At 41.3% G+C, this 72,089-nt stretch overlaps 1 protein-coding gene across 1 annotated transcript; it reads left to right on the forward strand.

Moving 5' to 3' along the window:
• Positions 1-295: 295 nt before the first annotated feature.
• Positions 296-38,449, forward strand: LOC308678366 (uncharacterized protein). The gene is made up of 5 exons (XM_081345508.1): positions 296-1,510; positions 11,401-11,562; positions 13,068-13,134; positions 17,671-17,734; positions 35,977-38,449. Exons 2-5 carry the CDS (start codon positions 11,423-11,425, stop codon positions 36,732-36,734), a joined length of 1,029 nt encoding a protein of 342 aa, XP_081201634.1. The 5' UTR covers positions 296-1,510; positions 11,401-11,422; the 3' UTR covers positions 36,735-38,449.
• Positions 38,450-72,089: the final 33,640 nt, after the last annotated feature.

Here is a 72,089-nt window from a genome sequence, read left to right on the forward strand (position 1 = left end):
TGTACATAATTGGTTTAGGGATCTGGTTAGGGAATCTGCTGTTTATTTTTTTAAAAAAAATATGTTCATTTTTATTTCACAACATTGCCAACTTTATTTGCTCCAATGCATTTAAGTCTCATAGTGGGGGGGAAATCAGTGCTGTAAAAGTTCCAGTTTTCCTGAATTATTTAAATCACTTTTAATAAGAACTGAAGCACTGTATTTTATAGACATTAATTACTTCCTTTAATTGGTTTTTTTTCTGTGCCTTTGTGTGTGTGTGTGTGTGTGTGTGTGTGTGTGTGTAGTGTAAAAAGCATCAAAATCACTATTTTCTTTTTTGTTCTTTGTGAAATAATGGCTGCCAGCCTATTTACAGACAGATACATGTTAAATTTCTGCCTGATATTTCTCCTGTCTTTGGACACAAAATGATGGTGACAGCTTTCCAAGATAGATTTTTGGCAAACCCCAAAACTGATGTTAATACAGAAACCTTGTCCAAAAGGGGAAAAAAGGAGGGGGCAGTGAGAGAGAAAATACATATACTCTTAACTACTACTGGGCAGGTTTAAACCCAATAATTTTGATTTAAATTTTAATTTTAGTCTTCTCCCCATCAGTTTGACTTCACCTGATGAACAAACCTCAGTCGGGCATTTCTGAGCGTTCACTATATACAAATAAGCAAGGAAATAAACAATAAAATAAAATAATAATAAAAGAAAAATAAAATAATAAAATAAATAAAATGAAAATAATTCAACAGGAAACTTTTCCTAGGCAAATAACTTGCTTCTTTCCCGCTCCGTGGCTGAATTTCAGGGTTGACTCGATGGCAGCAGAGAGTACATTTCTGAACTTTAGCTGAATCGCACACTGGAAATGAAAGGCAGACTGCAGTTCTCACGCCTTCACAATCAACAGGGCTGAACTTTGGGAAAAGCAGGGCGGAAAAGTTAAATGGCAATGCAAACCGCAACACCTTGGTACAAATCTACCCTCCTTTCTGCCCGGTCGGTCGGCTGTTAAACGCCAAGGCTCCGAGGGGCGGCCGCGAGGGCTCGCCGGCGTCACCGGTGACTTCGTCAAAGGCGCGAGATTCGCCGGCGCCCCAATGCTTCTAACTCGGCTGCTGGCGCCAGGCGAAATGGCCGCGATTTCAAGGTGCAAGTTTTCTTCCGTGCAGGAGCGCTCCGGTAGCCTCTCCCTTTCCCCGCGCCCTTCACACGAGGGCGGCCTACAGTGGCGGGCCGGAAACTTGTAATCGTTGCTCTTTCATACCTGTCTGGAGACGGACAGGTGGATCCTCGGAGCTTTTCTGAGGTAGAAGTCTTAGGTAACCAGGAAGTAACTGCCGCCTGGCCTTAGACGAGGGAGCCTGTTGCCCGCCGCCTCCCATTATACCATCGCCCTGATTGCTGTAGGGAGCGAATTTCAGACCTTGTCCTCGGAAGGAAGAACTTTTTCTTCGCCAACAAAACCAGACGCTCGGGGAGCCGGGGGATCCATCGCCTCCTCTCTCGTGGTGAGTGTTGCCGTGTCTTCCACCACCTGCAGCAGGGGTCTTCAAACTTGGCCCTTTTATGACTTGTGGACTTCAACTCCCAGAATTCCTCAGCCAGCTTTGCTGGCTGAGGAATTCTGGGGGTTGAAGTCCACAAGTGATAAAAGGGCCAAGTTTGAAGACCCCTGACCTGCAGCTTCCAGGGAGATGAATAAACGCCCTGCATTAACAGCCTTGCCTCTCCGAAGTTAGCTTTCCCTAACGGCCTGGCATTTTGGTCAGCTTCTGAACCCGCTGAGGTTTGTGAGGTTAGTAGCCTGGGGAACTGCTGCGTTGGAGAAGGCTGTCCTACTGCTCTTGTCATGGTCTACTACAACTTCTGTACCAGCCGAGAGTTATGGGGAATCAAAAAGTGCTAGCTTGGGGAAGACCATCCTACAAATCTGTCTGGATGAGGATGATCTCCAAGGAGCCCAGCAGGTATTGGTGCTGAAGCAAAAGCAGAAAACAAAATTTCCCCCTTTCCATTCCACTTCTAGAAGTGGACTGATCATTTAAGCAATTTTCAGCACTGGCAAAATGTTAAAAGATTCCTCACTGGAGACAAAAGTTAAGGAGGTGGTTCAGACTGAAAAAAATATTTTAGTTCTGTCCTCCAAGAGACAGGAATGGCTGAAACACCGTGGGGCTTTTTTTTAACTACTCAGTTTAAATTCACTTATTCTGACTCTGCAGAAAATCAGAGTACAGTAGAACAAATTTTGCTCTTTTGGTTATTAACATCTGCCTCTTTTTCCAGCCTCTGCCTGTGGCTTGATCTCTCTCCAAGGCAATCAGTGGTAAAACTCAACCAATTCTGTGCACTTTGAGATGGACCTTAGGTATTATTGGAATAAAGAAAAAAAAAACAAAGCCTGTCTAGGGAGGAGATGAAAACATAGGGACAAGCAGGAAATAAATATTTATTTAAACTTACCTGCTTTGTCCTCCCTTCTCCTGTTCATTGTTTCTTTGACAATATGTATGTTATAGCAGCTTTAATATGCCTCAGCTCTCATCCCTGAGTTACCCAGTTCCTGGTGAATTATAAGTCAGATGCATTCTTGATATTTGGCAATAAATATATTGTCCAATTTTACCTTTATTTTACTGTTGGATCAGATGAGGAGTCCATAAAGTCCAAAGTTCTGTTTCTTGCAGATACCAACTGTGGGTAGAGCTCTTGATGGTGATAGCCTTCCACAGATATACATAATAGATATTTGAAAATATGCTGCGACAATATGGCAGGTTTGGATAGGTTCACAAGATAAGCTGTTCACAACCTAGCCAACTAATCACTGTTTAGTTAGCATTTGTATGAATCTGGCCTGGGTGGTTGGTTACATTTCAGATTGTGCACACTTGGAGTAATCTGTGGTTTAATTTATCATGGATTAATTTCATGACAATAAAACATTTAACTATCTTGGCCAATTGCTATTAGTCAACTGGTAGTGTTTTTCTGCCTAAATTAATTTTCCAATCTGCCATGGTATGGTGGGGTTGTAGTTCAGTACAGAAGACACCAAGTTGTAGTAGGTTAAACTCTTATTATTTTTTTTAAAAAACTAGCTAATAACATGTTTTGGAGGAGGGATTTTCATGCCTAACAAAAACCACAATATGGAAGGGTCATAAAATATACTTTCCCCCTCATTTTACAGATGGGTTGCTTTGTCCCATGATTTTCTTAGTCAAAAACTTGTGGAGAATGTGGATCTTGGATAACTGTCACAATTGATGAAAACTTCGTGGGTTGAGCTAAAAAAAGAAGTGTAAATATAGTGCAGTGATTTTCAAATAATAAAAATGTAGTTAATCCAAAAATTACTTGCTGGTGTATAGCAATGGATAACTATTTAAGTTTCTTACTTTTTTGCAGGTTTAATTTAAATGAAGTTAAACATTTTGTAACTCAACTTTTCTCATCCCCGATACATAGGGACCAGATCTTCCCAGAATTCCCATGCTGCCTAGGGAATCTTTGAAAGGTTCCTTCAAACAGCTGCGTCATGTGCTTTCCTCCAATTGTTAGATTGGGAGGAAGAGGTGTTGATATACATGCCCTCATAGTCTGTGTTTACTGTGATTTAGGAATGGAGCTAGAATTGAACTGCTGGCAGTCGGCAGAATTAACCTGCAATACTGCATTCTAACCACTGCACCACCATAGCTCTATCAAGGAATTTTCTGTCTATTAAGTCAAAATAAAATGACATCTACATTTGTAAATTGTACCTTTCAGCATAAATTGAAGTTCTAGGTGGGAGGTTTTAGTAAACTGATTAAATTCCACTTTTTAAAATTATAGCTCAATATAAAGAAATCTTCTGAGTATTTTAAATGATTGACTTGCTAGTTTTTGTCTTCTGGTTATCCATTTTAAACCCAAATATCCATTTATTATTTTTAATTCTAATTAGAAAACATGTTTCACTGCATTATTCATTTAAAGTGTGCCTCTAAAACATTTAATGTGCATCTTGAAATGATTTTATGATCACTATTAAAAATCTATACTATCAAGATTCATAAGGAGAGAAGCAACCTAGAACTAAGGAGAAACTTCCTGACAGTTAGAACAACTAACCAGTGGAACAACCTGCCTCCAGAAGCGGTGAATGCTCCAACACTGGAAGTTTTTAAGAAGAGACTGGCCAGCCATTTGTCTGAAATGGTATAGGGTTTCCTGCCTGAGCAGGGGGTTGGACTAGATGACCTCCAAGGTCCCTTCCAACTACTACTACTACTACTACTTATTATTATTATTATTATTATTATTATTATTATTATTATTATTATTATTATTATTATAAGTTGACTTTCAAGAAAGCAAATTCAGATATATTAATCAAAGAGTAAACCTGCCAGTTGTGTGTTAGTAAATTTGTTTTTCAGAAACAACAGTTCCGTGAGCAAAAGTGTGTTTGGATTAAGGGCTGAGTCTTAGGTTGGTTCAACGTTCACAAAACCAGGAAATGAGAGGCTATTGAAACCTGAATGCATATGCCCTCTGGTCAGTAATGAAATTGTGCAAGTATGAATATACAAAAGATAAAAGGATTACTTTCTTGAAGGACTCCATGTCTTCCATTGTATTTTCTTTCAATTATACATATCATCTGTCAAGACAGTGAAAGCATACCATTTCCTGTAGCAACACCTACCCTCTAGACCAGGGGTGTCAAACTCAATTTCATTGAGGGCCGCATCAGCATTGTGGTTGCCCTCAGGGGGCCGGGTGGGTATGGACAGGGTGGGCGTGGCTAGAGTGCCTATGGCCTACTGGGTGGGCATGGCCAGCTCTACATCGTTCGCATCAAGGGTGCCTATGGGGGCCTGGGCAGGAGTGGGACAGATCTGAGGGTCTCTGGCAGAAGAAGGGTCTCTGGGCCAGGGCCAAGACAGTGGGGGCCGTTCCCTCACTGTTTCCAGGATGGCTTCGCGGGCCACATGAAACCACTTCGCGGGCCGGATCTGGCCCCTGGGCCTTGTGTTTGACATGTCTGCTCTAGACCAGGGGTAGGCAACCTTGGCTCTTTTATGACTCGTGGACTTCAGCTCCCAGAATTCCTGAGCCAGCCATGCTGAGGGGAAAGGGAGAGGTTTCCAAGCTGAGCCATGGTGGCTCAGGAATTCTGGGAGTTGAAGTCCTCAAGTCATAAAAGAGCCAAGGTTGCCTACCCCTGCTCTAGCCTGAGGTTTCCCCTAAGATCTGAAGGATCCTTCTCTGCTGTTGTTTAATGGGCCTTAAAGACTTATGTCTTCACTGGGGCTTTTGGCGAAGGACAGTGAAGACCATTTGCTTTGTTTTTGTCTGCTTGGTTGTCAGTCTCGCCATCTTCTATTTGTTACATTATAATATTATTTTAAATTGGTTATTATATTTCCTTATTTCAGTTATGAGCCGTTCAGAGTCATTGGGAATTGGGCAGCATTCAAATTTAATTAGTAAATAAAATAAAACTGCCAGATTTAACTTTAATACAGAATTGGTCTTTCAGTCTAAACCTGTCTAGAGAACTTTGGATTTCCTAGATGCCATAGATTATCATCTCTCTGTGCCACGTGAAATATTCGAACCCTCCTATAGAAGTAATTAGAAGAAAAGAGTCTTGCCAGTCTTTTAGAAGAGGAAAATGGGGACTGAGAAATAACAATGTCTGGGAAGATCTTAGTAAAGGTCATCATGCAACAGGTTTGCAACCCTTTAAAAGGGACGCGGTGGCTCAGTGGGTTAGGACGCTGAGCTTGTCTATCAGAAGGTTGGCAGTTTGGCGGGTCGAATCCCAAGTGCCGCATAACAGAGTGAGCACCTGTTACTCGTCCCAGCTTCTGCCAACCTAGCAGTTCGAAAGCACGTAAAAATGCAAGTAGAAAAATAGGGACCACTACGGTGGGAAGGTAACAGCGCTCCGTGCGCCTTTGACGTCTAGTCATGCCGGCCACATGACCAAGGAGACGTCCTCGGACAAGCGCTGGCTCTTCGGCTTTGAAACGGAGATGAAGCACCGGCCCCTAGAGTCGGAAACAACTAGCACGCATGTGCGGGGGAACCTTTACCTTTACCTTTTTAAAAGGTACAGAGTGAACCAGCTTGTATTCAAAACAGGTTGTACTATCTTTTTCTTAACTAAGTAACTATTAGTAGATCAAGAGAGTACTGTGAATATAGTGCACCTAGATTTCAATAGGGCATTTGATAAACTGGACTACAGTCTCCTTCTTGATAAAATCGAATAAATAAACTGGTAGATGATAGACAGTACCTGATCAGCAGTAATATTTCTGAGAAAGATCCAAAGTGTCCTGGTAGACTATAGATTAAGCATGAGCAGGCATGTTGCAGCTGCCAAAAGAGCAGTGTAATCTTGGGCTGTATCAACAGCCATAATACAAGGATGGCTAAGGAACTGGAAAGATTGCAGAGAGGAGCACAAAGATAATGAGGGGTCTGAAGGCTAAATCCTATGAGCAACAGCTAAAATAACTGTATATGCTTAGCTGAAAGAAAATAAGATTAAGTGAAGACATGACAGGAGACTGCCAATACTTGAAGGGCCATCATAAGCAAGAGGGTGCAGATTTATCCTCCGTAGTGCTGAAAGGTATGACAAGAACTAATGAATAGAAGCTTTACAGAGATGGATCCAAATTCAAAATAAAGAACTTTCTGACTATGAAAGTTATTAAGCAGTGGAATAGCCCATCTCCTGGAATCATAGGTATACTCCATCACTGAAGGTTTTTAAACAAATGTTGGATAGTCATTTGTCTGGTGATTCCTGCCCACCATCAAACAACAAGATCTGACTATCCCAAGTCCTTGGGTGGGTGTACCCAATTCCCAAACCACAGAGCTAGCTCAGAAGGATATTCTAGATGACAATATAAAAAGCTGCTGAGAGATCAAGAAGAACAAGAATAGATGCACCACCAACATCCTGGCTCCATCACAGGTCATCAGCAAGTATGACCAAAGCTGTCTCAGTATTAAATCCCAGTCTGAAACCTGACTGAAATTAGTCTAGATCACGGATGTCAAGCTTGCCGCGTCACGTGACAAGTTGTGTCATATCACAACTTTTTTTGCATTTCCAGAGCTGGGGTGGGCACGGCCTCCACATGATGCAACTGGCCTGCGGGCTGGCAGTTTGACACCCCTGGTCTAGGTAATCAGTTGCAGGCCAACCGCCTTCTCAACAATCTTTGCCAAAAAGGGAAGGTCGAAGACTGGTTGATAGTTATTGAACAGACATGTCAAACACAAGGCCCGGGGGCCAGATCCGGCCCGCGAAGTGGTTTCATGCGGCCCGCGAAGCCATCCTGGAAACAGTGAGGGAACGGCCCCCCTTGCCTTGGCCCTGGCCCAGAGACCCTCCTCCTGCCAGAGACCCTCAGATCTGTCCCACTCCTGCCCAGGCCCCCATAGGCACCCTTGATGCGAACGATGTAGAGCTGGCCACGCCCACCCAGTAGGCCATACACACTCTGGCCACGCCCACCCAGTAGGCCACGCCCACCCGGCCCCTTGAGGGCAACTGCAATGCTGATGCGGCCCTCAATGAAATTGAGTTTGACACCCCTGTTATTGAAGATCATTGTTGTTAAACTTCTTTAGCCACTACAACTGAGATCAACAATTCAGTCACTAAGCAAAGCAGTCACCAAGTGAACCACAACTGTGGTTATAATCTGTTTTCAGCTTTCCTTTGCTTTATAGACCTGCTGATGTCATAAATGCAAGTATTGATCACAAAGTTAGTTTTTAACACCGTCATAACTATGAATGGTTGCTAAACAAGGCAGTCAGTAAACAAGGACTGCTTGTATTCTCTGTTGCTCCAGAAGGCAATACTGTAGAGCCATTATGTTAAAATTATACGGAAGGAGGTTCAGGCAACAGGAACTGGAGGGACTGAGTGCATGGACTGTAAACCAGGGGAATAGGCTGTCACATGAAGTATGAATTGACGCTCACTAAAAGTATTCAAAGAGAGACTAGATGATAATCTATGAGAAATGCACCGGTGGATCCCGCACAAGCAGGGATTGGACTAGATGACTTCTAAAACCGCTTCCATCCTTGCAGTCCTCAAATTGCATTCTTTATTGCATTCTTTGACCAAGTGACAAAATTAGTGGACCAGAGGAATGCTGTAGATGTAATTTACTTGGACTTCAGTAAGGCATTTGATAAAGTAGATCACAACCTACTACTTGATAAGATAGAAAAATGTCTGAGCAGGGGGTTGGACTAGATGACCTCCAAGGTCCCTTCCAACTTCTTCTTCTTCTTCTTCTTCTTCTTCTTCTTCTTCTTCTTCTTCTTCTTCTTCTTCTTCTTCTTCTTCTTCTTCTTCTTCTTCTTCTTCTTCTCCTTCTCCTTCTCCTTCTCCTTCTCCTTCTCCTTCTCCTTCTTCTTCTTCTTCTTCTCCTTCTCCTTCTCCTTCTCCTTCTTCTTATTATTAAATACAGCAGCCTTCAGCTCCATGACCTGATTCCGCTTCCTCCTCCTGACTTTGTGTTTGTGAAACAGGAGAGAGATTTTGAGAGCCTGCAGGGTGTTGCAGATCTGACATCTCAGTACACAGGTTCAGTCATGGGATTTCCAAAGCCCACCCTATTTGCATTACATTTTGCTGTTCCTTTGATCCACCTTGTCGTCCCTCTGGGTGGAATTATCTGTTTCTTTTTTTCATCCTTGATTGCAGAGAAAAGGGGCAAGCCAACAATTGCTTTAATTGTTAGGTACAGGTATGTCAGGGATTAAAACAGAATTGTTTTGTGAAACAGAAAGGATCTTTTATAGTGTTAACCCTTCTCCTTAATTACACAGAGGAAACCTACTTTTCTTATAGGTGCTATGGTGTAGAAAGCTGCATTCGATCTAGTCATTCTACTGGATCATTTGATTCCAGATTTTCAACACTGATTAGTAGCAGCTTTCTAACTTTATTTAGAGATAAACAGGGTAGAATATGAGCCATTCTCCTTGTAAAGTATTTGTTTTTCCACTGAGCTATAGCCATCTATAAATCTAATTGACTGATTCATTTACCCTGGATGCCAATAAAAAGTTCCTTCTCTTCCTTGCACTTTCCTTCCTTCTCAGCAAGCCACAACTGGGAGGGACAATTAAATCAAGTCCGTCCTGCTGGGATTCCTGCATTGCTCCCTCTGGCTCACCCAAACTGGATTGTCCTGTTTGTCATTTACAACACATGCCATTAGGGTGACTCCAGCAGCTGCTTCTTGGTGGTCTCTTGGTATTGTACTATATTCTGGCATGGAACATTTGGACAAACAGGGCCTTTTAAAAAAGAGCTTTTTAAAGCAATGCCAATCTCCCAGGAATGCTGCTTGCCCTAATGTGTTACATCTGTGCCACCTTGTTTCTGTTACACCTCCAGTACCAATTTTCCTAATTGTCTTGTCATCTTTAAATTAAAATGAACAGACATCTAGCTGATGGAGTGTTTAATCTCTTTCTAGGGAGAATATGCTTCTCCTATTTTTTTAATAGACCAGTGCTGGACTCAAAGTGCGTATAGTCAAGGCTATGGTCTTCCCAGTTGCAATGTATGGCAGTGAAAGCTGGACCATAAGAAAGGCTGAGCGCCAAAGAATTGAAGCCTTTGAACTCTGGTGCTGGAGAAGACTCCTGCAGAGTCCCTTGGACTGCAAGGCGATCAAACCGGTCAGTCCTAGAGGAAATCAACCCTAACTGCTCTTTAGAAGGCCAGATCCTGAAGCTAAAACTCAAATACTTTGGCCACCTAATGAGAAGGAAGGACTCACTGGAGAAGAGCCTAATGCTGGGAAAGATTGAGGGCAATAGAAGAAGGGGACGACAGAGAATGAGGTGGCTGGATGGAGTCACTGAAGCAGTAGGCGTGAGCTTAAATGGACTCCAGAAGATGGTAGAGGACAGGAAGGCCTGGAGGAACATTGTCCATAGGGTCGCGATGGGTCAGACACGACTTCGCAACTAACAACAACAAGCTGGACTCAAAGATCATCTCCTAGCATTGTCTCCTGGGCCTTTTTCATGTTGATCTCCGGTGTGGAACTGTAGGATCCTGTTACTAATTCCTGACTATGAGACTTAAATAGCCTCATTTTGTCCTTTTATCATGTCCATGCCTTTCTTTCTTTTTTTAACTGGATGGGCACACGCACACATTTCTCCAGATTGCTGTAAAATCTCTGCATTCACATAGGCTCTCAAGCACCCCTGATTTACTGGGAATGTAGTTTTGCTGGTGGACCCCATATTGATCTTGTGGGAGATCTTTAGAGGAAGTGGGCTTTCCCCCCATTGTATATAACTGATCATTAATTCTTTGTTAAGTAACAGTATCTCACTGCCCATGCTGCAGCTACCAGCACTCATTCAAATCACAGCTAGAATAATATCATTATAGAAAAGAATAAATAATAGTACTTCTAAATCCAAGGTAGGAAATAAATGAACAGAGGATACAGAGGAAATAAAGTATCAAGGGGTAAAAGGATGAATGTAGCCCATCAGAACTTTGGGTGTTAGAACTGAATTGGAGAAAGATCCTTTACAGGCAGTGCTCGCCTTATAACAGTTCATTTAGCGACCATTCAAAGTTACAGCAACACTGAAAAAAGTTAGTTAAGATTGTTTTTGACACGACTGTTGCAGCATCCCTGCGGTCAGGTGATCAAAATTCAGCTGCTTGGCAACTGATTCGTGACTGTTGTGGTGTCCTGGCATCATATGATCCCCTTTTGCGACCTTCTGACAAGCAAAGTCAATGGGGAAGCCAGATTTACCTAGCAACCATGCTACTGACTTAACAACTGCAGTGATTCACTTAACAACTGTGGCAAGAAAGGTGATAACATGGAGCAAAATTCAGTTAACAAATGTCTCACTTAGCAACAGAAATGTTGGGCTTAATTGTGGTCGTATATCAAGGTCTACCTGTATATCTAATCTAGATTTTTTTTGTCTGTTGTGCCCAGCAGTGTTTAGTCTGATTGGCAGAAATCTCTTGGCCTTTTCTGTAGCACTGGCTGTTATCAGGTCCTTTTTTGTGCAGGTGCCAGGAGCTGAATCATAACTTTCTGTGTGCAAATGATGACTTCTATCGTGGAAACATGGGCCTCCCGAAAAGTGTAATGGGGAAGATCTTAATTTGGGATCCTTACTTTGAGAATAAATTCTGCAAATATACAATACTGGATTTCTGTATTTTTTCATTTCTTATTTTAAAATCCTCCTTTCTGACCCATATCATACATGTACACACACCCATGCACCATGTGCATCACACACATACTCCCATACAAATCCTTTTGTATATTTCATTGTTTTCTTTCTCTCTTTCTTTCAGTTTCACTTTCCTCTGTGGGTTTATGACTGCTCATCTGACAGAGAACATGGAGCTCACACCGTTCTTCAAACTCCCATCTTCCCAACTCATTGGAAGTTTAGGATCTGTTGCTCCCATCGTACTCATGATCCTTCTGCTGCTTCTCTGTTTTCCCTTTAAAAAGTATGTGATTGTCTTGAGATATCATGGGGGAGAAGGGAGAAAGAGACAATTGGTAGGCAGGATGTACATTACTGAGATAATGGGTAGGTTATTTGCTTAACTTGCTTTTGTTTTTTATTTTTTCCCCTATCAGACATTCATTCAACCTAGAAGCATGAAATGGGCATGCATATTCACTCTTTTGACCCATTCAGATATTCATATCATGAGTGAAATGAATCATGACTCAGATAATTAGTTCCATATTCTCTGCTTACCCCAAATTATAAAGTAGAGGACTCTCCCTTGAGTAACAATTATTTTTAGATCTTATTAATAATATTGTACCATTCCTCTAAAAAGAACCCGGGAGTTGAATTCCAAGCAATAAGAGTCCAGCATAACAGCAAATCGGTTGAAACATCCAGAAAAAAACACAACAAATACACAAGTCAATTGGCAATTATACTATAATGAGACAAATGTTGCATTAAAAATATTTTGCTGCATTATTGTCTCAATAATGCTCTGAATGAAAAAAATATGTGCTTAATTGTTAGCTAAAATAAATATGGAACCACTGCTGAAAGGCCCTATCCCAGGGGTAGGCAACCTCGGCTCTTTTATGACTCATGGACTTCAACTCCCAGAATTCCTGAGTCAGCATAGTCCATGAGTCATAAAAGAGCCGAGGTTGCCTACCCCTGCCCTATCCTCATGACCGAAACTGCATTTTGGACCATGTCCTCTGATAGCCCCATAATCAGAATCTTCTTGTTCAATCAAATGATGTGGAGATAGGAATTGTATCACATTCCTCAATAAAATTATTGTACAGTTTGTGCATTCTTATATATATCCCACAAATAAGTGAGATTTAGCATGCTTCTTTGGGCCACATTCTACATTAAAAACAGCATGTGACATTAAAGACCAATGGATTGTGGTATAAGGTATTGTAAAAAGATGTTGTTGGATCTATGATAAAATAAATCTTAGCACAGCCTTTTGTTCCCTCTGGATGTGTTGGATTAATGCTGATTGGGAATTGTGGAATCCGCACATTTAGAGACCACTAAATTGGGAAGTTCTGCTCCAGTCTGTGTGACCTTTAAAAGTCTTAACATGACCACCTCAGGAGTCACCTGAACATTCATGTGTATACAGTACACTGAAGACACTTCAGTGAATTGCCACTTGCTTTTGCTAAGCATTGTTAGCACACTTTCCAGAACTCTTTTTGTGGCCATCACGTAACTGACTTGTACAGTAAGTAGCCCCTTAATTTAATTGCTAGTTATTCTGAGTAAGACAAAAACCCAGCAAAAGAGGGGACACCGTGTGTAGCAAATCCTACCTCAAATTGTAAATTTAAATTTAAGTAAGTAAATCAAAGATTCACTGTTTCCTCTAGAAACAAAGTGGACCAGTGCTCTGACTTAGCTTCTTATGCTAAAGTTTGAAGTATATTTTCTCTGTTATGAATACAGTCCCTTCATAATCAAACTTTTGTGTTTCTAATTCAGGAAAAAGCATCGCTTGTCGATCAGAACCAGGAAGAAGGACTTAAATATGTCTGAACTAATCGATCTGGTGAGTGTTTCTGAGACTGGTATTAAAAGCTGATTGAACAAGTCAACCAATCACTTCTAACCAGTGTGAGGTGACCTGGAGTATTTACACTTATGAAATGATGGCAATTGTTCTTGCTTTTTGATCAGAGCCTTTGCTTCTTCAATTTATTTTACAGATGGGGAGCTGTTTTCCTGTGTGTTGCAATGAAGTTATATCAGTTGTAGACAAAGAAACAGGATCTTGCTGGTTGCAGCCTCAAAGTTACAGAATACATTTCTCAATGCATTTCTTATCTATCTATCTATAAGTGGAATGAAAAAAAAATCCCTCAGAATAAAACCATAGCAAAACTTATTTGCAGAATAAAACCTCAGTAACAAGAGTTGGATGAACTAGTTCATATATATAGCTAGCAAATATCTGTGGGAAAAGAAATATCATAAAAAGAATAAAAAGGCTCTTTTTCTAGAGACCATTTTTGTAAACCCAGAAGATAAGAACATCTGGAGAAGGTCTCCTGATGGAGATTTTATTTCCAGATCTCTCAAGAAAAGCACCAGTCGCATACCTGTAGATATTTCAGTGTTATATTGTACATGCAGATTCTTCATTAATTTTGAAAGCTGACCTTGCCTTTGTAGAATAGGGACCTATACAGTGAAACTGTTCAGTTGTTCCTTTGATCAAAGTAGTAGTCTTGATACTTCTTGCCTTCAGAAGTTGTGGGTGCTACATTACTGGAGGCTTTTATGAAGAGACTAGACAGCCACTTGTCTGAAAAGGTATAGGGCAGGGGTAGGCAACCTTGGCTCTTTTATGACTCGTGGACTTCAACTCCCAGAATTCCTGAGTCACCTGGATATAGGGTCTCCTGGTTGAGCAGGGGGCTGGACTTCAAGGTCCCTTCCAACTCTTATTATTCTGCGTTCTGTATTCGTAATGGTAAATTCAGGCTTCATGGAGAGCATTGCCTGTTATTCTTTACTATGAGCCTGCAATCTGTGCAGTCCTACTTTTGTAACATGTTCAAATGAAGAGAAATACTTACTTCTCTACATGTTTCAGTATATCCAGTGAAATACATGAGCAAAGAAAGTCTCAAAGGTGCTCTAAGTGGTTGCTAAGACTAGCGAGTTCTCTAAGGTAATATGGCTGTGCTCAGTTTCCAGGCTGCCCCTCTGATTGGCCAAGTGTAATCACCAATGTAGACTCTTCTAAAAGTTGCTCTACTCCTCAGAAAGGCAAGTTGGAACTATTTGTAGCCTCTAGATGGCAATAGAAACTCAACAATATGACCAACCTGCTACATCAGAGTACAGGAAGAAAGCCTCCAACTTTTTAAAAGACATCATAGGATATGTGAAACTGGCCAACTGGCTTATTAGCATGTGACTCTGGAATAAAACAGCAATGTATTCAGTTCAATTTTATAAGGGCAATCAGCTCTCTTTTCCCCAATTTCATTCTTATGATACTTACACTGCCATCTCTACATCAATATAGGCAGAATAGTGATAAAAGAATGGATGTGTAGCAATGTAGCATAAATGGGAATTGTTGGGTTTAATTTGGTTTGTCCTGATAGATGTTGCCCAGAAGAATTCTAAACTGATCTATCCTTGGCTCGAAAATGCTTCCAAATTAGTAGAATTCTGTTCTAGTTTGTACTGAATAATTGTTCTAGGATGGTGTTCTGTTGACCGGCAATTGACCAACTGCTTAGCACTTCCTCAAGGTCTAAATGTCTAAATATTATCATTTTTATCTCCTTTTACGTTCTTGCAACTGCTAACAGCAAAGGAGTTTGTGTCCAAGTTCCCTTGCTGCTGTTGTCAAAAAAGGACGGACTGTGATTAGAACGTAGACCAGGGGTGTCAAACTCAATTTTAGTCAGGGCCGCATCAGCAGTTGCCCTCAGGGGCGCGGTTGGGTGTGGCTAGCATGGGCGTGACTGGGATGGGTGTGACCTACTGGGTGGGCATGGCTGGGGTGGGCGTGGCCTATGGGGTGGGCGTGGCCAGCTTGATATCGCTTGGATCAGGGGTGTCTGGGCGGGCCTGAGGGAAATCCAAGGGTCTCCGGCAAAGGAGAGTGGGACCAGGCTGAGCACTGGGACATGGTCCACTGGAGGAGGCTCACTGTCCCTCTCAGGCCATGCGGGGGGGGGCAGACAATGGCACGGGCTGCCCAGAGCTTTGGGCAGCAGAGGTCAAGCACCCAGCCCTCAAGTTCGGGGACCCCGCAGCCCAGCCTAGCCTAGCCCCACTTCCCCAAGGGGGCGCCTAGCTGTGCTTACCTCCTCCTGGAGGCTGCTGCTGTGCTTGCTCTCCTTGGCCAAGTTGCTCATGGTGTTGCGGGAGGGCAAAATGTGTGGGTCAGAGGGAGTCCCACTCCCTCTCCATACGAGAAGCCCCAGCTTTGTAACCAAAGCATCCTCAGCAATAGGTTGGGAGACCACCAGGAGAGGTCAGGAGGAGGGGACAAGGGGATGGCAAAACGGCAGCAGGGCTGCTCGGGGCCAAGTGCTAAGGCAGGAGTTCCCTCAGACCCTTCCTCCCTCTCATTATAATCTATCTTCCTTCCTTCCTTTCCCCCCTTCTTTTTCCTTTTTTCTTCTTCCTTCCCCTTTCCTTCTTCTTCCTTCCCCTCTTTCCTTCTTTTTGTTTGTCTTTCCTCTTTCCCTTTCTGCTTTCCTGTCCCTTCTTGGATGCTCAAATGCAAAAGGGGAAACATTTCTCGATGCCTCCTTGCCTTGTGATCAAATGCCACTTTTCCTAGTAGTCTGTGGCCACTTAAAAGACTGAGAACAAACCAGGCTCAGTTTTTCCCATGCTTGCCTTTAGTGGGGGCGTCCATAGACAACAGTACAACATAACTCTCAAAATTGTGGCTGTGATAGTTGATCTGAACTCCTCTGTTTTTTTTATGTGCAACAGCTTTAGCATTTAGGAACAGAGGTAGCTTAGTTGCTTTTCTATTAATACATAATCCTTAAAAGAGCTCTTCTGAAGGGACCCTGCCATGGTCTAATTCAGACTGGACATATAGCAAAGGAAAATATTTTCCCCTACTCTGCTTTGTCCTGTTTTCCCCCCTGGAAATGGCTGTTTGCAACACACAAGGAAGGGATACTTTCCTAAGAGTTCACAATTCAAGAATACCAATGTTAACTTGGATTGCCAATAAAGTCCTGTCTGTGACAAAAGAGAACACAAAATTGCTTTCTCCTTGGAGCCCAAGTCTCAATGGATCCAAGATTGAAGCAGAACTGTGTGAACTGGGGCATCTCCAACCAAGTTGCCTCTCCTTCCTTCCTTCCTTCCTTCCTTCCTTCCTTCCTTCCTTCCTTCCTTCCTTCCTTCCTTCCTTCCTTTTTTCCCTCCCTCCCTCCCTCCCTCCCTCCCTCCCATCCTCCCTTCCTTCCACCCTCCGTTCCTACATTCCTTCCTCCCTCTGTTCCTCCCTCCCTTTTTTCCCTCCCTCCATTCCTCCCTCCCTTCTTCCCACTGTTCCTCCCTTCCTCTGTTCCTCCCCCACCCTCCATTCCTTTATTCATCCCTTCCTCCCTCCCTCCCACCCTCCCTTCCTCCCTTCCTCCCTCTATTCCTCCCTCCCTCTTTTCCCTTCCTCCCTCTGTTCCTTCCTCCCTCCGTTCCTTCCTTCCTCCATTCGTTCCTTTGCCTTCTCATCTCTTTCCTTCCTCCACGCTCAGGAAAGGGTGATGGGAGGAGGAGAGCTCGCCAGCGCTGCCATGTTGCCACAGGTCTTGCTATCCCACATGGGTGGGCGGAGGCTGTCCTGGTGAAAGGAAAGCCTCGTGGCTGCGAGGCTGGAGGTGCTGGTGGGAGGGGTGGTGGTGGCGCTGATCTACAACCTGGTTGCATCCATCAGAGCCGGAATGTGCTCAGCCTTAGATCCACGGGGCAGCCCTGGAACCAGCAAGGAGCTGCCCCACCACCTCTGTCTTGCCCCCCGGGTGTGCACAGAAGAAACAGCCGGCATCCTGGGTGAAGTCACCCTGTGGGGCAAGTCAGCCAGCAGGGACGCCGGACTCTGCTTGCACGCATGCCCAGGGGGTGGGATGGGGCTGCCCCAGGGATCTAAGGCTGAGTGTATTGTGTAGTGGGTTCTGGATCGCAGGAAGGACGCCAGGCAGAGGAGTACAGCATAGCACTCTTTACCTAATACATAACAGAGTGCATTCTGGTAACTGATGTGGGATAGCAAGACCGGCGGCAACATGGAATCACATAGTGGGCCAGCCCTGGCCCGCGGTCCTTGTGTTTGACATGTCTAACGTAGAGTTTTTTACTCATGCAGCAGTCCAAAAGCAATCACAAGAAGTCTGTTTTGACTGTTTCTTGCAGAACTACAGTCCCACTCAACAAAGCTATTTGGATTTATTTATTTCCTTTAAAAAATAAATGTTTTGCATATATGGCCTTGTTAAGCCCTTCGTTTAGTCAGGCCGTTGCTTGGCAATGTCCTCTTATTTGGTAGGAGAATCTGAGAATCTATACCTTGACTCATTTGTTTGTTTGGTTTCTTATGCAGACAAAACTGGAAGATGGGTTGCCTGCAGAAAGAAAGTCTCTTGCAGATCAATGTTTACGCACAGGTAAGGTGGTTGGACATGAAGTTCTTTGGATACTTAAAATAGGCTGTGTGTGTAAATAAGTACTCTTTTGCAATACACATTGCACAAGGAATCTCATTGACTTGCAATTTTCCTCCCAAATTATTGTTATGATTCAAACATCAGAGGTATCCACATTTTTTTCTGTCATGTTTCTTTTTCCCCACAGGTAAATAAGTATTCCAATTACCTGGATTTTCTCAGGAGTTTTATTTTTCTCTATATTGAACCTTCCTCAAAATACAATGAAAGGAACGTGACCTTCGTTGGAATTGGTCACTGGAAAATGGAGAGCAACTTGAAGTTGCCCTGAGTGAACTTTTCCCCTTATATAAGTAGATGTCATTCACTCATATAAGGAAAGCACAATGTTGCAAATTTCCAAGATTTATGTCTGATAAAAATGAGCAGCTTGCTTCTCTAGACTGGCTCAGGAATTCTGGGAGATGAAGTCCACGTGTCATAAAAGAGCCAAGGTTGCCTACCTCTGGACTAGACTGGACTAGACCCAGATTGTTGGGGGCAATTAAGCTGACTTTGTAATAATGCCGCTTGGGGTGTGTGTGAAAGCCCTAATAAGCAGGCATATACATAGAATGAAGGCTACTGCTAAGCTTGTAAGCCGCCCTGAGTCTTCGGAGAAGGGCGGGATATAAATGGAATTAAAATTAAAAAAATTTTAAAAAATGAGCAGCTTGCTTCTCTAGACTGGCTCAGGAATTCTGGGAGATGAAGTCCACAAGTCATAAAAGAGCCAAGGTTGCCTACCTCTGGACTAAACTAAAGAATATTAAATTAAAATTCCTGTGTGTTTTGAAACAGTTACTCCTTTTCAGCCTGAATCCATGAAGTTGTTATTTGAATGAAAAAGGCAGGAACTAAACTGAGTGTGGGCTTGTCTTGAAGAAGTGTGGATTACAATAACAAATCAAAGATTGCAACAAAAACACATATACCTAATAGATTTACCTCTGCATAAGCATGCATAGTAAGGGACGCGGTGGCTCAGTGGGTTAGGACACTGAGCTTGTCGATCAGAAGGTCGGCAGTTTGGCGGGTCAAATCCCGAGTGCCGCATAACAGAGTGAGCGCCTGTTACTCGTCCCAGCTTCTGCCAACCTAGCAGTTTTGAAAGCACGTAAAAATGCAAGTAGAAAAATAGGGACCACTACGGTGGGAAGGTAACAGCGTTCCGTACGCCTTTGGCGTCTAGTCATGCCGGCCACATGACCAAGGAGACGTCCTCGGACAAGCGCTGGCTCTTCGGCTTTGAAACGGAGATGAGCACCGGCCCCTAGAGTCAGAACCGACTAGCACGCAGGTGTGGGGGAACCTTTACCTTTACCTTTAAGCATGCATAGGATTAAGCTGCAGGTGGGAATATTTTGCAATGACGTCACATGACATGTCGCAACGTATCACGACTTTTTCCCCATTGCTAGCAATGGGGTGGGCACAGTTTTGCTATGATGCATCTGGCCCGCGGGCTGGCAGTTTGACACCCCTGGACTAGAGCAAGAAAAGATGGGTTGCCTTCCTTTCTGGAGGCAACCCATCTTCCAGTTTGCTATCTAGCTGTACATAAACCTTACCCTTATTTTGGTGGAAGGGATTTTGGTAGTGATTTTAGAAATCTCTATGAAGTTGTTGCATTCAGGTAATGCTTGGGTTACGATGGCAATTCGGACTGGGAACCCTGTCACTAAGCGAGGTAAAGCATAATATTACAAGACTACATTGCTTAGCGACAGCTGTTTTGGCATTTCCCAGTTACCAACACTGAGCAGGGAACGGAGGTGGGGGGCTGTTACATGGAAAGTCACAAATTATGATCGTGTGACTGGAAGGGCAACAGTCAGAAATCTGAGCTGGCTGCAGAGTGCTTGCATCACAATAATGTGATTGTGGGGTGCTGCAGCAGTCAGAACTTTTGTAACTGCCTCTCATTCAACACAGCTGCAAGTTTGAATGGTTGCTGAATGAGTAGTCATTAAATGAGGACCATCTGCACTATGCTTCTTACTGAGTTAAAGGCATACTTTTCTTTGACTACAAAAGAAGCTAGGAGTCCTTTATAGAATGTTTTGGTCCATGGCAAAGCAAAGAATGGACACTAAAGTAGTTGTGCAGATCAAAATTAATTTTAGTAGACAATGTGTTATTCTTCAGAATAGCCAGAAGAGGAGGAGGAGTTTTCTGAAAAAACTGGGCCATCTGAACTTTGGTGAAAATCTCCTATAATGGGGGTTCACATGAATCTTCTCCTAATTGGTTGGACAGCCTATCTGTACAGTTCCCATGTATCCCATAAGCATGCCCTATGAGAGACATTTCTCCTGTTTAGCGTGATATTTCTGCTACTGAGGTGGCTTTGGCTTCCCAGGACTCAGAAATAGGCAAACCCTTTATTTGCAACTGCAAGACAGCTGACAAGTGGAATGTGCCTGAGCCTTGACAGAGGATCAAGATTGATTATATCTTGCTGTTGTTTAGCAAGCAGTTGTCCTTTCTATCATCGCTAATCATGTGTAATGTCTTTATAATGTTTGTAAAGTATAAACAGAAGGATGGATTGGAGTTTGTGTTGGGTTTGCTGTGTTGTTGTAATTAGGACTACTTCCCCATGACCCCTGGAAGTGGAGGTTACAGAGTGGGCAGGAGGAGAGTAGACCTCTTTTTAACAAGGGGCAGTCTTTTGGCCACATGAATAGAAGGTTACTTATCACTTTGGTTTCTAACTATGATTTTTATTGAGTTGGCTCACACCTCTTGAATCCTGCTATACTGTGTGGCTGGATTTTGGAGGGAGATCTGCTAGAATTTAAATCTGAATGGCGTCTTCTCAGAACCTTTTTGCTCTATTCCCTCCCCCCCCTGCCCCACCCATTCCCAAAGCCATTGGGATGCAATTGTTCTATATAGTAATATGAAGCAAGATCAGGATAAGTACGTGCTGCTCTGGAGTTGGCCATGTAAAGGCTAAGGAGTTGAAAACTAAAACACTGAAGATTAAGAGGCTGAATTATCTCTGTATTAGGAACTGCCCACTGCTTTGGCAGAATTTCAGACTCCTCCATTTAATCTCCCTAAGGGCCTTTCTCTCTTTGTTTCTTACCATCATACAAACATCTTCTGGCAACATCTTTATTCTGCCATGATGCCTTAGCTAAAGCTTGAGGTAGCCTCTTTGTAGTAAGCTGTACTGGAACTAACATATTGTTTTTCTCTTAGGTCAGCAGCAACCAGTGGTAGTTTAAAGATGAGGGCGATGTGTCATGGTTTGTGTTCATGTTCTTCTTCTAGGGATGGCCCATAGAAGGCAGATGACCCGCCACCTATTTGTCATTTAAGCTGGTATTTCGTGTACTTCCTCCCCTGGAGCCCAGATTGCTGTCCTTTAGATCCTTTTTCTTCTGGAGGGAGATAGAACAGGGTAGAGCTACCAGGTGCTTCCTACTTCTCAGAACCACTGGACCGCTAACATGTGATGTGGAAGAGCTGCATTGTAAAGACTGCTTTATCAGATAGCATTTTTACGCACATACAGGCTTTTGGGTGGCTTCCTTTGGGAACAAAACAGCTGATCTGTGGGCTATTACAAGGAGAAGCATCTCTCCAGTTTTATCATGCAATAAAGGACAAGTATAAGAAGTGGAAAGAGGGGCACATAACTAAGGCAGAATATCAGCAAATAGCCCGTGCCTGCAAAGATGAAGTGAGGGAAGCTAAGGCTCAAAATGAACTAAGGCTTGCGACCAAAGTCAAAAATAACAAAAAAAAGCTGCTTTCAACATGTAAAAAACAAGAAAAAAGTGAAGGAAATGATTGGTCCATTAGTGGGGGAAAGTGGCAAGAAGGTGACAAGCAACAGGGAGAAAGCAGAACTATTTAACTCGTTTTTTGCATCTGTCTTTACACAAAGGGAAAAAACAGTCCAACCTACCAAAACCAGTGCCATAAAAAACAGAATAGAAACGCAAGTTAAGATAGGCAAGAAAATGGTGAGCACCTGTCCAGCCTAGACGAGTTCAAATCACCAGGACCAGATGGATTACACCCCAAGGTTCTCAAGGAACTGGCAGACGTGATCTCAGAACCACTGCACTATATTTTTCAAAGATCCTGGAGCTCTGGGGAACTACCAGAGGCCTGGAAGAGAGCTGATGTAGTTCCCATCTTCAAAAAAGGGAAAAAATAGATCCTGGAAACTACAGACCTATCAGCCTGACCTCAATACCTGGGAAGATTCTGGAAAAGATAATCAAACAACAAATCAGCGAACACCTTGATGCAAACAAAGTCATCACTAAAAGCCAACATGGGTTTCTCAAAAACAGATCATGCCAGATAAATCTTATTGCATTCTTTGACCAAGTGACAAAATTAGTGGACCAGAGGAATGCTGTAGATATAATTTACTTGGACTTCAGTAAGGCATTTGATAAAGTAGATCACAACCTACTACTTGATAAGATAGAAAAATGTGGGTTAGATAGCATCATCACCAGATGGATTCGTAGCTGGCTGACCGGCCGTACTCAGTGTGTGGTCCTCAATGGAACCGCATCTACATGGAGGGAAGTATGTAGTGGGGTGCCCCAGGGCTCTGTTCTGGGCCCAGTGCTCTTCAACATCTTCATCAACAATTTGGACGAAGGAATAAATGGGGAACTCATCAAATTTGCAGACGACACCAAGCTGGCAGGAATAGCCAACACTCCAGAAGACAGGCTTAAGATACAGGAGGATCTGGACAGACTCGAACACTGGGCACTATCTAACAAAATGAAATTCAATTGTGAAAAAAGTAAGGTTCTACATTTAGGCAGGAAAAATCAAATGCACAGGTATAGTATAGGTGGTACCTTGCTCAATAGTAGTAACTGTGAGAGGGATCTCAGAGTCCGACAATCACTTCAATATGAGCCAGCAGTGTGCTGCAGCTGCCAAAAAAGCCAACACAGTGCTAGGCTGCATTAACAGAGGGATAGAATCAAGATCACGTGAAGTATTAATACCATTTTACAATGCCTTGGTAAGGTCACACTTGGAATACTGCATCCAGTTTTGGTCACCACGATGTAAAAAAGATGTTGAGACTCTAGAAAGAGTACAGAGAAGAGCAACAAAGATGATTAGGGGACTGGAGACTAAAACATATAAGGAATGGCTGCTGGAATTGGGTATGTCTAGTTTAATGAAGAGAAGGACGAGGGGGGACATGATAGCAGTGTTCCAATATCTCAGGGGCTGCCACAAAGAAGAGGGAGTCAAGCTATTCTCCAAAGCACCTGAAAGCAGGACAAGAAGCAACGGATAGAAACTAGTCAAGGAGAGAAGCAACCTAGAACTAAGGAGAAACTTCCTGACAGTTAGAACAATTAACCAGTGGAACAACCTGCCTCCAGAAGTGGTGAATGCTCCAACACTGGAAGTTTTTAAGAAGAGACTGGACAGCCATTTGTCCGAAATGGTATAGGGTTTCCTACTTAAGCAGGGGGTTGGACTAGATGACCTCCAAGGTCCCTTCCAACTTCTTCTTCTTCTTCTTCTTCTTCTTATTATTATTATTATTAATAATAATAATAATAATAATAATATATTATTATTATTATTATTAATAATTCCAATTATCTGCAAGCCTAGCACTTGATTTGTGTGGTAAAGGAGGCCAACTAGTGAGGAAGAGGTGTTGGTTTAGCGGTCTTTTGAAAATCCACTGAATCCATGTTAAAACAAGTCCACCTAGCACCTGATAGGCTGGAGAAACTGTCTATTAAAAATCAAAGTCATTCTTGCTTTACAAACAGCCTCGATGCTCATATGTCAACTATCCAGTGTCTGTAGCTGTATCAGAGTATGATAGCTAGCAAAACTGAGGGATCTAGCCATTTGCCAAACCATCCACTAATCACAGAAGTGTTGTGATGGTTCCTTCTGGCTAATAATATTAAGAAAAGGGGAGGGAAGTAAAACCACATTTTAACCAGCAGCTGCACTCAACATGCTCTGGCACACCCAAGACACTGTTATCTGGCAGTAAGTCAGAACTGCAGAGGAAGATAAACATGGGCAGTGGAGAGAGCAGCTTTTATGCTGGTTTAGTTCTTTTGGCTCAAGGATGAGTAGAGAGCAATTTAAGAGATCTGTGGAGAAAAGCTTTGCGAAAGGTTCACCAAGAATAATTGGTGACCCAGAGGGTTTTGGTGATCCTTCCCCAAAGAGATTCCTTTTATTGGGTTATAAAATAAGTGTTGGTTGTGTTGGACTTGTATGACATTTCACTTTCCACAGGAGCGTGAGAAAGAATTGTTTTCCCTCCTTGCCTTTGGCCAGCAGTGCAGGCCAGCAGTGAAAGGGGAAATTCACTTTCCTGCTGAAACAATAGCTTTTCATCCGTGAATAGCCTTATGCCTTGAAGGCAATGCTCCGCAGAGATAGATATCCTTCCCTTCCAGATCTGAACTGGGTGTTCGGTTTATATGCTTGCCAAGTTTTGTAAAATGAGAAAGTATGATCTTTAGGAGCTTTCCTTCCCCATTGTTGCTTGGAGCAAAACTCCTACATAAACAAGGTGCATGCATGCGTGTTTGTGTGTTCATATTTTTAATGAAAATTAAAAACAAACACATTTGAAGCACACTCACATCTCCAGGCTAGTCAGTTGGTATGATCTAAAAATCAAGGCATCTCCTGTTAAAGCTTGCAAGGAAAAAACAAACAATTAAAATTAATTCAAAAGAAAGAAAGAAAGATGGCTAAACCAGAGCCACAAGATAGCTGACCTATATAAGTAAACAGATCTGATTTTAAACAGATTTTAGATAAACTTTGTTGTATCCTCGTTGCTATATGAAATGCTTAACTTTACAGCTCAGGTTTTACAATGATATTTTTATAGCATTGACTGAGGCTACAGTCCTTTGCATCTTTGGGAATAAATTCTGTAGTACCCACTGAATAAATACAGCTATATAAATTACACTGCTAACTTGAACAGTCGTCTGCTTTGATTGTACAGGTTTTTCAATTAGAATAAATAACTCCCAATTTAGAAATGCTTTTATGCAACGCTCCTACTTTTGCTTTTGTCCTATCTGCAAACAATATTGTATAGCATTCTTTTTCAGTATAGTGGAAAAACATAGAAGATTACAAAACAAAATGCAATGAAAAACAGTAAAAGCAATGATAAGTCAATAAAAACAATTGCAAAAACTAAAAGCAACCAACAGGTTCTTTTAATCTGTTATTGAAGAGCAGGTGACAGTTGTGGCTAGGAGAGAATCAGTTACATCCTTTCCTGGATTGTGAGGCTTTGTGCACAGTCACTCCTACCCTGGTCATCTCCCAGTTGGATTTCTGCAACATGCTCTTTGTGGGGCTACCCCTGAAGAGCATTTGGAAGCTACATCTGGTACAGAACGCAGCAGCACGGACAGTTCTGGAAGCCCCTTGAGTGGCATATGTGACACTGCTGTTACTTGACCTTCACTGTTACCAGTTTGCTCATTCAAGGTACAGGTAGTCCTCAACTTACAACCATTTGTTTAGCGACCGTTCGAAGTTATAGTGGCACTGAAAAAAGTGGCTTTTGACTATTTTTTACTTTGTGACTGTTACAGCATCCCCACCGTCACGCAATCACAACTTGGACCCTTGGCAGCTGGCATGTATTTATGACAGTTGCAGTGTCCTGGGACCACGTGATCACCTTTTGCGACCTTCTGATAAGCAAAGTCAATGGGGAAGCCAACTTAACAACAGTCTTGTTTAACAACAGAAATGTTGGGTTCAATTGTGGTCATAAGTCAAGGACTACTGTATTGCTCATCATCTTTGAAACCTTTTGTGGCATGGGTCCAGGGTATCTGAAGATCCGCATTACCCTAATGGGACTAACCTGCCCCACTCATTCCAGCAGAAAGAGCCTACTTCAGATCCCATCAGCCACAGAATTTCAGCTGGCAGGGTCCAGGAGAAGAGCCTTTTCTGCTGTGCCCCCCATCCTCTGGAATATTCTCCCATCAGAGGTGAGGTCTGTCTCTATACTCCTGGCCTTCTGGAAGAGCCTAAAAACTTGGCTCTGCTGTTTGGCCTGTGGCCCTGACAGTGCTCTGCTGCATTGGGAGTGGCTGATCTGTAAGAGTAAATTCAACCAAGAACCAAGATGACGGGCAACCCCAAGCTGCCCATCATACTTGTTAACTTTTAATCTTCTTATTTTCATTTTAATGGGTTTTTAGCACTTTTTTAAACTTCTGATTACATTGTAAGCTTCCCAGAGCTGCTGTGAGATGGGTGGGATATTTAAATTAATAAAGTAATTTTTTCATGCTTCCTTATACCAGGCACAGGGATGATCTGGATGTGTACTTAAATGTGATTATCTGTCAAGCATTCTTCTTAACACCTTTAGGCCTTGACCTCATGGCCGTCTCCTCCCCCCCCCCACCTTAAGTTCCCATTTGGTATTTCAGCAGTATGCTAAAGGAGAGGCCACCACTTCAATCCCTAGTGCCACCATTAGCTGTCTCTTTTCCTGACTCTGTCTTGACTAATGGCAGAACTGATCCTGAGAGCTGCAGTTCTTTATGGAAGAAAACCTGATGCTACAGCATGTCAAATAGTTAGTAATAGATGGATAGTTTCAAAAGGTGCCACTGGCTTAATGTTGCTAGAGAAGAAAATCATCAAGAAGGAAGGAGAAGGTTTACTCCTTTGGTAAACCTGTCCAAGTCTCGTCTCTTCTACTCTGATTATATCTGAACTGTGGGGTTATGACTGTGGCTCAGTATCCTGAAGTCCTGCATTTGAACTTTTTGTGGGCCTGGAGAAGAGAAATTAAGTACCGTAGTGTCCCTTTCTCAGGTAAAGGAGGAAAAATACAACTTAAGCCTATGCATTATTTGGGAGAAAATCTTGCTGTTAGTGAGGTTTTTCCTTTAACGTGTATGTGTGAAACTGGCAGCTGAATGTTAATTTACTGCTGTTTTAATAACATCCTAATTATTCTGTCTGATGTATCTGCCATGCTCTGCTTATCTATTATTTTATTTATTGCATTTCCATTCATTTTCTCTAAATGTTCAAGGCAGAATGCTTGGGTATCTCCCACAATGTTATCTCTAGGAGTAGAATATGTTAAAGGAGTATAACTAACTAAACTCAATTATCAGCCAATTATCAGAGAATTGTGGAAGATTCTTTCCAGGAATGATTGTGGTCTCACAGAGGATCTGAAAGCAATTTTAAAAAGCAAAGTTTTACAATGTAAAATGTGTTATTTCCTCATCCTGTGTAACACTGTCCCTTTCAAAAGCAACATAACCCAACCTATTTCTCCAGCTGCTTCCCTATGCTGGAAGTTAGAGCTGTTTGCCTCCCAATCTCTCCTGAACTCTAAATTAGTTTGCCACCTTAGGTGCAGTAAAGAATCCAAACTTATCACTTGTTTTGAAATTTGTCTTCCAGTTCAAATATTAAGTGGAATGTGCAAAGTCTTTCTTTCTTTCTTTCTTTCTTTCTTTCTTTCTTTCTTTCTTTCTTTCTTTCTTTCTTTCTTTCTTTCTTTCTTTCTTTCTTTCTTTCTTTCTTTCTTTCTTTCTTTCTTTCTTTCTTTCTTTCTTTCTTTCTTTCTTTCTTTCTTTCTTTCTTTCTTTCTTTCTTTCTTTCTTTCTTTCTTTCTTTCTTTCTTTCTTTCTTTCTTGATAGAAAGCGTAAATGCTCTACTCCAGGGCTGAGCATGTTTCTTTCTTTGCTACTGTTTCCCCAGAGACTTCTACATGTCCAGCGTAACTTAACACCAAACTGCTGTTGGCTAAACAGCACAAGGCCTGTGAGACAAAGTTTGCAGCCAGCTCAATTCCCAGCCTTAAACTACAGCTACTTTGCAGCAGGGCTGAATCCCCAACTCCTTGTTCTGCATGTGACCAGGGCAGGGAATAGAAGAGAAGTAGGAGACAGGGTGGCTCCAAAGGCTGAAACTGTAGCGTGTCATTTGTGGGATTCAGATGTGGGGTGGACTCTATCTGTGTATGTGTGTGTGTGTGTGTGCACGCTTGTGTGTGGATTTGGACACCCCAGGCACAAAGCTCTGCCATGTCTGATGAGTCATTGTGGTTTTCTTTGCAACTTGGCTGAGAAGACACCAGGTTATTGGGAGAGTTAAAACGGCAACAAATTTAGGGCGAATGGTCCTGGCTTGGACCAGGTGTTGTGTATTGACATGACTTCCCCACCCTGGCTGCAGAGCAGGAATGAAGACTTGGCACAATGCACAGCTCACCCCTTTTAAGTGAAGAGGAGGGAGTGCAAGTAAAACCAAACAGCCCACTTGCTGCAGGAAAATGAAAATGTTTCTGTAAAGAAGCATAAAGGACACCAGTTGGAGCGCAAATAGGCAGAAAGAGAGGAAAGAAGACAGGCTGATACTTGTGATCCTAAGACAGGGAGAGGCAAGACTAACATGGAAAGGCTAGATGGAGCTGCATTGTGGAGACTGTTCCAGAAAGGAGTCAGGAAGGAACTGAGGCAGGAAGTCAAAGTCAAGGAACAGATCAAGGGAGCGAGTTGAGGGTGATGCAAGAACAAGCATCAAAGAGCAAGGCTGGGGTCAGAGCTGAGGTCAAATCAAGAAGAAAGGGCTGCCCAAAGTACATCCAGAAGCAAACCCACTTGGAAAGATTTTGTTGCTCAGCAAAAGCTAATTCATACTGGACTGCCCTTTAGGTAGTCCAGAAAATCCAAGAGCCAAACTGGAGAAATGTTGACAGCTGGCTGGGAGCTGATGAGATTTAATAGTGCATTACTCTTCCTTTAAGCTCTAATGGTTGTGGCATAGGGAGGTTACAGATTCAGGAGTTTCCAGTTTGAGTCCTAACAGTTCCTGACATACACAGGTTTGGGCTTTATTTTGGCAGATTAAACCTCTGGAGAAAAGATGGTACTAGTGAAGAAAGATTGATAAAATAACAAACAGCATGGGAAAAATGTTCAAAGATAAACTTTATTATGTATGGGCAGGAAAGGAGAAGACTGGACAGTATGCTTCAACTTTTATAGAACAAGCGATTGAGGTGACAGATGCAATGAAGAAAAGGCTGATTTGTGTGCACAGAGCATTAAGCCAATATGCATTGTTTATTTATTAAATTTAAATTCCCCCCATCTTGTTGTTTAGGGCGACTCTGGGAGGCTTCTATTGTTGATTTCGGTTTTACAGATGATGGTGAATCCAGCCAATGTGGATTATCAACAATGGTTTTATAGTTTAGCATTGTATATGAGAGCCAGTTTGGTTTAGGGGTTAAAGCACCAGGATAGAAACCAGAAGACCATGTGTTCTAGTCCCGCCTTAGGCTTGAAGCCAGCTGGGTGACCTTTATGAGTTGCTGTCTCTCGGCCCTAGGAAGGAGGCATCTGCAAGCTACTTCCGAAAATCTCTGCCAAGACTTGTCCAGGCAGATTCCAGGAGTCAGGATTGACCTGAAAGAACAAAAAAAGAGAGAGAGAGAGAGAGAGAATTCAATAAATTGTAATGTGGTGAAAAACTATGGTTAAAACAAACTGTAGCCTAGTGCAATATGTGAACATCCCCCATGTCTTGTAGCTGTTTGTGCCTAATTAATTTATAAAAATCAAGTCGTGCTTAATCCAGTGTAAATGGACATAAACATCATTTTGAATAATTACATTTTATTTAATTCCACATTCCTTTAGGATCTCAAAGCAGGGAGAGTCTCCTTATTTTGATATGACGTAGGTTGCTGGAAGAGAGGGACTATTTCAAAGTCACTCAGAAGAAGACTGTGATTTGCACTTGTGTCTGTCCAATACTATAGTGCAGGGGTGTCAATCTACCGGCCCACGGGCTGGATAAATCATAGCAAAACTGCGTCCACCCCATTGCCGGCAATGGCAAAAAAGTCACGATCTATTGTGACACGTCACATGACGTTGCAAGTTTGACACCCCTGCTATAGTGTGTTCTTCATTATCAAAGTGCTTAGCCATAAAAACAAACTAACCTTGGACCAAGTGGACCTCCGTATTGAACCTAAGCAATAGCACTAGACTAGTTCTTGCAGCATTAAAGCAGATTTGTAGCAGGAATTTTCCTTCAGGAATGTTTCACAGTGAGGAGAAAGGAACGTTTAGTCAGCAGGCAGAGGGGAGAAGATGATGTTGGCCAATTGGCACAACTACTTTTTGGCCTTCAAGGAAGCCTCTGAGGCTCTTGGCCTCTCTGCCTTCCTTCCGTCATGGACATCCGTCTCCTGTTTATATTTTTAATAATTGGCTAGGTCAATCCGAAGGTGGGAATCTATTTCTTCTGTGTCCCTCTCTTTAAACTTATCAAGATGGGTTTGTATCAAATTAGGGCTAGTGAATTCTTATTCTGCTGCAAAACAAGTAGTTCTAAATTTTAACAACCTTGCTCTCCCAAATGTTATCATTTGTGCACAGAGTATATTATTAAATAAATGATGAAGCACAAATCCTAAGGGTAAGGGACAGACCAACATCACCAATAGAATCAGTGAAGCTGTTACTTATCTCAGTGGTGAAAGTTAAGAGATAGGATTTGGCCCCCTGCTAAATTAGGATTTTTTTTTCCATATTTGTTTTTGTCTTGGAAATTAACTTTTTGTTTAAACTATTCAAATGGCCAATTCTAAGTGGTGTACAAGTTTAAAAAGTGCAAAAACAAAACATCATTATACAGTATAATATTGTGGTAGAATAAGATGCTCTGATTGGGACAGAATTGTAACATTTGTCTGTTGCCCAAATCATACAAATCCTGCCTAATTATGATGCCAAGGAGCCTTTTTATAAAAACAGATTAAAGGACAGATCTTCCAGGCAAAGGGGGAGGAGGTTGGACATGTGATGTTGTATTTGTGCTACCTGGACTGAAATGCTATGTGAATTCAGGCACTGTTGGAGGAGGAATCTGCAACTGAAGATCTGATAGGAGCAATCAGGCTAAATTCAGATTAAATACATTAATATATTTAATATATATAATTAATATATTATATATTATAGTAATTATAGTAATATAATTATAGTAATATATTAAATATTATAGATTAAATATTAAATAGAGATTAGGTAAACCTGGCTCAAAAACAGCAACTGTTGGAGTCCTAGTAGACAATCACTTGAAAATGAGCCAGCAGTGTACGGCAGCAGCCAAAAAATCTAATATAATTCTTGGTTGTATAAACAGAGGCATAGAATCAAAATCATGTGACATATATATTGGAGTAGGTAATAGAATATAAGAATATAAGAATGATGTGATTATATAAAAAAAAATTAAGTTTGGAAGTAATCTATGGTATTTTAATTTGTATATCAGGATAATATGAATTTAAAGTTTAGTTGGGAAGAAGAACAGCTTTAGACAATTGATATAAATTGTTTTATTTGGGATTGTTTTTATTGGGTAGATTGAAAAGTATAATCTTGTTTTTGAATAATTATTGATATGATGTATATATATATATGTTCGGAGTTTATCTATATGAGTTAAAGTTCGATAGTCTATATAGTTCAGGATTGTTTGCGTAAGCTAGATTATGATTGTTTGTATTTTTATACCCTGTATTCTGCTCTGGGAAGTGGGGGGGGAGGGGAAAGGGAGGGTGGGGTTGGGGAGGGTGGGAGGGAAGGGGGATGGGGTTTTTTTCTTTCTTTTTCTTTTTTTTTTGTTGTTTGTTAAAGATAAAATGTATTCTAAAACTTTTAAATAAAAAAAATCACGTGACATATTAGGACCGCTTTATAAAACCTTAGTAAGACCACACCTGGAATGTTGAGACTTTGGAAAAAGTGCAGAGAAGAGCAACTAGAATGATTAAAGGCCTGGAGACTAAAACATATGAAGAACAGTTGCAGGGATGGGGTATGGCCACTAGTCTAAAGAAAAGAAGGACCAGGGGTGACATGATATTTGAGGGGCTGCCACCAAGAAGAGGGGGGTCAACTTATTTTCCAAAGCAGCAGAAAGCAAGACAAGAAACGAAGACCTCCAAGGTCCCTTCCAGCTTTATTCTGATTAACTGAAGGTTCAAAAGGGAAGATCTACAGAGCGAACTGCTTGATGAGAAAGACTGTCATACTTGTGGGGGAAAGACTGGGAGTGAAATGAGGAATTCTCGACTAAGGGGCAGGAATTCCAAGGAACCCAGGAAAGAGTTATGTTTTCTTCCTCCTTTGTAGGCTTAAAAGCAGGCTTGAGAAGCAAAGAGCCGTGGTGGCACAGTGGTTAGATATGCAGTACTGCAGGCTAGTTCTGCCGACTGCTAACTGCCAGCAGTTCGACAGTTCAAATCTCACCGGCTCGAGGTTGACTCAGCCTTCCATTCTTCTGAGGTTGGTAAAATGAGGACCCAGATTGATGGGGGACAATATGCCGACTCTGTAAACTGCTTAGAGAGGGCAGTAAAACACTTGTGAAGTGGTATATAGGTGTAAGTCCTACTGCTATTGAAGCTGCCGAATTTGAAATGAGCATATCAAAGATAGCGTTAGACCCACGTGAATCAGGAAAAGTTAAGCTATCAAGAGCTCCATTCTGAAATGCCTGACTAGTTTGTTCAGCTAAGCCAGGGGTAGGCAACCTTGGCTCTTCAATGACTCGTGGACTTGAACTCCCAGAATTCTGGCTCCCATGCTGGCTCAGGAATTCTGGGCGTTGAAGTCCACGAGTCATAAAAGACCCAAGGTTGCCTACCCCTGAGCTAAGCCCATTATATATTTTAGAAATAAACACAAAGCCCAAGTGGGAATATGACTTTTGGCTTTGGTTTGTTTGCATGGTGTCCTATATTTGTGCATGGAAAGCAGCCCAGAGAAAACAAATCTTTTCCAGTCAAGTAAGAAATTGGATTTGGAGGAGAGAGAGGAGTCCATATCCACAAACAAAACAAAATGAAGAAAAAAAGAAAGTAGGAAAGATGATCTTGACAGAAATGTGCAAGAATCATTACCTAGGCAAAACGGTTTGAAACATTTTTTTTAAGGCCAAAGCAACAAGTTACATGCTTTCTTGCTTCACTGGAGTGTAAGAAGGAGAAGGAAGTAAAGCCACTCAGACTTTCAAAACTCTGTTATTATAGCCAATCTCAATAAAAGTAACTTAGCCTTCACGTAGAGTTGATTACCTGGTCTGGTCTACCAAGCAGAGCTGACAACAAAAGACATTCAAGTATAAAGTTTGAATGGACTTTCCAAGTCTTACTTTAAGAAAAGGTGTGTCTGTAGGGGGGTGAGGTACCCTGATTAATAAACCTGTAAATCTCAAAGTTAAATATTTTTTAGTCTATTTGCTAAATCCATCAGTGTCACATAAACTTCTAGAACAGAGGTCCTTAACTTTTGCGGCTTGGCAGCCCCGGGGTGGGGGGTAAAGAGAGGAGAACCGGGATGTGTGAGTGGCGGCCCAGTGCACAAACATGCACATGCAACTCAACTTGTGTGAGCTGAGATGTGTGCACATGTGCATACCACCATTCACACAGCCTGGTTCTGAATAGGCCACGGCCAGTAGTGGGCCACGGCCTGAGGATTGAGGGCCCCTGATCTAGAAGCTTCCTGTGCTAAAAATGAATAAAAGACAGATTTGCTTTTAGGAAGTTGTTGGGCATTATTAATGTTGTATTTGTGCTGTGTGGATTGGAGGTGCTATAGGCTTCTCTGAAGCAGCCCCTATCCCAGGGGTAGGCAACCTCGGCTCTTTTATGACTCATGGACTTCAACTCCCAGAATTCCTGAGTCAGCTATGCTGACTCAGGAATTCTGGGAGTTGAAGTCCATGAGTCATAAAAGAGCCGAGGTTGCCTACCCCTGCCCTATCCTCTGAATTGAGGCCCTTCTCAAGATGGGCCCCATCTGGCTGTTGTGTAGAAGAGCCATGAAGACCTGGCTCTTCACCCAAGCATTCATAATAGTTTTACCAGTTTGGGAAGACAGACATTTTTGATGTTTGTGGAGCAAAATATAGAAATGTTTGCCGCCTTTAATGTACTGAGTGTGCGCGTGAAATCTAAGGGTTAAGTTTGTTTGGTAACTAGAAACAGAATGACAGTAGAAGAGTTTTACTCTGCTTTTAAGTTTTCGCTGTTTCACATGTAAAAAAAAACAACCAAAGGACAATGTTACTATGAAGGATAGAAAACACCAAGTTACTCTTCCAGCCAAAGTGAGGCTCGGTAGAATCTTCCCAAATGTTCTGTTCACTGGAAGGAAACGTCAAATTCTGATTTTTTATTGGAGCTGCTGGAGTGGATCAGAGGGTTAAGTTTTCCCATTGCATTATTTCCCTCTTCCATCCCCCACCCACCACCCCAGGCCAGCTGCTGTAAGGTTGGGAGGGGGGGGAGGGTAGGAATACAGGAACAGCCTTTAAAGTCTTACTGGTTCAAGGCCAGCCTGCTAGACACAAATGCTCTTAGTTATTTTATCTTTAGGAGAGGAAACCTGCTCAGCAAGTCTCTTGACAGCTTCTGCAGACAGTGTTGAAACCTGCTCTTTCTCTTAAGTACTTAACAAAAGGAACAAACTCATTACAAGTGTTGGCATTCAGCCAAATGTGCTTGGCCACTGCAATTGACAACCTACAAAAGGTGCCCAGATTCTGCCCTGTGCTAATTCTTTTGCATGCCTCCCGAAGCATGTGTTAACTGGCACAGAAGCAGAACGTAGAGAAGACCCCTCTCAAGGATGGTGGGGGTGACATGTTTTGTTCTCTACCTCAGTTCCCCGGTTGATACTTATTACAACTGCTCTCCTGTTTTGGTGCTTTTCCCCCTTAAGGGTTATTGTACATACCACCCTATGCATTGCTAGGTATTTATAGGTGCCTTAACAGAAAGTCAAAATGTCTATATCTAATCTTGATAGAAGCTAAATATTTAAGTGACATAGAAAGAGGAAGATTGGTATTGGTTCGAAGATTACTTATTTGTGTATTTGTTTTGGTATTATAATCTCCATAAATTCCTGGTAATTTCTTTCTTAAAATAAACATATAAAACACATTTAAATAACCCAAAAATAATTGCATAAAATAGTACGATAAGAATGTAGACAAGATTTAACAGAACAAAATAAAAAAATAAAAGCACAGTTGGTGGCTATTTCTATATCTATCTCTAACCATTGATAGTGCTGCCTCTACTCCTGTCTTACTCCTCTGGTGGCATTAATGGGCAATGTTGTAATAATGGAATTTCCATCCTGGTACAATTTCAAGCTCTTTCTGCCAACCTCTAATATCTACTTACAGCTTCCTTCTTCCAAAGCATTCCATTCTTTTCTCATGTATCATCAGCCTATCAACATAGTCTACATCTGTCTGCATTCCCCTTCTCTATCCATTTCTCCAACAGAATTCATATACAGTAAACCTTCCCAACTCACTCTAACATAAAAATCTAAATCTTATACTCAAAGATTAGCCATCTTTTGAGAGATGCTCTTAGAAATTACAGCTTGCTGACACTTTATAGTAGTAAGTCGGTTCTCATCCATTTTATTGCTCCCTCCTTTTACTTAGAAGGACGTGGTGGCTCAGTGGGTTAGGATGCTGAGCTTGTCGATCAGAAGGTCGGCAGTTTGGCGGGTCGAATCCCAAGTGCCGCGTAACAGAGTGAGCGCCTGTTACTCGTCCCAGCTTCTGCCAACCTAGCAGTTTGAAAGCACGTAAAAATGCAAGTAGAAAAATAGGGACCACTACGGTGGGAAGGTAACAGTGTTCCGTGCGCCTTTGGCGTCTAGTCATGCTGGCCACATGACCACGGAGACGTCCTCGGACAAGCGCTGGCTCTTCGGCTTTGAAATGGAGATGAGCACCGGCCCCTAGAGTTGGAAACGACTAGCACACATGTGCGGGGGAAACTTTACTTTTAAAACTTTTACCTTTTACTTTGCCCATGCCATATCCTGAAGCTTCTTTCATCCATGGGCAGCAGGACTATTCTGAAGCTCATCCTGTTTGATGGCTCAACAAAATTTTATTCATTTTGTGCTGGTCTCTTGAATGTGTTTATCAGAGCCAACCTGCACATGTCTGCTGAGTGTGTTTGTTACAGGAGAGATCGATCCTTGGGGACAAAGGACAGTGCACTTCTAATATGTATTAAATTGCCTAACCCATCTCTTGTAAAAGCATCTCTAGCAATGTATAATTAAAGTAATATTTTTCTGTACAGGTAACACTTTGCCTAGTCACCAAGCAAAGCAGCAATCAAATGGATTTTCTTCAGAGCTTCAGCAAGGAAATACAGACTCTCCAAAATACACACAGGTAGTTAACTCAAGCCAACAAAGGATGGAGAAACTGAACATGAATCATCAAAGAAACTTGAGTCCACCAGCACCAGGTTCCAACGTACCATCCTCAAGCCCGCTGCAGTTCAGAAAACTCCCGGTGACTCCCAAAGAGGCCTGCCTGTCTAGAATGTTGCCATTGACTCAGAACCTGGACAACCAAGTTTATGAAAGCGTTGGTACTAAAGAACAGGAATTATATAGCAAGGATTGGTTGGAAGGAAGGACAGGCTGTCAGATGGCCGCTAATAATAATAATTCGATCTGTGCCACGACACATAGATTTGGAGCAGGGCCTATGGAGCTTGGTGGGAAAGATTCTGAAGCTGCAGGATCCAACAACATGCATGTGCAATTGTCTCCAGCTGAAACATGCCAGGAGTCATATGGCCAGTTGCAGGACATGGCACCTGAGAAAGAGGCCCCTCAGGCTCAGCTTGAGTCTGACTCAAGGAGACTAAGTGCCATGTATGCTCGAGTGTGCAAGCGTACCAAGGCACCTCAGCCAGTCCAACCTGAAAATCATGATGAGCCTAAGAAACAAGAAGAGGAAGAACCCCCACCCATTCCAGAAAAATGTTTTGAGCACATCTATGAAAGCCTGAACATTGAGGCTGAGATGCAGGTTGGGGACTTGTAGGTGCACCTCTTTCTAAACTGGAAGGCGTACTGTATGTTCTAATCTAAATGGGCAACTATAAGTATCATGCACTAACACAGAAAAGTCAGTTATGTACATTCATAAATTCTCTGTGGTATATATGTGCTAGTGAAGAGTTATCTGAAATTTAAGCTTTAAAAAAAACAACAGTTCAAGCTGCTACTATTTTCCATCTTTTCAAAAATCCTGGTCCTAGAAATGCTACCCTTTTCTTCCACTTCTGTAGCAAACCCTTTTTCCCCTTCTGACATCAATTCTGACTTCCCTGGGCCCTTTTTCATTGACTGGACAACTTGGAGGCCTTCTTCTGGCAACGGCAGGGCCGAGATGTGGCCACCAAAAAGATAAAAGAGGTCTTTAGAATCGATAAATTCAAGATTCCAGCTGGTTATGAAATAAGGTAAATACAGTATGTACTTGGATATAAACAAACTACTATATGTTATCCTAATCAATAACTGTGCTGCTTTGAGAAAGTCAGAAATTGAGTACTATGCTATGTTGGCCAAAACTGTTCTGCATAACTACAGCGGCAACAATATTGAACTGGGAACAACTTGTGGGAAGTATTACAGAGTATGTACACTTGCTATAATTGACCCAGGTGACTTTGACATAATTAGAAGCATGCCAGAACATGAGAAGTAAAGAAGTAAAAGTTTGCTTAAGTTTAGTAAGTAAAATTAATAAACTTAAATTCTGTGTAATAAAACTGGCTATAAATCCAAACAAATTCTGATTTCCCTGGGAAAAGGAGCTAAAACCAATTTATCTTTGTGGTGCAGAGATGATGTTCATTGTATGATAATACCCCTGAATTCATTTCGACCCCTAATTTGATGGATGTGAAAAGTGTGTTTTAGAAGAAAGCTGACAGGACTGAACAACCATGTGCATAACTGACTATGTTCTTGACTCACCTGTCTCTCATCTTGCAATTAAGGAAACAGTAGCAGTATTGTTATCAGTAATGGGTGGAGCTTACAGCTTTATAGAAAGCAAAAATGATCTGTAAATTCAAGATGGGAAGTAGTCAATTTCATGGTGTGTTTTTTTAGCAGTTTGGTACTTTCTGTGACTACAACCCCCTTATTTCCACAAGGGAGGATGCTGTGAAGGATTTGGAAGTCTCCAAGACTGTTAGATATTGGGCTCCCCAAAATCTGGGTCCTTTCTTGGAGAATACACTGGGAATGATGGCTTTTATAATTCCAAACCTTCCATAATCTGTAAGCATAACTCAGGTGATGGCACTGGCATACAGAAATCCCAAAAGACTAGGATTGGGAAAAGTAGCCTTAAGTAACTCTAAATCGGGGTTTTTATGTGGGATTTTACATCAGTACTCAGTTGAGGCTCTCCTGTTTGAATACTGTATGTTCAGAATTGTCCTCCACTCTGCCACAATTTAATTCTAAACTCTAAAGAGGGAGGAGGAAAGAAATAATTTCTGAGTCTTGGAACGTACATTCAACTAACAACACCTTTGGGTAATTATTTTGCTCACTAAAACGAGAAACTGCATTATACAAATGATAGGGGACATTTTGCATTCTGTCAAATTGTAATATTAAAGATATACCAAATCTATAGCATGTGTTTCAAATACGTAATCTATTTTTTAAAATAACTTATCTTCACTTTTTGCATCGACAAAGGAATCAAGGCAGCTAATAAAATTAAAATGGGCTTGAATACCAGCATCAGTAGCTTGATTATTGTTTGTTTATTCGTACAGTTTATAGGCCACATATTTCCCAATTATTCTTGGCATTTTACAATTAAAAGTGTGTGTGTGTGTGTGTGTGTGTGTGTGTGTGTGTGTGTGTGTAGGGGAAACCCAGACCAAGGAATTCATAATTCAAAATATACCTCTCGCACAGAGAAGGCACACTGCTCAATTATATAATAGGACCTGAAGTACATCCACTTTGCCCAGTCTCACTGGATGATCAGAAATAACTGGAGACAATTGGTTGCTCAAACAATCAGGCCCTATGCCATGAAAAATTTTATGGCTGAGAAGCAGCCCCCACAATTAGACAAAAATTAAAACATTGGCAGTGTTGCAAAGATTCCACTACCTGAGTCCCAAGGGCTAAACCAACAGGTAAGTATCCAACGGCAGCACAGAGAGCAACTTTCCAGCACCAGTATGGTTTCAAGCTGGATGAAACAGACCCACAAATGTCTCCACCCAGCCTGGCAGTGCTGCCATATCACCTGAAGTCTCCAGCTCCTTTTCAGCAACCTCTGCACTGTCCCACCCCACTGGACAAAAGTACCCAAAAGGGTTAAATATTATCCTGGCCAAATGTCCAGACTTGGTACCAATGGGGCAATAGAAAGTCCTCTAAGGTAGACTTGCACCTCAGAAAGCTTGCAGTCCTACTGCAACCAGCCACACACTGTTAATTGATGGCCGTGAACCTTGCCTAATCTTCCCCAACTGTAGATCACCTCATATCCAGCTGGCAGGAAAACCAAGCCATGCTCAGCTTCATGCCTCAGGTCACTCCTTCAGTGGCTTGCCAGCATGCTTCCTTTCGGCTTCCACAAAGTGGCTGCAGTCCATTTCAAACCCAAGTATGGTCCCTAGCATCTCCTTAGTCCTTCTGACTATCCATACTGAAAGTTACAAAAGAAAGGAAGCTATGTGTGCACGAGGGTTTGAGCATTATGGTTCTAGAGAATCAGTTCTTTATTAGTTTCTCTGCATATTGCGGCACTCCAGCATGTTCCTGTTGGTGCTTTTGAGCAGGATATTGGTTAGGCCTCTTGAACCAAATAAGGTGACTCAGACCTGTAGTTTGAGAATTGCAAGGAAACTTGGTGACGGCCAGCTGCTCTTCAGGTAAGACTGTCTACGAGGCTGATCTTACTGCCAGTTTTGTTCAAAGTCGAGATGATGTTTCCATCTGGTTGAACAGATTTGTTCTGTAAAGCATTTGTAGTGAAGGCAGACTGAATTATATTATTATAAATAGCCCTATGAAATAGAACAATAGGATAGAACTATGGCAAGTACTCCTAAAAGTAATTTAGATCTCAATATTTGTAAAAATCTAGATTATGTTTTAAGCTTTAATAAAGTTCAGTTCAATTCAGGCATTGCCTAACTTCTGGGTGGTTAACTCTGGGTGGCTCACAATAAAGACAAAGAAATACAGGTTTGGGGTTTTGTTTTTGTTTTTTTAAAAAAGAGAACAGGATGGTGAAAATACCAATGCCTACACAGACATCTCCAAAGGTCACCCCTCAACCACCTCAACTCAAGCCATGGCAGAACAGCTAAGTCTTTAAAGCTTTCTGGAATTCCGACATAGTGGGAGTTGCATAGATTTCCTGGGGAACCTCATTCCAGAGTGCAAGTATTATAACAGGAAAGCATGCTTTCAGTGTCCTGATAGATCAGGGGGGTCAAACTCACAACATAACATGATGTGTCGTGATGTATCACAACTTTTTTGCCATTGCCAGCAATGGGATGGGTGCAGTTTCGCTATGATGCATTCAGCCCGTGGGCCGGCAGTTTGACACCCCTGTGATAGATGGTATCAATTTCATTGATCAAATGAATGCAGAGTGCATCAATCCTATTGAATCAAACTGGCCAGGTCAACACCTGGTGAGATAGCCAGTCCCTCAAGTAAGGAAGCACTGTGCCTTGTAGGGCTTTATAGGTCATGACTAACACCTTGGATTGCACTCAAAGGCATATGGGCCACCAGTGCAGCTCACATAGCAGGGATGTCACATGAGCTTACCAACACTGCCTGCACTTCTGCTTTCTAGACCAGATGAAGCTTCCAAGTGGTCAGCTCCATGATTACTGCATTGCTGTAATCAAGCCAGAAGTGACTGAAGGATCTCCCAAATGCAGAAAAATATTTTGATGCATTGAAATTCAACTTTCAGATTTCAATTAATAATGGAAATCGTCTTGCAAAGAAGTGCTGCCAATTCAACAGCTAAAGTGAAATAACTATATTAAAGAAAAATAAAGTTGTTTCCAAACTTGTTCTTTCTCTGCTTCCTCTTCTTTTTAAATAGAGCGCCTACCTTTCATTTAGTCATCATCATCATCATCAAGTTGGAAGGGATCTTGGAGGTCATCTAGTCCAACCCCCTGCTCAGGCAGGAAACCCTATACCATTTCAGAGAAATGGCTGTCCAGTCTCTTCTTAAAAACTTCCAGTGTTAGAGCATTCACCACTTCTGGAGGCAGCTTGTTCCACTGGTTAATTGTTCTAACTGTCAGGAAGTTTCTCCTTAGTTCTAGGTTGCTTCTCTCCTTGATTAGTTCCCATCCATTGCTTCTTGTCCTGCCTTCAGGCACTTTGGAGCAGGGCTTTTCAACTAGTGGTACAGGTACCACCTGTGGTACATTGGCACCTGGCAGGTGGTATGCGACCATCCTAGAAAAGTGGAAGCGGGGGAGGGGAATGAGCTGGACTGGTGGCAGCACTGCACAAGCCTGAGCGAGAGATGGCTGGAGCTGCAGGGCTGTCAGGGTCAGCGGAAGCACCAAGATCAGTGCCAGGCTCCAGCTGCAGCTTGGTGCTGATCCTGGTGCTTCTGAGCCCAGAAGAAGCGCCCATCAGCTGAAATGTTGCAGCATTTCCAGGGTCTTGTGATTTACATTCAGATGCTTGGCAACTGATTCATATTTATGACGATCACAGTGTCCCAGGGTCACATGAAGTGACCAAAATCTACTGCAACCATCCAGTGGGGAGGGGAATAAAAACCAAACATCTCCCCCACCCCCGCTACCAATCCTCAACAGAAATACTGACAACAATGAAAACCTCGGACAGGAGGAAGAGCGCCGCTGGGCGGGCAGGCAGGTGTCCTGCTCGGCTGTGGCTTGGGGGGCACTTTTTTCAGTGCCATTGTAACTTCAAACAGTCACTAAGTGAACTGTTGTAAGTTGAGGACTACCTGTACTTCATCACTTTTTTCTTTTTCTTTTTTCTGTTTTGGTCATCAGGTTTTTGACACCTTGCTAGGCGACTGGTGGTACTCGGATGTTGCCATATCCTAAAAGTGGTACAATGGGTGAAAAAGTTGAAAAGCCCTGCTTTGGAGAATAGCTTGACTGCCTCTTCTTTGTGGCAGCCCCAGAAATACTGGAACACTGCTATCATGTCACCCCTCATCCTTCTCTTCATTAAACTAGACATACCCAATTCCAGCAACCGTTCCTTATATGTTTTAGCCTCCAGTCCTCTAATCATCTTTGTTGCTCTTCTCTGTACTCTTTCTAGAGTCTCAACATCTTTTTTACATTGTGTTGACCCAAAACTGGATACAGTATTCCAAGTGTGGCCTTACCAAGGGATTGTAAAGTGGTATTAACACTTCACATGATCTTGATTCTGTCCCTCTGTTAATGCAGCCTAGCACTGTGTTGGCTTTTTTGGCAGCTGCAGCACACTGCTGGCTCATATTTAAGTGATTGTCCACTAGGACTCCGAGATTCCTCTTACAGTTGCTACTTGGTGACTGCCTGGACAGGTCAATGTAGTTTAGTTGCCAATATTCTAAATGTGGTTTATCGCTGCCTTTTTTGCAAGGATGAAAAAGAAAGCAACTGGCTTAAAGTCACCCAGCTGGATTCATGCCTCAGCTGGGACCATAACTCACAGTTCCAGTTTCTGGCCTCATACCTTAACCACTATACCAATCCGGCTCTCCTGTGTAAGTAGATCATAACACTTGAAACTCTTATCATCACTTTATTCACAAGCTGTCTATTGTTCTGGCTTAGTACAATTTAAAGCCACATTCCTTTCTGAAACTCCTGTAGATGCACTGTGCTTAATAATTACTCAGTGAGGTATCCCAAGTTACCAGAAACACAATTTTAAAAAAGCCTATTACTACAAGTGCTTATTTGATGAAAGTTTTGTAATGCATTGTGCCTGGAATAAAGGGCATCTGACTAAGGATTTCTGGGAATTGAAATCCACACAACTTAGTTGCCAAAGTTGGAAAAAAAACCTCTGTGATAGAGCATTTGCACTGTATGCAAAAGGTTCCTACTTTAAAAGATTTTAGGTAACAGAAGTGGAAGGACCTTGGTCTAATGCTCTATCCCAGGGCTTTTCAACTTTTTCACCCATTGTACCACTTTTAGGATATGGCAACATCCGAGTACCACCAGTTGCCTAGCAAGGTGTCAAAAACTTGATGACAAAAAAAAAGGAAAAAAGTGATGAAGTACAGGGAGTCCTCGACTTACAACAGTTCACTTAGTGACTGTTCGAAGTTACAATGGCACTGAAAAAAGTGTCCCCCAAGCCACAGCCGAGGAAGACACCTGCCTGCCCGCCCAGCGGCGCTCTTCCTCCTGTCCAAGGTTTTCATTGTTGTGAGCATTTCTGTTGAGGATTGGCAGCAGGGGTGTTGGGGGGGGTGTTTGGTTTTTATTTCCCCCCCCCCCCCTCTGCTGGATGGTTGCAGCAGGTTTTGGTCACTTCACATGACCCTGGGACACTGTGTTGGCAGAAGCAGCTTTCAGACTCCAGCCAGGTTTATGGTTGTTCAAATATGCTTTTAATAAAACACAATTGGCTGGTTCATGCAGCATGCTTTGCCATAAACCATGGTTTATGGTTTATATAAAACAACTGGATTTGCAAAACAAACCTTATGATCGTTTAAGCTTGATGCAGGAAGCAGTTTTATATATTCATAGAAAAGTAAATTTTGTTGGGGGGAAAGGAGCAGTCAGAGCAACGGGGAGGTGGTCGTAGATGGGCCCATGTCTTTGCCAGGTTTGTGAACCAGCCTGAAGCTGTAGGCTGACGAGAAGATGGACCATCTTAACATTCTAGGGGACAAGATGTGGGGTGTCTGTCTGTCAGTAGTGAATAACCCCAATAGTGGCTTATGGTCTGTGAAGACTGCAGTGGCGTAGCGTGGGGGGTGCAGGGGGGGCGGGCCGCACCGGGCGCAACATCTGGGGGGGCGCGCTCGCACTGAGCTGCTCAGGGAGCCCCAAGGGCTGCACAGAGTCGGCTTGGCTCCGCTCTCGAGCTGCTCTTTCTTGCAAAGCGAAACGAGTCCGGCAGGTGAGATGGGTGGCCACATAAACTGAATAAAATAAATAGAAGCGCCCAACTCTCCGCCCAGGCTCAGGCCAACCGCAAGCGCCCCGCAGGCGCCCCGGCAGGCTTGGCCGAGCGAAGACGGACCCGCCGGCCGGCTGGCCTAGCTTCGTGCGCATGCGTGGCTTTATTTAGCGGGGCTCACGTGCGAGCTTGAATGCAGCGGCTCTTGCAGGTCGGAGCCCCGCCCAGCCGCCCTCGAGAGGGACCCGGAAGCATCCCGCATGCGCGCGACTCTTCTTGGAAAGTCTACGCCGCTGCGGGGCGCGTCTTTTCGGCGGTGCCATGACGTCACCGGGTTAGGGGGCGCAAATTGCCCCGGGTGCTGACAACCCACGCTACGCCACTGGAAGACTGTGAATTCCCTGCCATACAAGTAATTGTGGAATTTTTTTACCCTGGCTACAATGGCCAAGGCCTCTTTGTCAATTTGTGCATAATTACGCTCAGCAGAGGACAATGTCCTAGAGCAGGGGTAGGCAACCTCGGCTCCTTTATGACTCATGGACTTCAACTCCCAGAATTCCTGAGTCAGCCACCCCATTCCTTGTAGAGCTGTGGGGCCTGAGCAGGGACAAAAGAAAAAAAATGCTGTTCCAGAGCTGGATATTCAAACGTGTTCTGGAATTGAAACAGGAAAGTTTGGTGGCAACCTCCATTAGGAAATGCCTAGATATCGACACTAGAAGATGCTGTTTCCACAAACAAAATGTTCCAGAGCCACTTGGAAAGATATATCACCTTGTAGCTTTTATTGAACGCTTTGATATTTTTTTGAGTGAAAGAGAACACCATGCTTTCTCAAGCACAGCAAGCTATGCCTTGTTCTCTGATCTTGTCACATCGAATTGACAATGTGATTCCACCTAGCAGAGGGGTGGAACCTATTGTAACTTCCAGAGTGAGTTGCACAAATGAGGTGCACAAATGAGGTGTATCTAGAAAACAAGAACAGCCTGGTTTTGACATCTTCAAGAGACTGGATTCCTTGTTCTCTCTCTCTCTCTTTCCTTCTCTCCCTCTCTCTCTTGCTCTCTCTCTCCTTTTCCCTCAGACATATAATGTAATTCTTTGACTACCATGACTAATTCATAATGTGGAAATTAAATAGCAGCCAGCCAAATATTCCTCTTTGTCGGTGATGTATTTGGGAATTAATGTTTTTAATATGACTAATCTCCTCAGCTTTGTGTACTGATGTACTCTCACAACAGGTGTCAGTGATCAGCTGTTCAAGGCCTAATTCTCATTGATGTGCTGGTGACCTGTCTCTGAACTCTACCACTTCAGATTATAGGTGGGGGCTTATGCAATTAATTGAACCATGAAATTTTGTCATGGTTTTATTCCTTTCGAATAAAATTTCTCAGGAAAATCCACCTCATTCAACATGCTAGTCTTCTATTATTAGAAAGGCTACCTCAGAAGGCCTTTGGAAATACATTGGCACTGGCAATGAAAGTGGGTCATTTTTATAGAAATATAACACACACACACATATAATGACATTTTATGTACTGTTTTATTGATATTTGTGCTGGTAAACTGTTACTGTTGCTCAGAAGCACTCTTTGCCATTTTGAGCCAATCAGACTGATGAGCTACTAAATCTTACAAATAAACGAAATACTGCATTTTATTTGGATGTTTCTCAGTTAAAATTAATCTTTAGGACTACTACCTGAACTCTGTAGTAGTGCGCTGCAGAGAAAAAATGATTTCAATGAGAATTAGAAAATTAAAAGGGAAGAGAATAATTTAATCTTTCTTTCAGCTAGATAGCTAACTAGAAGATGGTTGGTTAGATTCATGCATGGTTAATAGAAATATTTTTAGTAGAAAAGAGATCACTGAAGATAACTCAGTATGTCATGGCTATGAGAACAGAAGAGTAAGAATTGATACTTAATTTTGGTATGGCACAATTAGTATGCCTCCTAAAGCATAATAAACTGACTTCTTGCTTAGTTTTCCTGAAACAGTGCATCACACGTAATTCTATTTATAGAAAAGCAGAACTGATGAAAACTAGATTGCGCATTTGTAATTCCTCTAAAGTTCATAAGGAAGGTGGTGTTAGTCCCCAATTAATTTCTATTTTGCTGGCTAGACCCAGGGAAACACAGACAAGTGCATTGACTTTGATAAGGCAATGCAACAATCATTCTCTCCTAAAAGGGTTGCCTTACATTTACATCCTCCTCTTATATAAAACTGTGGATTCATGTAACTGGGTAAATATTCAGGAGGAAGAAGGAACAAGGAGGGTCTATCTAGAAATGTACAAGCAGGAGGCTCAGATGTCCCCTTAGGAACGAACATGTGCTAAAATCCAAGAGCTTAATCCAAGAGGTAATCAGTAATTAGTTTAGGTAGTTCTGTGTGATTATTTTCCCTATTGCTAATGGAATCTGTCTTTGGCTTCCTTGGTTTTAGAAAGGATTTTTTTAGTCTTTTTTGCTTCTGCAAGACCACATGATCACGCAGTTATCTCTTGTGTGTCATGATTTTTAAGTTCAGTATTTCTAAACTTGGGGTAGGAAGATTGAAATCACTATCCTTTCTATTTGTTAGAGCTGTGCTGAAGGGCCAAGTCTGAAGTACAATGTTTAAGATGTCTCCAACTTGACAATCCAAGAGGGTGAAGAGGATCTTTTCCTGGGCACTTTTGGAAGAAGGAATCTGCCTGAAAGATGATAAATCAGTGTTTTCCACCTTGGGCAGCTTCAAGATGTGTGGACCTCAATGCCCAGAATTCCCCAGCCAGCATGGCCATTGTTAAGAATTCCGGGAAGAGGCTACTATGATATTCCTTTTTTATGCATTGTTAGGCTAGAGATCTGCTGGAAATCATAAGGAGACCTCTCATGCTAGAAAGACCTCTTCACACAAGAGGGATTCCTATAATTTTAACAAATGCTACAATTATGATAATTGGCCAGTAACTATGATAAAGCTCTGGGAATTGAAGTTCACACATCTCAGAGTTCACCAGGTTGGGCAACACTGTTTTACATTACACAAACCCCTCCCCCATTTTATAGGAGACTGAAAAATAACAGTCATTAATATGTCATTATTATCTAAGTCTACAATATCTGGGTACTTAGAATCTGAAAAAATTACTATGGAAAAAAGAGTAAAAAAGATTCTCTATTACCCTTTCAGTTGCTAGATGCATTTCAGGAATAAAATGTGTGTAGAAAAGCTAACTGCTTTCAATTTGCAGTGTTACCCTTGTCCCATCACTCTGAGATCAAAGAGATATTGTTTTCTGTTCCAATTCCCCTCTCCCTCCCAACGCTTCTGAATAGTGGCTGCTATCTGTCTTGTAAAGCAACAAAAGAACACTATGTTAATGTACTGGCTAGCCCTGAGCTAGAACAAAGGGAGAACTTTTAGAATTAGGGCTCCAGGATAACCCCAATGTTGCCGCCTGGTTGGGGGTGGCTGATACTGAGAATGGAAAGCCTGGTGTGGAAGAAGAGCTGAAAATGAGACAAGAGGACAGCCTCATCACCTCTGCCTTAAAGGTTGGGTTCCCCACCCAAACACACTGTTTTTCTCTGGTTAAAACAGGCTTTGCAAGTTTGGAGAAAGGTATAGAAAATTTTAAACACCCCCCCCCCCAATGTTCTAGCAATGACCATGGGACAAATATTCATTTCCAGGCAATCTGTCACTCCTGCAAGCCCAGGAGATTTGGGCTTAGTCTCCTGCTTCTTATGGGTAGAATCCTGATTTATTATTATTTTTTTTAACATGGCGCTCTCAAAGTCTACTGATTTGACAATAAAGATTGGGTGAGTTTACTCACGTGTAGCCTAACCCCTCAATAAGCCACGAAAGTCCTTCAAATTGCAAATCCACTCCCTCTGCCTGTCCTATCCCCACAGTCTATGGAGCAGAAAGATGATGTTATGTCTCTCATATTACTTATAGAGCTGTCTGAACAGATAGATTGAAGTCATGAAACCCAATACTCTGCTCAGTGCAGGAATCCAGATTAAAACACCCCGGCAAGTTAGCTCTCCAATCACTACTTAAACAGATCCAGTAAAGAGTTGCTCACTATCTCCTTGTATTCCAGTAGGAAAGGCAACAGAAAAGATCATTGGGCTGCAGCTTCAGCACTGGGTATAGTACTGAAGGCCGTAGAATAAACTCTTATTTCCATCAATGCAGCTTAAATTGTGTTTGGTTCTTTGGCAACCCATTCAGTTTGCTGGCTGCCATTCAGCCTGTGAATCACTACAATTCTAATCACCTTTACACAAATATTATCACCGAGCCAGGTTTCCTGTACCTTTACCGTATTTCTTTTTTAAATGAAGAACTTTGCATTTATCTCTATTAAATTTCATTCTGGTATTTTCAGTGCACTTTTGTAATACTTTTGTAATTATATTTTGTAATATAAAAAGGTATTTCTGAGTGTTATTTTTGTTTTAGGGTATTAGTTATTCTAATAATTAATATTAGCATTCTCTTGAGTTCTCTATCAAGAAATAAAGACATTTCCGGTTGAAGAATATCAAGCCCAGATCTGAATCTCATAGCATACTACTTTACTTTACTCCAGTTTGATGAATAACATAAGTATTCTTTAAAAAAATTTCTGCTAGTTATAGTTCCACTACAGCTTCCCTATAATTAAATAGGTTGCAAATCAGAATGTTTTAAACTTTTTTTTATTAAATGCTTTGTTAGTCAAGATATATCTACAGAATTCCCACTATTAAAGAAGTTACTTAAAAATGAAATAAAATTATTTTGACAGTCTTGCTCTTGACAAACCTATCATTGAATTGTTTCCAAGTGCTTATAGATCAATCCATCTTATGATATAAGGTGTCAATCATCTCAGTTATCAAGATTGACTGATATCTCTAATTCTCTTCTAGAGATAGGAATAACATTTGCCCTCCTCAAATGTTGGTACTTCACCTGTCACCCAGTACTTGTTATAATTATTTAATACTTCATTCTTTGAAATGTATATGCAATATACTGCTGTAATCTCATCTTTCTGTGATCAACATTTGCAGGAAATGGATAATTCTGCAGAGATAGTATTTCTTCTTCTTTTAAACAGACACTGGAAAGTGAATGAGGCAAGACAGGTCTGACTTTTAGAGAAATTTCCTGTTACTTTTTTTTTCTGGCTTGCCAGCTTTTAATCAGCACATATCAAAAACTGAACTTCATATGCACATCAGTCACCACTGGCAATCTTTCTGCAGGTGAGTTGGGTAAGCATGCTGATAGCTGGTGACTGGAGACAGCTTTCTGGTTGGTGACCACCCATGTACTCTGCTAGCCATATTGTATTGCTCTCTTTGCTATAGGTAAAGGTAAAGGTTCCCCCGCACATGTGTGCTAGTCGTTTCCGACTCTAGGGGGCGGTGCTCATCTCTGTTTCAAAGCCGAAGAGCCAGCGCTTGTCCAAGGATGTCTCCGTGGTCATGTGGCCGGCATGACTAGATGCCAAAGGCGCACGGAATGCTGTTACCTTCCCACCGTAGTGGTCCCTATTTTTCTACTTGCATTTTTACGTGCTTTCGAACTGCTAGGTTGGCAGAAGCTGGGACGAGTAACAGGCGCTCACGTGGCACTCGGTATTCGACCTGCCAAACTGCCGACTTTCTGATCGACAGGCTCAGCGTCCTAACCCACTGAGCCACCGCGTCCCTTTGCTACTAAGCTATAAAAATAAAATATTATAGGAAGCACCATTACCCCAATCCATTTAAGAATTCTTAATTGCCCAAGTTGTTTGGCTGCTTTTTATTTGCTGCTTTTATATGATTATCAATGCTTCTTTTAGTAATGGATTCAGCTATTGAGTGCTAAGTGGGTTGTATGCTTCAGAGATAAAGAAGGATACATTAAAAGCTGCTGAGAGGAATTCCTGACTTTGCAGGGTTAGGCCTCTGTGAATCTCAACCTGTCTTCTGATCACCTGAAGAGACTGAGAACTGAGCATGCTCCCTCCTCAGAGAAATCTGGAGAGAGAGAGAGAACAAAAGGTGAAGAAGAAGTGTCTGGAGAAGAGCAGGACTGACTGACTGTCACACCTTCCCAACAGAAGCGTATCATATATGAGCAATCTTTTGCAGCACGTTTAGACTTGCGTCTGTTAAGCATTTTATTATTACATTTCACTCTGTCAGCTAGGCATTTTTATTTCTAGGGTGGGAATTACAATCAGATATAAAAATAACATGCTGTTAATTTGAGTCCTCTGTAATTCATACATTTGGAACATAATTCGAACTTTGGAAAAATCCTACTGCCCTGCAATAAGATTGGCCAGCAAGCTGCTGTATAATGAAATAGTAATAGGAGATGATATTCAGCAATGGTGGGTTCCTACAGAGGCCCCCTGCATTTCTTGTCACTGCCTGTAGCTATTACCGTCAATCTGCCCCTCAGTATTTTAATTTGCTGGATCTCAGGAGATGGATTACAGTCAATTACTTATATTAGATATCAGTGATGATTTCATATAGATATGTATGCTTTGTAAAACAATATTTGCTGTGCTTCCATTTTTGATGGCAGGTGCAGGTTCATTGTCTGATGGATAACTTTTTAAATAGATAAACAGCACCTCAGGAAATGGGAAGGGAAAGCCAATGAAGTTTGAAGTGAGGCAATATTAAACTAGTGTTACTTAAACTTGACCACTTTAAGACATGTGGACTTCAATTTCCAGAATTCCCCAGTCAGCATGTTCAGTAATATAGAAAGGAAAATTTAATTTACAATACTAAACTCTTCAGGAATTTTTTTCTTACAGTATCTTTCTCAATGTGTCCGTACTGGGTGTGCTGAATTGCAGTTATAGATAGCACTGAAGGCATAAACATGGAGAAAGGTGGTTTAGGATCATTGCTATACCTCCAATTTTGTCTTCCCAACAAGACCTTTTCCCCCTTGCTTGGATGAGACATGCCATATCTGGAATATCTGGTCTTTCCTAGCATTGCTATAGTCCTTGGCCAACCACTTGCTCTCATTATCTACTTTAGTTTTCTTGCTCTATGCAGACTTGGCACAGATTGAGAAAACACAGTCAAGTTTGGTTAAGAAAACATTATGCAGATTTGGTAAAATGAGCAGTTATGTGTGGAACTGAGACAGCAAAACACATGCAAGAGTGTTGAAGTGCATGTGGGCTGCCCATTTACACAGGGTCTCCTCAAGCATGAAAATGTGACAACAGACTGTTGACTGGCTGCAATCATATGTACTCTTACAGGTAGCCCTTGACTTACAACCATTCATTTAATAACCGTTCAAAGTTACAACAGCACAGAAAAGTGAGTTATGACCAGTTCTCACATTTATGACATTGCAGATTTCCCACAGTCACATGATCCAACTTTGTGTGTTTGGCAACCAGCATGTATTTATGAGGGTTGCAGCATCCCAGGGTCCTGAGATTGTCAGGTGCAACTTTGCTTCTGACAAGCAAAGTCAATGGGGGAAGCCAGATTTGCTTAACAACCACATGATTCACTTCACGACTGTAGTGATTATCAACAACCATGGAGTTACCTTGAGGTAAGACGGGCAGCCTATACATTTTATAAATAAATAGATAAAAGATTGTAAAATGGGGTGTGACTCACTTAACAATTGCCTTACTTAGCAATGGAAATTTTGGGCTCAATTATTATAAGTCTAGGACCACCTGTAATGTCTTTTTCTTTCAAATAATTCTGACAGCAAGGATCAGTCTAATCTATATTTTACAAATGGAAGTAAGTCCCATTGAATATACTGGAAACTTACATGTGGGAAATGCCACTCATTCATATAATACATTTAACAAGATCAATTAAAAGCCTAGTAGCTAAATTTGCATAACAGGTTAGATTCAAGGTACTAGTAATGGTGTTTAAAGCCCTTCATGGCAGGGGTCCGGAGTACCTTAGGGAACACCTGCTGCCGACATCAACTTCCCTTCGCCCTGTGCGTTCCCACAGAGAGGGCCTCCTCAGGGTGCCACCGATCAGAGAATGTCGATTGGTGGCCCCCAGGGGGAGATCCTTCTCTGTGGGCGCTCCGGAGCTATGGAATCAGCTTCCGGTTGAGCTCCGGATGGCACCCGATCTTTGCTCCTTTCGCCGCGATCTCAAAACATACTTGTTCGAACAAGCCGGCCTGGCCTGATGGGGGATTGGTGGGGTCATTTTATTGGGGTTTTAATATGTATTGATTGTTTTTTAGTGGGCATGTATTTAATCATTTTTTAACTTTTGTAATTCTGTATTTTTATTCTTGCCCTGTTCACTGCCCTGAGTCCTTCGGGAGAAGGGCGGTATAGAAATATTATTAAATTAAATTAAATTAAATTAAATTTAGACAGTACATTTTTTATGACACAGCAAGTTGTGCGAATCCAGTCTATTTGTTTATATTCAAAGTACTGAGATCTAGTTTAAAATGCAGGTTAATACATTAACCAGATTTAAGTGTTTCTTTTGAGCTTACATAGAGGAATGATCAATATTAAGAAAATAGAGTCAATCAATACTACCCTTTTTTAACAAATAGAAACTGGGGGACCATGAGTTCTAGTCCTGCCTTAGGCACAAAGCCAGCTGGGCTAGATACTCTCTCAACCCTAAAAAGCAGACAATAGCAAGCAACCTGAAATCTTGTCAATAAAACTGCAGGGACTTGTTCAGGCTTTTCCTAGGAGTCAAAAGTGACTCAAAGGCACACACACACACACAAAAGTGTAGGGACAAATTGTCATGGAGAAAATGTATTTATGTGGTCATTAAGAGTTAATGGCATATAATCTATTAATCAAAGTTGAATATAGCCAGATACAGTTTGGGTTTCAAGAAAATAGAGTTCAGTAAACTCAAAAGGAATAATATGTAGACTTGCATGGCAGGAAAAGTTAATTGGAAAAGAGAGGTAAGAATTTTTAAAAACCAGATAATTAAAAGCACAGTTACAAACAATTCGGGGAGAGCAGAGGAGAGGATAGCAGAAGAGATCTGTGTGTGTGTGTGTGTGTGTGTGTGTGTGTGTGTGTGTGAGAGAGAGAGAGAGAGAGAGAGAGAGAGAGAGAGAGAGAGAGAGAGAGAGAGAGAGAGAGAGAGAGAGAACTCCTTAAGAAAAATCTGAAAATCAAAAAAATGAATACAAGGGATGAGTCACCAGAACTGCAGTACAAAGTCCAGCTTGGTACAGATTGAATCAGAAAGATTTATAGATCAAAATGTGCTGAGATTAGCAAAGAACATTAAGAATAACAAGACGGGCTTATCCAGGTCTGTTCAAAATAAAAGAAAAACCAGCAGAATGCTCATGGAGCGCACACACACACAAAAAGCACAAATATTCATATCCTCTTTTGGCTGAGTCTTCTCTCCAAATCAGGCAGTTGACAAGGCAGGATTGTGGCTTGAGAGTAAGAGAAATATAGTTGGGAAATACTGTAAGATTAAACCTACATCCTGGAGTAGCTGAAGCCACTTGCTGATGGTCTACTAAAAACCTCTGAGTGTTATTGTTAAGAAATTCTGGGGAATTGGTGAAGTGTCAGTAAAATGGAAGAAATAAAATATCCCTATATTTACAAAGATATTAACACCCTGGTCCACATTATAAAGTAATCAAATTGCAGAGATCTTGAAAGTAGTGTAATGTGATGACTACCAGAAGTCGGCATTAATCTCTTAGGAATAAATCTTGTCAGATTCATCTTGCATCTTCCTTAGTAAATTATAATAATGATGTGGACATACTAAATCTTAATTTTAGCCAGAGTCTTTGCAGGTATCTGAAGGGATGTCATGCAGAAAAAGGTTGAGACTGGTTCTTGATCATCCAAGAGTATCTAGACTACAGTAATGGATTCAAAATTACCAGTAGGTGACTTCCAATATAATGTTTGAAGAACTTCCGAATAGAAATAATGCAATAGTTTAATAGTAGAACAAGTGACTGTATTTACTCTGAGCAGAAACTATATTTTGTACATATTGCCACCTGAATGCCAAAGGTTTTGGCAAAGGAAACCCTGAATGGGGTTTGAATTCTAAACTTTTATCAACCATTGAGTTGCAAATAAAAGAATACCTGGTAAAGGTATTGAATAAAACCACAAGTCGGGCAACCAGAGATATGTTACTGCAAGGACTGGAAATGTTGTACCCGGTCCTACAGAGATGGCAAGGATGCCCTAATCTGCTGCCTTAGAGATATGTTGGGTCCCCAATTCCTAAAAAAAATCCAAGAATAAGTGGGGCTTCCCTCGCTCTTCTCCGACTGCAATACGCCTGTGTCTGTGTCTGTGTGCACATGAGTATGTGTGGTTTTTCTCTCCAAGACAAGATTCTTTGTTTTGAAACACAAGCTTTCATAGGCAATTTTAGAACAAGAGGATTATTGTTACTGTTTTTGAGATAAACAAAGAAGGAAGAGGATGGAAAATGAAAGCAGAGAAGCAGTTAAGTGATGTGAGATCAACAATGTGAAAAATATAACTTTGATGCTGGGCTTCAACTCTAGAGAGAGCTTTAAAACAATGCTGGCTTGCAAACTAGTTTGCACATAAGTATATTATCCACGATGCAGCATGATTTAACACCTGTTCTATCTATAAAGTTCCTTAGTTCATTTCCCAAGCATCATAAGATAAAACTGAAAAGACTCATCCGAAAACCTGCAGCTCCATATAAGCTCACAGATTTGAAGGTTTAAGATATCTTTTTTTTGTCTGTACCGGTTGCATTTAAAATGTGACGAGAACTAGATTTTAAGCATAATTTTGGGCAACAGTTTGTGTAATCAGTTAAATATGACCTAGCAGAGTGCTGCAGCTGCTAAAAAAGCCAACACAGTCCTAGGCTGCATTAACAGAGGGATAGAATCAAGATCAAGTGAACTGTTAATACCACTTTATAATGCCTTGTTAAGGCCACACTTGAAATACTGCATCCGGTTTTGGTCACCACCAGTGGTGGAATTCAGCCAATTCGCACCACTTTGGCAGAACCAGTAGCTAATTTTTTGTTGCCCAGGCCCAGAATGGACTTCCTGAAGTGGCATCCACACAGAGAACCGGTTGTTCATGTATGTGAATCCCACCACTGGTCACTACGATGTAAAAAAGATGTTGAGAAAGAGTGCAGAGAAGAGCAACAAAGATGATCAGGGGACTGGAGACTAAAACATATAAAGAACGGTTGCTAGAATTGGGTATGTCTAGTTTAATGAAAAGAAGTACTAGGGGTGACATGATAGCAGAGTTCCAATATCTTAGGGGTTGCCACAAAGAAAAGGGAGTCAAGTTATTCTCCAAAGCACCTGAAGGCAGGACAAGAAGAATGGATGGAAACTAATCAAGGAGAGAAGCAACCTAGAACTAAGGAGAAATTTCCTGACAGTTAGAACAATTAATCAGTGGAACAACCTGCCTCCAGAAGTTGTGAACGCTCCAATACTGGAAGTTTTTAAGAAGAGACTGGACAGCCATTTGTCTGAAATCATACATGATTTCTTGCCTGAGCAGGGGGTTGAACTAGAAGACCTCCAAAGTCCCTTCCAATTCTATTATTCTATTATTTTAAAAGTTACTTTAAAGTTTTTAAGTCAGTTTCAAATCCATTTTAAGTGCTGTTTTCCCATTTATATAAGCTGCCACTCCTTTCCCTCTGTGACAGTCATTCAAATAGTTGAAGACAATAATATTTTTCCTGTCTTTTTTGTAGTGAAACATAACCAGATCCTTTAATTTGTCCCAATTCTGCTTGGCTGCCTGATCTTTCATTGTCATTCATTCATTCATTCATTCATTCATTCATTCATTCATTCATTCATTCATTCGTATTTCATATTTCTAAACTGCCCATCTCCCTCAAAGAGGGGCTCTGGAGGGTGTACAATGTAATACAATCGATAAATGAACAATGTATAAAAATAACATTAAAATTAAAATTAAATTAGGATTAACAACTTTAAAATTATAGAATAATGATCATTAATTATTGAAAGGGTAAAAATCCTAAGATGGCCATTTAATGTTGGTTATTACAAGGTGAGGGGGCCAGCCCCACAGATGCATGGTCCTCTGTCTCCCCCACGCAAGGCCACAAAGCCAAGATTAGGGCCACTATGCAGAAGGTCAAGAGATTGGAGGCTTTTCTCACCTCTGCTGGCAGGAAGATCCACAAGGTACAGGCAGTAGCAGAGAAGGCTTTCATCCTAGATCTCACCAGTCAAAATTCTTTGACTGACATGGTCTGCAGCATGCCTTCCCTGCCTGATAGTTAGATAAGCTGATGAGATGGGGTGAAGCTGCTTCTCTACGCCATGTAGGGCTTTATAGGTGATGACTAACACCTTGAATTGGAACCGGAAGTAAACTGGTACCCAGTGCAGTTTGTGGAGCAAGGGTGTCATATGTGCTTCTTTTGGCACCTGGATAGCCCAGCAGTTGCTTTTCTCTGAACTTGATTCAATTTCTCTCAGACCTTTTTGAACTACTGGCCTGATATTTCAAGTTTGTCTAATCAAGGCAGAGTACTGAAAAATCTAGTATTTTTCCCTCTTTAAAAATCATCTTATGGTTATCTTTGTAGTGTCACTGAGACTGAATTCAGTGGCCATATAAATTTTCTTAAATAAATAAAGATGGTAGTGATGGGGATGCTGATGATAATAACACTCCTCTCTCGTTAGACTTCGGGTTAGAGAAATCCTCTTCGTAGGAGACAAGTGGCAAGTTCTTTTATAATTTTTCTCCAACTGATTCTCCTGGAACTGAACGTTTGCATTTTGGATATTTAAAATTAAAAGCAGGGGGTATTGTTCACTTTCCTTTTTTCCTGTGATAAACTTTGAATTTGTTATCTTTTGTGCTATAGCTTGATCTTCTAAGAAAAGGCTAAAAACGTCTAGCCATATGTGTCTAAGCTACAAAGAAAGAAGTTAATCATCAGAAAGGCATTTCATGAAGCAATTGTCCCCCATCTCTATACCTTTAAAACAGCATCTAATTTGTATTTCTCTGGAAATGGTGGGGAAGAAGTTTGTCTGAACAGCTTGCTACAGCTCTTGGATGCAAATTTGTGCAACCCTACTTGCTGCTAACATACAATTTCATATTATGGGCAAGAATTTTTTAAAAAAAGAAAAGATTCCTATTTACAAGTTTGTTAAGCCATGTTAGATATTATCCTAAATTGTACACAGAAGGGAGGTGGAGGTCTACTCACTTTAACTTGATTCCCATCAAAATTTCAAACTTGCAAATGACGGCAAAGATTTCAGATCTTTTTCTGAACTTGGGCTGTAAAAGGCTATTTTCCTTTGGTATATGTTCTGTAAATATAATTAAATAATTATAAAGAAATAGTTATTTAAATATCTTGTTTGATTGAATCTATCGTAAGACTGAGAGCCAGATTGGTGTGGTGGGTTAAAGGCATCTGGGAGATTTGGGAGACCACGAGTTCTACCTCTGCCTTAGGCACAAAGCCAGCTGGATGGCCTTGGGCAAGTCACTGTCTTTCAGCCCTATATGAAGCAGGTAGTGGCAAAACTCTTCTGAAAAACCTTGCCAAGAAAACTGCAGGGACTTAACTGAGAATCAGACATAATTAAATGGAAGAAAAGACAACTGTACGACTAGGACAAGAGACCATTTATGCATGGCTGGGAGCAAAACAGAAAATTATCCATATAGTGCTATACTGAAACAACCTTGATCCTGGTTCTGATTCTGAGTTGTTGGCAAGTATGCATATGCATAATGTTTATGAATTTCTTATATTACCAGGATTTTTTCTAAAAAAATTGGAAACTCTGAAAAAATAACAATTTAAATGATGATAACTTTATTGTCACTTTGAATGTACACCAATCGGCATACATCAAAATGAAATTTCGTTGCATACAGCTCTCATTAATTCATTCATTTAATGAAAACATTAAATGAAATTCATAACAAATTCCTGTCTTCATGTTTTCCTTTTGGTTTTCAATAGGCGCACATTACTGCCAAAGCAAAGTTTACCAGAATCCTAGAATACTTAATTGCTTTTTTCATGGGACAGCATTTTTTTCCCATTAAGCAAAAAAAAATATATATAGACAATTAAACTTTCCTTTGAGTGAAAAATGCACCAGGAACTTAAGACAGCATATATTTCAGTTATTACTATGGCCGTTGATTAGGTAAGAGCAATTAAAAACAGGAACAGGACGTTTTTACAAAATGAATAGATAAAATAGGAGCTACCCCCTTTGACTTATTCCTGTTCCTAGAAAGACTGCATAAGATACTTATGTCAAAATTAAAACTGGAAATGTGATGTGTGGGATGGAGCAACTGCCCTTCATTATGCTTTTACTGGATATCCTGCTCTTTTTCTTTTACAGGATCCATTTCTCCATTTGCAAAAGAAAATCTGTCACATCATGAGACAATAGTGAATGATTCATCCATTCAAAATCTAGATGGCAGTTACAAAAAAGCAAAATTACAAAATCAAAAGAGGCAGTTTTAGATCACTTTCACCACCCTATTGTTTTACAAGGATTAAATTGGCTCCTCATACCAATGATGTTTCATGTTTGCTAAAGTATGTCTTATCTCTTATTCATAGGAAGTGCAATGGCTCAGTTGGAAAGCTGACAGCCCAGCTTCCTGACCCTAGAACCGTGCAATGGGGTGAGCTCCTGTTCCTGCTCCAGCTTCTGCCCACCTAGCAGTTCAAAAGCATGTGTATGCATGTAGATTAATAGGTACCACTTTGGTGGGAAGGTAACAGCGTTCCATGCACCTTTGCCATGCTGGCCACATGACCACAGAAAATGTCTTTGGACAACACTGGCTCCCTTCGCCAAGAAACAGAGATGAGCACCATGCCGTAGAGTCAGACACAACTGAACAGGAAAACTTCTACTTTACCTTATCTCTTATTCAGTAACTCAAAGGGATACACTCCAAACTAGAGATGGTTGCCTTTTCAGCCAGTGAGGCTATTTGGAATGTGTGGATACTCTGCCAAAATGGTTCCTTGTCCTAAATCCCATGACCAATCAGAAATTCCTATATTATTATATTATTAAAGCAATTAAGTTATAATGTTCTATATATTTAGCTAATGTAAATGTTATTCAAATGCATATATATATATTTCAATATATTTTAATAAGTATTACTTTTTAACATTATATTTTGTTTAATTGAGTTCCGTATTTCATTATACTTGTACATACAAAATCTGTGTTTATAGGTGGCAAATGTAATCAGGTCTTCAATCCATTGAGTGAAAAGAAATATAAATACATTTATATTTCTATGTCCCCAAAGTGCTTTTTCAAGAGGCAACTGAACTTTCTAGTTTTTATTTGAAGATGTTTCACTCATCCAAGAAGCTGACAGGATGGTGGGAAATGGAAGGATTTATATTCCTTGCAGACAACGGATCATTTGCATTCTTTTAGAGAGTAGTTGAGGTCATTTGGAGGTTTATCTGTGTCATCAGGGTCACCTGAGTAGTGCAAATGGGTGTGGAGCCTTCTTAGAACTGTTGAAAGGACTGTGTTGTAGACTGGAGATAGATGATGTCGTATCCCTCCCCCTCTTTTGAGAAAGGGCTGTTCAGTTTTGACATAGGTGGCCTCTTTGACTCCTCTTTCTAACCAGCAGTCCTCTCTGTCCAAAATGTGGACTTTGCTGTTTTGAAAGAGCGGCCTTTTGTCTTTTAAATGCAGATGGACTGCTGACTCTTGTCCTGATGAGTTTGTTCTCCTATGTCATGGGTGTCAAACTCACTTGTCACGTGACGTGTTGAGACGTATGGCAACTTTTTTTGCATTGTTGGAGCTGGGATGGGCGTGGCCTCTGTACGATGCAACCGGCCCAGAGGCTGGCAGTTTGACACCCCTGTCCTATGTTGCGCCATGCATTTATGAAGTGGTTGTTTTGTTTCCCCAATGTACAGATCTGCACGTCTCACTACATTGTACTGCATATACCACATTGTTCAGTTTGTGTGTGGGTGTTTTATTCTTGGGGTGGATTTAAAATGTGCATGTATGTTGTCTGAAGATCCTCCTGTGCTTTTCAGATATTCCTGCAATCTACGGAATGACAACATTGCTTCATTTATTGTTCTCTTCTTTGTCTGTTATGGAGAAGCTCCTGCAGGGTCTTTTTGGGGATTTGATGAAGGCCCACTTCTGAGGGCTTCCTTGATGTGTTTTAGTTCTTTTTCTTTCCCATCTTTGCTGGTAGGCAGGCCTTCAGCTCGGTGGTGTAGGATTCTGTTGACTCCCATTTAATGCTCCAGTGGATGGTGAGAAACAAAGTGTAAATATTGATCTGTGTGTCTGGATTTGTTTATTTATATTTCTAATTTTGCCATATCCGTCTTTAAGTCATAGTAAGGGCACACAGAATCCATTTATGACGCCCAGTTGTCAAACTCCATGTAAAGCTGCAGATAGTCCTCAATTTATGGCCACAGTTGAGCCCAAAATTTTATGTTGCTAAATGAGACCTTTCTTAACTGAGTTTTGCCCCATTTTACAACTTTTCTTGGCACAGTTACGTAAATGAATCATTGCAATTGTTAAGTGAATCTAGCTTCCCCATTGACTTTGCTTGTCAGGTCACAAAAGATGATCACATGAACCCAGGACACTGCAACTATCATAAATATGAACCAGTTGCCAAGCATCTGAATTTTGATCATGTCACTATGGGGATGCTGCAATAGTTGTGTGAACAATGGTCACAACAAGTCACTTTTCAGTGCCATTGTAACTTTGAACAGTCACTAAACAAACTGTTGTAAATCAAGGACTACCTGTATATAATTCAAGAGAATAGTATCCTCTGAAAATGTTAGCTTTTGTTTCACTCATATAATCCACTACCATTTCCCAATTATAGCTCATTGTAAAAATGTGTTTTAAAGAAACATCTTATTGCATCTCCAACAAAATGTTTTTTAGACAATAAGATAATCCTTTTTATATACAAACAATAATGGAGTCCATTTCTACTCTTGCTATAGAAGTTAAGACCTTCTCCCATTGTCTGGGCAACACAGGAACCTCTAATTTTTTATTCCATTAATTTCTTTACTATCTGTATATCAAACTGATTTATTAATAACAAATATCTTCAAAAACTAATAGATTTTTTAGATTTAAAGGTTTTAACCAGTTGTTCTAGTTATCTCAGGCATCCCAGAAGTTGAAAATGCTGTTGGTCCAAGCAATGCTGTTAAATTTTTTGTAACTATAACTATTGTCTTTAGGTTACATCTTCAATATGATTATAGAATATTATAAATTATATTTATCTCTTAAAAAGGCATATATTAAAAATCCATCTTCATCATCTATTATTTGGACGGCCAGTTTGGTGCAGTGGTTAAGGCACCAGGCTAGAAAGATGGAGATCATGAGTTTAAATCCTGCCTTAGCCATGAAAGCTAGCTGGGTGACATTGGGCCAGTCACTCTCTTAGCCCAACCCACCTCACAGGGTTGTTGTTGTGGAGAAAACGAGGAGGAAGGTGTGTTGAATATGTTCCAATTATATTTCTTTCCTTCTACTGAAGATCTTGTGGTTCTTCTGTTTTTATTGGGAGATCTGCTTTTGCATTTTAAGGGTTTTTTAAAGACATAATTTACTTAGAAGGCAGATTATCAATGGTATTTAAATGAAAATGCTCCAGAAATTTGTGCAAAACAATTGGCCAAAGAGCTACTTTTTGAACAACACAGGCAACCTTCTTTTTTATCATTAACTGCAACTCCTACCACTCTTTTATGTAAAAATTCCACCTCTACTATAACAAAGGTTAAGAGATAATCCCTAACCCATTTCCCCATATTCAATGAATCTGCTGAATGCTGGCCTAATCCTGAGTGCTGATCAGTCAAAATGCACGTCCCTCACTTGCAAAAGTGACATAACAAGACAGTCAGCAAGCCAACAATAAATTTCCCGGATATACCCTTTATTCTGCTATGATTCAGTTCTGTTGTCCCTGCTAACCCTGATGGGATGTCCCAACATCTGCAACAGTTACAGCAATTCTCCCTATCTTGCATTCTCTGCTTGGCACTTACTCGCTTTCACACACGTACAAATTTATAATCTGTTTGTTGTGTTTCTTCCTCTTAGTCACAAGGGGATGTTGTTACTCTGAATCAGCAGAAAATGCTTTGGATGCCATTGCCACAGCCAGCTTCATGACACTTTTCAGTTGGTTTAATTGACCTGTTTATGTACGAGCTTATGCGATAAGTGGCAAGTGAAGGCCGTTGACAGTGATGTAATTCGAGACTTCTGCCCTTCCATACACATTACGGGACAATTCCTGAAATCTGCTCTGAGTCAGATACATAGACACAGAGTCAGAAACATTTGAGCAAGGCAACTGGCTGCAAGATACTGTACGCTCTCCATTTCTTCCTTAGTATCAGGAAGTATCATTTCTGAGACTGAAAGATATTGTCAGTGCTTCAAAACAGGAAGGGAATCCTGCAGGATTAACAGGGTGACGTTGGTGGGGGCCAGAAGTTCCATTTAAATTTAAGCATTTTAATAATTATTTAATAAACATGCAATTATGTGAAGTAGCTTTTGGTAGCTTCGGTTCCTGGCTAGAAAGGGAATTCTGAATACTGTAATTTGGTATCTATATTTTTTAATAATCTTGCATATTTAAATCATCAGCTAATAAAATAGGTTTCTACTTGTGTAAAATTCTAGATAAAGTTTACAGTGCTGTAAAAATAACCCAAAATACACATTTTTGCACTTGTGCATTAGTGTACATAGAGTATTTTAAATTGGGAAAGGGGAATTCCTATCTCCTTCCTCTCCCATTTTGCAGTAGTCATATCCAAAGCTGTCAACTGTCAGTGATGTGATTTATTTATTTTTTTGGTCACTTTAAACATTCAACATAGTAAAATGCCAATATTTTGGCCCAATATTCTGGGGTCTATTCCCCAATAAGATCACATCTACTGAAGCCTTTGGAGGAAACAAAAAGTGTTTTTGCCTAAAAAGAAAGTTGCCCTCCCCTTTTTAAAGTTAATTAAAAAAATATCCAGAGCCCTGTATATGTCTGCAAAGGAATCCTCATGTGGCAATATAGTACTGAACAATTTCATGCTCAGCAGCCAAAGTTTGGGGCGGGGCACATTCCCCACACACAATTGGTCCCTCTGTAAACTGCATTTTAAAGGCACAAACCATGCACAATTCATAAATGCAAACTAACAAATGCCTTGCCCTTGGATACCTGCACCAGGGTACCCCATCTATCTTAAGCTAGGTCTTTTAAGTTGTGGTATAATGTAGTGAAAACTTTTAAGTATTATTAAAAGTCTTCCCTTGCAGCCGTTGAGGTTCTTTGCTTTCACAACTGTTGTGGAGAGACTGTTCCAGGGCGGGCTAGAAGCAGGAGATAGCTAGACTGGTAGTGTAGCATTCCAGGAAAGAGAGCCAGAAGGAATGCTCTGCTTCCAGAGCCTTGGGGGTGGGGGGTGGGGGGGCCCTTACCAATTGCTTTTCTTTCCGAACCAATGAGGAATCGAGAAGCAGTTCCTTTTCTTCCTGTTACTAGCCTTGGAAAGAAAGGAATGCATGAGGTTGCTGGGTTGTTGAGAAGGGACTTCATCCAACCTCTGAGATTGTTGTGTTTCTGAAATCTAAGACATATTGCCTGTGTCTGTGTGTATATGCGCACGCATGTGCAAAATTGTGTCAGTGGCCGTGGGTTAATTTTGCCTCTGGAGAGAGATCAATTTAGCATGTGGCAAACAAATGTCCCCGAGCAAGAACCGCAAGGGAAGACTTGGGAGGGAGCCAGGAAACTGGAAGGGAGGGGAGATCTGACCAAGATTGCTCAAACTGGGACAGCTACAGAGGAAAATGAGGGATGTGGGGGGAGGGCAGGAGGAGTTAACAAGTCCACCCTTGCTTTGCCGGCCCTGAACTAAAACTGGAACAGATTTTAGCATTCGATCTGCACAAATCAGTCAGTGTTGCTTGGCCTGAAGGGATACAGAGAAGGAAGGCTAAAGTTGTGCTCTTACAGTCTCCATATAACACAAGAAATCCATATACTACTCTGGCATCCTCAAACTGAAGAAAATCAAGGCCAAGAGGCCACCTAAAAGAAGGATATTTTAAAAATGGATCATAGAGAGAGACATGCTTTGCAAGTCCTGTTTTATGTAGCCTGGTTTTGCTTTAAAGCACCAAACAAGGCATTTTTTAAACCAGAACAATTTTTAGAAAACTAAAATACCTAGGAAATAATAGAGTAACTATGCTGAGGAACATAGATCCCAGGGATTGTAACCACTGGTATAATATTTTAAAAGGACATGGTTGATTCTGTCCTGCAAGCTTTCCCAGACGACTACAGAATATTGTTTGATTATTAGATGATCAGCATTGCAATCCTTCATTGTTCTTGAAGCATCTCAGTATTGGAGACATTGAGATGTTGTTTTTATTTTGTGCCTTTTTTCTAAATTGCAAAATTCTTCAAAGGTTTCCAGAGGAATGCTAATGGATGATGAATTTATAAATAAAAGCAGCTATCCAATATTTCTTTTCCTTCCATTTTGGGACTAAAAGTGGAATGACTTTGAGCCAGTCACTCTATTCAGCCCAACTCGCCTTGCAGGATTATTGTAGTAGAGAAAACAGGAAGAGGACATTATGTATATTCACCACTTTGAGTTACTTATAAAAGTAATAAAGGTGGGATAAAAATCTAATTCCCATCCAGACTAAATCAATTTTGCTTATTATGCAAGTTGGTTGCATTGTGTGTCCTTAGATCCTGGGATATTTAAAGTTAAAAAATATAGTTGTTTTAGTGTGAAGTACTTCAGCAGGTATCTTAAGATTGTGGATGATAAAGCAAGCAGGTAGAACAGCGCCCCTCCTCAACCGTTTGGGTACCAGGGACTGGTTCCATGGAGAGAGGTTTTTCCAAAGACCAGAGGGGGCGTGCTTTCGCAAGCTGCCTGCATCCCGCAAACGGGGGGGGGGGCTTCACTTGTTTGCGGGACCTGGTTTCTGGTATGCCCCAGCCCAGTGCTGGTCCACAGACCGGGGATTGGGGACCGCTGAGATAGAGTACATTCTGCATCCTCACTGGAAAAGATGCTAAGTCAGAATGAAATAGATTGAAATTAAAGTTAGGTCCAAAATTTAAATATATGTTGATGTCCCTGAACTTAAACATATGTAAGTATATCACCCATTGACTGCATCATTGATTGTGATGTATTGCTATGTCCTCTTGTGATGGTTCTTTTTAGTTTTGTTTTATTTGGATGTTTGATTTATGTGTGGCCTTTGACTGTAATAATAAATTGATTGACTGATTGATGCAAGTATAAATTACTGGAAAATTAAATTCAGGAAGTTAAAATATTGCATAAATGTTCTAGGGATGTTTAGCAGTGTGAGTAAAGACACTGGGTACTAGAATGAACTTTTGTTCAAAAGTACAAAACATATTCTACATATGGGAATCTCATCAAAATCTGGACATTAAATAAGCAATAATATCTACAAAAAGATATTGAATATTAAGTTACAAAGCTCAAATTTTAGATATGTTTGAACATTTTAATTAAAGCATCAATGGGTTGCTGTGAATACAAAATACGCTTACATATTGGTACAGATTATTTTCATCAGAATATGATTGTACACTTGCTTTTCTTTAGATTATTATGTTGTATGCTGTATTTTAGTGGTTTACATCTTATTTAGATGTATTATCATCAATAAACTTAACACTTTATTTTTCCATATTCAAAAATTGTGTAATGTGTGGGAGAGAGAGAAAGAGAGACAGAGAAACTAGTTGTGGGTCATGCATGCATAGGTCAGCAGATCTGTGTTGTAAACATCCAGACAACCCCTAGATGGCTACAACAAATTAGGGTTGCCTGTTTGTTCATAACTAGTGCTTGCAGTTTGTCACCCAGATTTAGTAGCCTTACCTAAAAATAAAAATAAGCATAAGAAGATGAGCTGGTATAACCATAAAATAGAGAAAGTAATAGAAAGTGAAGAAGCTAAAGTGCTCTGGATTTTAGAATTCAAACAGGCACCTGCCATATAACATACCAGACTTAACAATAGTTGATAAGAAAGACAAAAAAATATCTGCATAGTGGATGTGGCGATACCTGGAGACAGCAAAATAGACGAGAAAGGACTGGAAGAGATAATAAAATACAAGTTCTGCAAATAGAAATAAAAGGACTATGACAAAATAATGCAAAGTAGCGCCAATAGTAATAGATGCCTTGGGTACAATCCCAAAACAACTGAAGTACCACTTGAGCATCATTGGCAATGACAAAATCAGTCAATTGCAAAACACAGCTATTCTCAAAACAGCTTGCACCCTGCAATAATACCCTTAAACACCATCAAACACCCACATCTACCTATCCCAGGTCCTTGGGAAGAAGTCAATAGATGGATAAAAATGCCAAATCCAGTATGAACATCTGGCTGACTGTTCAATTAATAACAATAATAATATCTTAAACTGATCCTTTCCTCTCCAGAAATTCAGAAGCTCTAATGCAGACGTGTCAAACACAAGGCCCGGGGGCCAGATGCGGCCCGTGAAGTGGTTTCATGTGGCCCGCAAAGCCATCCTGGAAACATTAAGGGTACGGCCCCCGCTGTCTTGGCCCCGGCCCAGGCTGGCCAGGAGCCAATGTACAATTTCGTGGTGGTCATCTATGCTGAAATATATTCAGTCTTAGCTCCACAAGGTCATCTGGAAACAGCGAGGGACCGGCCCGTGCCGTGTCGGCACTGCCCCCTCAGCACATGCTGGGGAGGTATTACCCTTTGTGAGGAATGAAGAAATGCACCATCACCTGGAAGTGGCCAGCACATGGCCCTGCCTACTTCGGGCAGGCTAGGGGTTGGGGAGCATTGTGCTTCTCTTCAGATTCATGCCACCCGGCTCAGCCTCTCGGCACTGTGAGTAGAGCACCCCGCTACCTGCCCAAACTGGGCAGGCTAGGGGGCTGAGCAGCATTGCGCAGGTAACATCGACTCTCACGCTGCTCATGGCATCCCCTCCCATAGAGCCCACCAAGCTGGATATGTGAAGTAGGCGAGGGCCATGTGCTGGCCATTTCCAGGCAATGGTGCATTTCTTCATTCCTCACGAAGGATGACACTTCCCCAGCTGTGTTTCTTGCCTGTTTTTCTCCCTCCCTCATCTCAAATATTTTCCCACCACTCTGTTCTTTGGAAGGAAGGAAAGAGAGGGAAGGTCTGAGGGAAGTCCTACCTTAGTCCTGCCTTGCTGCCCTTTCACCATCCCCTTGCCCCCTCCTCCTGGGCTATCGTGGGGTGTCTCCCATCCTATTGCTAAGGAAGCTTTGGATACAAAGCCAGGTCTCCTCACATGGAGAGGGAATGGGCCTTCCTCTTGATTTTGCCCTCGTACCCATCATGAGCAACCTGGCTAAGGAGAGCAAGCACCGCAGCAGCAGCCTTGAGGAGGAGGAGGTAAATGCAACTGGGCACCCCCTTGGGGAACTGGGGCTGGGCTTAGTGCCGTGGGTGCTTGAGGGCTGGGCTAGGCATTTGACCTCTGTGCCACCATCCAGCCCCCCTCCCCCACATGGCCTGAGAGGAACAGTGAGGTGGACCATGCCTTGGCACTTCCCTGGTCCCATCTCCTTCTGCCAGAGACCCTCAGATCTGTCCAACTCCCACCCAGGCCCCCATAGGCACCCTTGACACAAATGAGGTAGAGCTGGCCATGCCCACCCAGTAGGCCATACACACTCCAGCCATGCCAACCCAGTAGGCCACGCCCACTCTGGCCACACCCAGCCCCCTCCCCCCCAAGGGCAACCGCAATGTTGATGCAGCCCTCAATGAAATTGAGTTTGACACCCCTGCTCTAATGGCTTTAATAGTAACACACTAGCTTGTTCAGTTAAAGATTTAGCACATGTAATTCACAAGCCATGTACTAAACTTGCCTAGTGTTTACCTTGATTAGGGTTGTGTGTGTTTTTTGGCTAAGTGTGTTGTGCATACCTAGCCTTTTTGATTAGTCTATAGTTCAATGTACTGCACAATTCAAGAATTAGGTTTTATTCAGTAACCAGTTTAAATGTGTTATATGAACATAATCTAATGTGAATCTAAATATGAAGAGACTATGATTAAATTTAATTATGGTTTCTTAAAACAAACCTATTTCAAATTATAGTTTATTGATCTGAAATTATGGGGACACTGGTGGTCAAATCCTGACTTAACCCTGAAGTTCCCTTGAAACTTCAGGTCAGTTGTTATCTCTAACTATAGCCCACTTCACAAGGTGTTTTTGTAAAGTTTGTTATTAGAAACTGTCTTGAAGGTGTAGAATAAAAAAAATATCTTGACTACTATATAAAATGTAATTCATAAACCATGTAATCTCAGAATTCCTTTCTCACAAATAACATCTGTTTAAAACACACACTAGCATAAAGTAATGCCAGAGTTCTGGAAAATGTTTAGGTCTTGTTTGATTCAATGTCATACGAAAAACTCAGAATTTGATATGAAGTGCTGGACTCCTATTTTCTCTAGCCAAATGTCAAAGGATATGAAACACTGGAGTGCTTATCTCACTGTGCTTTTTCCTGCTTTCTCATAGAACCAAATGTTACTGGTAGCCATATTGGCCCGTAAGAAAAAGTATCTTGCAGATCAGATATCTTGATTTTGACAAGGTCAACTAATGTGCCACAGAATTGTGGGATTAAATGAAGCCTTTACATTGTTAAGATATAGTACTGATGTTTTCAAGACATTAAAATTATCTAGCTGATAATCACAACTGAGCCAATATCTGGAAGCAAAGCTGGGAGGAAGTTTGGGGTCCAATGAAAGCTGAAATTCTTCCACTAAGTGATCTAAAAAGTCAGCTATGTGTTTATGGATCCCTTTTCCAGCTTTCCTGATCTTGTCTCTTTAAGGAAAGAAAAAGTTCAGCCCTCTTTTGGCTTGCATGTGGGTGTCTTTACAGCAGAGAGAGCCAAGCCAAACAACCCAGATCCCCTCCCTCATCACGTTTATATATCCAGCCTGCTGAGACTGGATCTCTCTGGCTCAGAAAATATTTGGCAGCTGCAGGGGAAAAAAAGCATGTGTGGGTTTAATTTTTGTTCTTTTCCTTAACCACTGTGGTGGTGGTGGTGAAAGTTCTCAGGACTACGATAAAACTTTTTTTTACAAAACGAAATGGCTCTCAGTGAATAAAAAAAAAGGCAATTCAAACTCCCCTTAGAAAATTATTCAGTGAGCAAGTGACTTAATAGCATTTATATTTAACTCTTTTCTGAAGGGTGAGGCATACTTTGGTCTAATATCTTTGAAATTTGTTCACTAGATGAACTATATGTAGTGAAATCTCCTGTAAATGTAGTAAATGTACTAGAAAGTCTCCGAGAACTTGCATAAGTGTAAAGACACACATCAAGAGCAAAAGGTGTGCAATGAAAAGCACAAAGAACTAACACATGGAGTAAGCACAGGTAGTTTCTGCTTCAAGCAAAAAACAACAGATCAGTGCCTTGCTCAAGGCTACAGAGCACAAACCAGGATGTACTTAGCCTATAAAGCATAAGCTAGAATGCGCCCACCCTACATTGTAACACGTAAGTGTCTGAAGGAGTACAATGTGAGGGAGAGAGGCAAGCATTTATCAAGCCCTGATATTTGGTGCAAACATAACAAGACTCCAACCTTCTATAATAATGGGGTAAGTACTGTCTGTGCCTGCAACCATCTCATTGGATTCTGATAAACTTCCTCACTTATCCAGATTTTTAAAGAATTAGATTGACATTATGAGGGGAGGCTGATAAGTTGCAAAGCCCAAATACTGGCTTCATAGGCAATCTTAGAATGAGAAAATAGTGCATGGTTGTAACTGAATGTCTTTTCTTACACGGCATGCCTTATAAAGGATGCCTTTAAGTTGAGCTTGATGACTTACATGGATACGTTCTTATATATTTTTTTCTGCAACACCAAATGCTATGATCACTTTCTGGAATGTTTTAAAGACTTCCCAGTCTAATTTATGCTATCCTGAACATCCTAGACAGTCTCCATCTAAATACTAACCAGGAATGTTTCTTAGTTTTCCAGATCAGTCAAAATTGTCTTGATGCTGTCATATTGGTTGGGCTGATATGCTTATACTTTGCTAATCTGAATATGATTAATTCAGCCCAAGTAGTCTGACTTGCATGATAGACAAATTACCCAAGTTAGCTAGTTTAAGGTTCAGTATGCTAGTAAATAGGACCATTGCTTTGGCAGGGTGCCCAGTTGTCTTGAAAAACAACAGAACTAAGTTGGGGTAATAGAGTATGGTGATGGGAGCAATCTCAGCAGTTTGCCTTTTGGTAAATGCACCTTTTGTTAATATCCATGCTTCCTTTTCAGAAGCGCCTCCAACATATCCCCAACTTTTTTAACATGCCTAATTCTAAATTACTCAATAAAACAGTGTAATTTTATCTAAACTGCAGCTTCTAATATGTCTCCTGCATTTCCCGCAAGTGATATAAGTAGGGTTACTAAATCTGGGCTTTATTGTTTCTGATATTATTTTTTGGCAGTAGTTTACAAAAACACCTTGGACATAAACCCTTCTCAGCTAATGGATATGTAGAGATCTAAATAATTTATCAGCTGACCTGAGATAAAACTTACTTGATAGGTTTGCACAACACATATTGTTGTTGTTAGCTGCGAAGTCGTGTCCGACCCATCACGACCCTATGGACAACATTCCTCCAGGCCTTTCTATCCGCTGCCATCTTCCGGAGTCTATTTAAGCTCACGCCTACTGCTTCAGTGACTCCATCCAGCCACCTCATTCTCTGTCATCCCCTTCTTCTCTTGCCCTCAATCTTTCCCAGCAGTGGGAAAGGACTCACTTCTCCAGTGAGTCCTTCCTTCTCATTAGGTGGCCAAAGTATTTGAGTTTTAGCTTCAGGATCTGGCCTTCTAAAGAGCAGTCAGGGTTGATTTCCTCTAGGACTGACCGGTTTGATCGCCTTGCAGTCCAAGGGATTCGCAGGAGTCTTTTTAATTTTTAATTTAATTTTAATTTTTTAATTTTAATTCCATTTATATCCCGCCCTTCTCCGAAGACTCAGGGCGGCTTACAAGCTTAGCAGTAGCCTTCATTCTATGTATATGCCTGCCTATTAGGGCTTTCGGACCCCCCCAAGCGGCATTATTACAAAGTCAGCTTAATTGCCCCCAACAATCTGGGTCCTCATTTTACCTACCTCGGAAGGATGGAAGGCTGAGTCAACCTTGAGCCTGGTGGGATGCGAACCTGCACTAATTGCAGGCAGCTGGTGTTACTTAAGGAGGCATTAGCCCACTGCTCCACCAAGGCTCTTTCTTCTCCAACACCATAGTTCAAAGGCCTCAATTCTTTGGCGCTCAGCCTTTCTTATGGTCCAGCTTTCACTGCCATACATTGCAACTGGAAAGACCATAGCCTTGACTATACGAACTTTTGTTGACAGGGTGATGTCTCTGCTTTTTAGTGTGCTGTCTAGATTTGTCATGGCTTTCTTCCCAAGGAGCGTCTTTTAATTTCTTGGCTACAGTCCCCATCTGCAGTGATCTTGGAGCCCAGGAAAATAAAATCTGTCACTACCTCCATTTCTTCCCTATTTGCCAGGAATTGAGCAGTGCCATGATCTTGGTTTTCTTAATGTTAAGTTTCAACCCAACTTTTGCACTCTCCTTCTTTACCCACAACAAGAGGCTCTTTAGTTCTTCTTCACTTTCTGCCATTAGAGTGGTATCATCTGCATATCTTAGGTTGGCAACACATATACTGATGCCTTATTAGAATTGGGTACGTGGTGATACTGTCAGCCTCCATCTCAAGTATCCAAATAAAAGTCCAGGATTATTTTCATTTCTGAAAAGCTTACGGTTTATTGAATACATGGCCTGGTAAAGGTGAGGTAAAACTAATTCTAAAATCCAAGGCATCAGACCATAGCATACAACAATTTTTCCAGCCAGACCCCCCAAATGTCCGCGTAGCTTATGTAAACAAGTTTCTTTGTTTTTTTTTTACTTTTTATTAAATTTATTATTTAAAAAC

The sequence above is a fragment of the Vipera berus genome (assembly GCF_964194415.1).
Source record: "Vipera berus genome assembly, chromosome: 1".
NCBI classification, from domain to species: domain Eukaryota; kingdom Metazoa; phylum Chordata; class Lepidosauria; order Squamata; family Viperidae; genus Vipera; species Vipera berus.

Excerpts from the sequence above, each read along its gene's own strand:
- LOC308678366 (XM_081345508.1), top strand. The coding sequence starts at position 11,423 with ATGACTGCTCATCTGACAGAGAACATGGAGCTCACACCGTTCTTCAAA. Across the intron at positions 11,563-13,067 it reads CTCTGTTTTCCCTTTAAAAA|GAAAAAGCATCGCTTGTCGA; the intron begins GTATGTGATTGT and ends TTTCTAATTCAG. Across the intron at positions 13,135-17,670 it reads TGTCTGAACTAATCGATCTG|ACAAAACTGGAAGATGGGTT; the intron begins GTGAGTGTTTCT and ends TTTCTTATGCAG.